Source organism: Heteronotia binoei, chromosome 15 (genome assembly GCF_032191835.1).
Source record: "Heteronotia binoei isolate CCM8104 ecotype False Entrance Well chromosome 15, APGP_CSIRO_Hbin_v1, whole genome shotgun sequence".
Taxonomy (NCBI): domain Eukaryota; kingdom Metazoa; phylum Chordata; class Lepidosauria; order Squamata; family Gekkonidae; genus Heteronotia; species Heteronotia binoei.
The window spans coordinates 13,755,195-13,827,283 of record NC_083237.1 but is presented as its reverse complement, the minus strand read 5'-3'; the positions used below and the strand labels follow the sequence as shown (position 1 = coordinate 13,827,283).

Here is a 72,089-nt window from a genome sequence, read left to right as displayed (position 1 = left end):
TAAATGCCCTGCGATGATTTGGAGTCTGTATGATAGATAATGTGGCATTTTGCTGCAGAAAGCATAAAGACCTAAGGAAACTGGGGAGCAAATATAAGGGTCTGTTGGATGTAGTTTCATTTCCTCCAACTCAAAGAGTCTCAATTTAATACATCTGAAGATATATGACTCGTCAGAAGTAAAAAAATCATCAACCTCTAACCCCAACTGGTTAAATTTGGACATAAGTACTGCTGACCAGGATGAAATATATGGGTCTCTTTTCATACAATCAAGAAGGCTGTTAGGATCTGTTCTAAAGTGAATTTTGAGCTGGAATTTAAACACTGCAATCCAGGCTTTTGTCTCCACCAAAGACTGACCCACTTCAGAGCAGAGAGCAAAGTAGGACACACATTTTGGCATACTAAGAATTTGTCTAAAGAATGAGGCTTGAATGCCCTCCACTTTCCTGGTAAATGCTGAGATCCATATGTGGATACCATAGAGAATTTGGGCTAGCGTTTTAGCTTTGAACACTTTAATTGCTGCCGGAACTAATTGGTTGCCCCTTGCAATACCATTTGCACAACTGTAGGTTGAAAATCATTGGCCTTGCAGAAACAGAATTTTGACAGAAGAAGAGGGATGCTATCTGCAGAAGCTATCTAGTGCACATGAAACTCATTCTATCCTGGTCTGGCTGGCCGCAGAGGCCCACAGGGGGTATGTACTCCTGAATAGACTCCTTTAGAAGTTTCAGATCAGATAGAACTATCACTGAGGTGCAGTTCTGCTTAGGAGGTTCCTGGTCAGTTGGGGACTGGGGCTAGTTTCTGAGGAAGGACCACGGGATCTACTTGGGACATGTTTGGAGGGTTTTGCACTATGGACATCTCAGGGCTTGTGAGGGAACTTCTTCATTTGCTTCAGTAGAGCTGGGGTGAATCATGACTCATGACACTTTCACAGGATCCAGATAGAAGTATCAATCTGTTAAAATAAACCACCATCAACCCTATGTGAAATATTTCTGAAAACATCATGATAATTCAGATTCAGATATGTATACATCATGATAATCAGTATTGTGTGAATCCTCATGTGCACATTTCGTCACAGTTAATATAGCCAAGAAACTGCACAGGTCATTACGTACCTTCATGGTTAGAAATCTTCCCTTCTGGACACTGAAAGCAGTCATAGCAGCAAAATGGCTTCCCTTCCTTCTTCATCCTACAAGAACCTGGATGGCAAATACCATTGCATGTAGAAAGGGGCCGTGCCTACCCATAAGGGGGAAAAGCAGAATGATTGACTATTCAGATAGCAATTCCTGTGAGTTACTATTTCAGAGATCAACCTATTTGGAGGTTACTGCTAGAATGGCATACTGGCATAATCTCTAGAGGTTATTTGTGCCATCCTTCTTGGAGCCATTGGCTCAGAGCACATTAAGCTTAGTGCTGTGTTTTCACTATAATGCTGTTTACCATACTTTTTTTTTTTTGGCCTTTTGAGACCATTTCTTGTTTTTTACCACTTTCTATATTGTTCATTTTATGTATGTATTTATTTGTTTGTTTTGCCTGTGGCCTTTGGATGAGGTAGTAGTAAAGTGTTTGTAACTGGTGCTCTGTTGGGGGCCAAAACCCTATGTGGGATCATCTTCTGTCATAGAAATCTGCTGAGGGTTAAAATCTTCTTCAGAGGACAATGTGTACCTCCCGTGTCAGATGCAAAGCAAGTGACCACCAGAGACAGGACCTGACTCCAGATACGCATTTTTTTCTGGACTTTTATATAAACCAACTTGTAATTTTTACTCAGAACGTCTGCCTTGTTTGTCTGTTATCTGCTGGATCACTAATGATTTTTAAGTGGGTTAGTGGTATTTTTGTAGCTACCATTTTTACAGTTGTATTTTTTTAGCCCACTCCTTTGTACCTCTTTTACCTGACAAAGTCGCAACCTCTTCTGCATGTTCTCATGTGACTTTTAAAGTGAGTTTTCCTATCTCTATCTATCTATCTATCTATCTATCTATCTATCTATCTATCTATCTATCTATCTATCTATCTATCTATCTATCTATCTATTTATTGGATTTACATCCCGCCCCCCGCCGAAGCAGGTTCAGGGCATCTCACAGGAATTAAACTAAAACAATAAAACAACAGATAAACATTGGAATTTAACAATTAAGACAAGTTAAACAATAACAGTTAAATAATTTAAAACAAAATCTATCTATCATCTATCAATAAATCTATTTCCATGCTGCCATTCCACCCAAACAGGCTTCCCAAGACAAAGAACATGAAAACATTCAAACATTTGAACAATTAAAAACATTTAAAATTAGAAAATCGTTCACAGCTGGTGGAAGACACCAATAGAAGACAGATAAATTTCCTTGGGGAGGGGTTAACAACATTTTGGTGCTACAGTCAAGAAAGCCATTTTTGGGGGGTGGGCACCACCTGTCTAGCTTCAGATAGCAGGAGCAACCAAAGAAGAACCTCTGAAGTTAACTGGAGTGATTAGTCAGTACATGTGGTTGAGGGCGGTCCTTAAGTCATCTTGAATGTGTTCTTATGAAAAGAATGGGCATCAGAGTTTTAGTTAAATATGCACCCAAATACAATTTTAAAGATTCACCCAGGTTTTCAAATTATGTTTCAGTTGAGCCTTGTCTCAAAAAACAGGGACAGAGCACTAAACAAAGAACTGTTTTTTTTTTTCAGTTTTCGGAAAACCACTGGAGTTGTCTTGAAATAAGTATGGTCCCCACCTGATTAAATCTGCTCGGCCACAGAATGGCATCCTCACAAACGGTGAATACTTTATCAGGAGGAGCCTTTGGGCCTATCCTTCCCACTTTGACTCTAAGAAAGGACTGGTTTGGGAATGTGACCCAATTGATAATATCAAATCCAGCTACCAGTTCCCCATTTGGGTTGAAGGAAATCTCTTCCCCAGCACTGTTGTTAAATGAGAGGCTTCTCAGAAATTGGTGGAGCTAAAGAGAAAGAAGAAAATGAATGCAGAAAAATTGACATTAAAGCAAATATTGATAATATTAAAAAGGTAAAAGGTAGTCCCCTGTGCAAGCACCAGGTGATTACCCACCAAAGAGGTGATGTCAGATTTTGATGTTTTCTTGGCAGTCTTTTTACTGCCATTGCCTTTCCCAGTCATCTAAACATTACCCCAGCAAGCTGGGTATCCATTTTACCAACCTCAGAAGGATGGAAGGCTGAGTCAACCTTGAGCCTGCTACCTGAGCCAAGCTTCTGACAGAATCAAACTCAGCTCGTGAGCAGAGCTTGGGCTGCAGTACTGCAGCTTACCACTCTGGGCTCCTATTGACAATATACTGCAATTATATTTTGCATTTAACAATTATTGCCAATATGCTATTTATGGCTGTTGCCAGCAGGTGTTTTTATTCACTTTAATGGCATTTGTACCACTGTTGGGTGCTTTGTCCCTAAGAAAAAATGAATCCTATTGTCATCTAAAGAAAACTAATGATTCCTGCATCACACGGACCTTGCCTTGACTTGGTGAGCTCTTTCTCTTCTTTTTTATGATCTCCCAAAGTAGCTTAAGGGAAGAATAGTATGTGCCATTGCTCAAAGCCCACTGTCAATGCAACACTAGACATCCTTATTTAAAATGCAGGACTAGATAAAAATCACCAAAAGCCAAGTGAATAGGATTGACTACTCATTGGTTTTAACGTTCTATCTTCTTCCCTAGGATTTTATGTTATTCCTTAACTCACTTTAAAGATCTTCACTATTCAATTTATTGTAGGGGTTTCTCCAAGATAATGAATCTCTGATCTATAGCATTTGAGGTTTAATGGGAGCTGGGTGGTTGAAGAAGGCCTGCTGGCTCCACAGATGTCTGTTGTGATTTGAACATGTTGACTGTAACATTTGAATTCTGTGAATATGGTTAGTTATGCTGTATACCCATGCATGTTTTGACAATTGTTACATTCTGATTGAGCTTAACACCCTTGGTCATAGAAGCTAATAAATGAAATGGAATGTTGTGATCTCCAGGCTTTCCTGAAAACACTTGTAATATAAAGCAGGATTGGTTGAATTTTGACCCCAGTGCCATTGCCTCAGTGAGTAAGACTGCTTGACAATGGAGGGCATTGGAAGCTTCCTTTTAAACATGCTTAGTTCTGCACTAGACCTTTAATCCTGTTTCAGCCCTGTCCCCAAATTGACATTCAAGACTTAAATCATAGAAACCAGCTCTAGGAGTTTACGATTCTATAATTCTAGTGTAGAAAATCAGTTCAGGGACAGGGTTGAACCAGGATTAAAGGTCTAGTGCAGAATTGGCCTAGCTGTAGCCATCGTCTGACCCCTTCTCAACCCCAAATTGGTATTCTGTATATGCAGGACGAAGATGAAATACATAGCAGTGGAAGCAGCTGCAAAGGTGACCCTTTTGTGCTTCAGGATTCAATTGCCTGCCACTCCAACCAGCTTCTTTCTACATGGCCAATACATAGGAGAAATCATCTTTATTTCATCTAGGAAATTCCCAAGCCAACTGATTGCTCAGGACTAGAGACAAAGAGTTATGCAGTAAAGGAGTTTCTGTGCAGAATGCGGGAGGTGATCCACCAAGAACAACAATGGACAACCAGATATGAGTGCTTATTAATTTGACCACATAGCTGCAGATGGGCATATAAACTCATGATGCTCTCATAATGAAGTTCTCTTCAGAATGCATTACCTAGGACACTGTGTGAAGGGTTAAAACCACAGAACTATACTGCATTACCTGCCATGGTGGTTGATTCAACTTCCACATCCTCCCATCCATCAAGCTTCTTTGTCTCAATATGGATGAATGCATGGCATGCACAGCATGGGCCACAGCATAGACAGCATTGTAAACACAGTAGCTGTGACCAGTCATGCTTGTTTCAAAGACCGACCCAGGAAGAGTCTCCAGCTTCTCCTCTCCAGTACAGACCTTCATATCTTCCTCAGAATCGTGGAACCAGCACTTAAAGGTATCTTTCCAGAAGTCCTTGATAAAGCCATCTTCTTTTTCAACTCGAGGGTTTCTCCTCTGAAGAAATTCCTTGAATCCCAGCATCTCTTCTGAGTGGACAGCGAAGGATATAGAGCCATGGATGAAGTCTATGTCCCAATCTCTTTGAAAGGCAAGTGATGTGAATTCCATTTGAGCTGTCATAATCCAGATCTTCTCCGTCACATATTTGTTCTCAAATTTTGAGAAAAAGTGCAACATTCTCAAAATCATCATGCTTTGAATTTCACCATGGACCAGCAGCACATTGGCAGTGCTTTCCATAGCAATATTGTATAATTTCATCCCCTTCCTCATCACTTCAAAAACATTATCGGAAGAAGCTATTTTAGGGAATCTTTCTATGAAATCAAAGCAGATACCTTTAAGGGAAAAGATGGGAAGCACGCTATGTGCAAACATCTCTGCACTTTGGACATGCAGATAAATCACCCCAATCCATGTCCATCTGAAATGAAGAAGCAACTGAAGAATGCCCATATAATGATTATTCCTATTTGGGAACATCCATTGGAAGAAAAAAGACTGGCTTGTGTCATTTATCACTGAAGGAGAACCGTATGCAAGCTTGAAGGAAAGAAAGAAGAGAAAAAAGTTCCATTTCCATAATAAAATTGGTTGGTTGAATAGAACTCTATAACTTGGTGTGAGAGAACACAGAGATTGTCTGCGTTCTCATAGTGGTGGCTGCACACATCAATAACATAATACTGATTAATTCTATTTTACTTTGGTAAGGGCTGTAACTCAGCGGTAGAACAAATGCATGCAAGTTCATTACCTGGCTCCAAGTAAAAGATCTGAGAGGTTTAGAAAAACCCTTTATTTGCCTGAGATCACTGAGATATGCTGTTAGTCATTGCACATAATCTTGATAAAATAGTGGTGTAACATAGGATATGGTAGTTACATACATGCTGAATAACTACATATGGTAGTTACATACAATCTGAGTAACAAATCTAAAGGGATCGTCAGCTGTTTTCTTCTTTGGCCAGGATATGGCCTTGAAGTAGCAAGTCTTTTTTCATGTCAGCAGTGTGACTTGTAAGGCCTATGCCACCAAACCACATCTAGGAAGCAAGTGTTTCCTTTCCTCTTCTTAAACTCAGTGTTCTATGCACAAACATTACCTGTGGGATTTTGTAGTTCCTTAGAATGGAAGCCATATGAAGGTCAATGTCAGAGACTGGTCCTCCAATGATTGCGATTGGAGTGTTCTTGATGCCACACTTGTAGTTAGGGATTAATTTGCTCTGTGTCGAAAGAAGGTCTATAGTGGCAAGGTGAGTAAATCTTGCACTGAAGTAATTATTATAGATATGGAAGCCCAGGGTGACATTGGATAAGATGTCTGAATTTTCATTGATCTCCTTAGCAGCATATGCCAAGGCTAGAATATGCTGATAGATTTGAGTTACTATCCTGCAACAGAATTACGCACTGCATCAGCCACAGACCACAAAATTCTGGTTGCATTAGCCAAAAAATATCACTTTCACTACATTCCAATTTGGTATATGTCCTATGCCCTGATCTGGATGGCTCAGACTAGCCTGATCTCATCAAATCTCAGACACTAAGCAGGGTAGCCCCTGGTTAATACAAGGATGGAAAACCACCAACCAAGTCCAGGGGTGTCTCTTCCCTTGAAAACCAGACAGGGTTATTATAAATCAGCTGTCACTGGACAAGACTTTCCTCCACCACCCTATGTCCTGTGGGAGCTCTGTTGGGCCTTTACTCTTCTGAATCGGCTAAAGGAGAAAGGAATATCCAGTAGGACTGTGGATGAGTGGTTTCAGAAAGCAAGATATATTTACTACTATGACTTTTAGCAATCAACAGCCCCTTTCTACACTGCTGGCGTGGACATTTCAACTGATTTTCCCATCTCTCTGCAGTCCCTTTCCTTACATCTTAAGACATTACTGAAGATTCTTTTCAGAGAAACTGAAACAAGAAAGGAGAAGGCGAAATATTGGTTGTGTGAGCAGAGCTCTCCTTGCATCTGCCTCCTCCCGGAAAGGTTTTGGGTTTTTTTTAAATAGAAAGCTGCAATGTCAGTGCTTCGTCCTCCAGCCAAATCCAAAGCTAACCCATAAGACCAATCCATAACACCAGCCTGATTGAGTGTGTCATGCCTACTTACACAACTTCCTCAACTTCTTCGAGATGTGGATATCTTGTAAATGTTATCAGCTTAGAAGAGAAGTAGATCTGAGAGATGATGCCACCAATGATGAGGTCTCCTAACCGACAGTACTTGTGCAGAATAGAAAGAGAGTCACTGAACATGCAGTTCAAATCGTTACATGCAATCTGAGGCATCAACATCAATGACAACCCCACAAATGCCAGGATGGAAGCCTTCGCTCTGGGCTCCAGTTCATCTGTTCTGACTTTGCCATTTGAATGATTTAAGTAGCACATCCTCACTCACACCCTAGGCTGATTCGTAGAATGGGCATTAGCGTATCAGCAAGAAGACTGGCAGAGCCCTTTCTGCCTTTAGTCACATCCCTGAATGCTAAATTTAATAGTATTTTCAGCCTTGGTTTGTAGATTTGCCACGTGAAACTCCTCAGCGATTTGAAGGAGTTAAAAAAAGATGATCAGATGGAAAATTACAGGGTCCATAATTAACAACATGGACTTAACCATCACTTGTGACATTGCAGAGGAAAATATATTTATCCCATCTCTATGGAAGCTTGTCAAATCCTCTCCAGCAGAAAAATAGGAAACAAGTGGTCTGAACACAGGCTTGTCAACTCTTAGTTGGGAAATTCCTGGAGAATTTGAGGGTAGAAACTGGGGAGGGTTGGGTTTAGAAAGGGGAGAGACCTCAGTGGGGCATATCATTCCTAATGCCCAGCCTCAGACTGCATGTAACAATTTGAACTGCATGTTCAGTGACTCCTTTTCTATTCTGCACAAACACTGTCTGTCAGGAGACCTCATCATTGGTGGCATCATCTCTCAGATCTACTTCTCTTCTGAGCTGATAACATTTACAAGATATCCACATCTTGAAGAAGTTGAGGAAGTTGTGAAAGTAGGCATGACACACTCCATCAGGCTGGTGTAATGGGTTGGTTTCGGATTTGACTGGACGATGAACAACTGTCATTGCAGCTTTCTATTCGACCCCACCCCCCACCGTGGAGGAGGCAGTCTATTATTTTAGATGCAAGGCGAGGTCTGCTCAGACAACAAATATTTTGCCTTCTCCTTTCTTGTTTCGGATTCTCTGAAAAGAATCTTCAGTAATATCTTAAGATGTAAGGAAAGGGACAGCAGAGAGAAGGGAAAATCAGCTGATATGTCCACAAAACACCTGATTATCCCTTTAGATTTGTTACTCCGAATTCCAAGATTGTATGTGACTACCATATCCTATGTTATACCACTGTTTTATTAAGTTTAAGACTATCTAATATAACTAACTGTACTGGAGAGGAGAAGCTGGAGACTCTTCCTGGGTCCGTCTTTGAAACAAGCATGACTGGCTACAGCTACTGTGTTTACAATGCTGTCTATGCTGTGGCCCATGCTGTGCATGCCATGCATTCATTCATATTCAGACAAAGAAGCTTGATGGAAAGGAGGTTGTGTAAGTTGAATCAACCACCATGGCAGGTAATGCAGTATAATTCTGTGGTTTTAACCCTCCACACAGTGTCCTAGGTAAAGCATTCTGAAGAGAACTTCATTACCTTAACGTTCTTCCTCTGCCTCGAATTTATAACAAGAGCATCATGAGTTGATATGCTCATTTGCATATGTGGTCAGCTTTCTAATTAATAAGCATTCATATCCAGTTGTCAATTGTTGTCGGTGGTGGATCATCTCCTCCATTCTGCACAGAAACTCCTTTACTGCATAATTCTTTGTCTCTAGTCTGAGCAATCAGTTGGCTTGGGAATTTCCTAGCTCAGATAAAGCCAATTTCTCCTATATATTGGCCATGTGGAAAGAAGCTGGTTGCTGGAGTAGGCAATTGAATCCTGAAGCACAGAAGCGTCACCTTTAAAGCTGCTTCCACTACTATGTATTTAACCTTCCTCATGAATATACAGAATAACAATTAGGGGTTGAGAAGAGGTCAGAAAATGGCTACAGCTAGGCCAATTCTGCACTAGACCTTTAATGCTGGTTCAACCCTGTCCCCGAACTGATTTTCTACACTAGAATGATAAAATCATAAACTCATAGAGTTGCAGCAGTGGAATTGTAGCAGGAGCTCCTTTGCATATTAGGCCACACATCCCAAATGCAGCCAATCCGCCAATATCTTACAAAAAAGAGCCTTGTAAACTCTTGGAAGATTGGCTACATCAAGGTTGTGTGGCCTAATATGCAAAGGAGCTCCTGCTACAATTCCACCGCTATAGAGTTGGTTTCAACTAAGAGAAAGAGAAAGAAAATGCCTAGCTATTTCCCTTCAGAAATATGAGTGACTTTCTAGTTCTGGTGGCAAGCCAGCCAAATTTAGTTAATTTGAGTATAACCCTAGAGTTCCTGTCATTCAAAAGATCCTTCAGTTGTTGCATTTTTTGATTAAGAGTGGTAGGAAAGATTGCTGGAAAAGGAAGGATTTCACGGTGAATACTGCACACCTTGCAGTCATACAGGACATGCACTAAAGATTCTGTCCCTTCATTACAGCAGGGGCATATACAATCTTCAAAAGGTATTTAATTATATCTGCCCTCCAAGACTGCAGAAGGGAGGGTGTCCCACCTCATGAGGGTAAAAATTCTCATGTACTCATAATTTTCCAGCTGGTATAAATATAGCATGGGTTCTATTCTATTAACCGGTTCTACAAGGGCTCGCCATTTTGAGGTACTATTAAGATCATTCTGTCTGGCAATAGCTGATATTCTCTGTTTCGCCAGCTCTCCAGCTTTACCATATGTAAGAGAGCTAAGATACTTTTTTATAAGGCCAAAATAGGGAAAGTTTTTCCTCTATGATCCTAAGCCATGGTGGAATTGAGATATCTTGGAAGACTAAGCTTGTTGGCCTCTTAGGGGAAAAGATTAATTTCAGCCAATATGGTATGATCATGATCCAAAGCCACGCCTCCACTGAGATCATGCCAGTTTCTATCCAAATCAAGGCGTACGGAATGCTCTGAGGTATCTGAAGAATTGAACGCAAAAATTTAAATTGAACCATTTCCAACCTTTTATGATTTATGGTGATATTAATTGGGGCACTATATGTAAGTTGGTTAAGTACTTTGGCTTAGAGTTGGTTTCTATGATTCCATGATTCAAGTGTAGAATCTCAGTTTGGGGACAGGGCTGAAGCAGGATTAAAGGTCTAGTGTAGCATTGACCTGCTGGTGTTTAGAAGGGAAGCTTCTGGTGTCCTCCATTGTCAAGAAGTCTTACTCATTGAGGCAACTGCACTGGGATCAAAATTCAACCAATCCTGCTTTATAGTGCAATTGTTTACACTCAGGAAAGCTTGGAGATCACAACAGCTATCTGTGAAGCCGGAAAACCTTCTTCAACTGCTCAGCTCCCATTAAACTGCAAGTGCTATACATCAGAGATTCATTGTCTTGGAGAAACCCGTGCAATAAATTGAATAGTGAAGAACTTTAAAGTAAGTCAAGCAATAATATAAAGTCCTAGGGGAGAAGATAGAACATTAAAACCAATGGATAGCCAATCCTGTTCACATGGTTTATTGTGATTTTTATCTAGTCCTGCATTTCAAATAAGGATGTCTAGTGCTGCATTGACTTTGAACTTTGAGCAATGGTAAATACTATTCTTCCTTTAAGCTACTTTGGGAGCTGATAAAAAAAGAGGAGAAAGAGTTCACCAAGTCAAAGAGAGGTCAGTGCTATGCAGAAAATATTACTTTGCTTTAGATGACAAGGCACCTAACAGTGGTACAAATGCCACTAAAGTGAATGAAAACACGTGTTGTCAACAGCCAAAAATAGCATATTGGCAATAAGTGTTAAATGTAAAATGATTGCAAGTGTAGTTAATTGGAGCCCCATGGTTGCTGGGAGTAAAGTGAAGTTGACTGGGGAAGGCAATGGCATACCACTCCATAAAAAGTTTGCCAAGAAAACATTGTCATCTGACATCACCCCATGAGTCAGTAATGACTCGGTAATGACTCGGTACCTTTTACCTTTTTAATATTGTCAATATTTGCATTGTGATCGATTCTTAGGCATTAATTTTCTTCTTTCTCTTTAGCACCACCAATTTCGGAGAAGCCTCTCATTTAACAAAAGGGACTTGATAGCTGGATTTGATATTATCAATTGGGTCACATTCCCAAACCACTCCTTTCTTAGAGTCAAAGTGGGAAGGATAGGCCCAAAGGCTCCTCCTGATAAAGTATTCACCATTTGTGAGGATGCCATTCTGTGGCCAAGCAGATTTAATCAGGTGGGGACCATACTTATTTCGAGACAATTCCAGTGGTTTCTCCAAAACTGAAAAAAGCAGTTGATTGTTTAATGCTCTGTCCCTGGCTTTTGAGAGGAAGCTCAAGTGAGACATGATTTGTAACACTGGTTCAATCTTTGAAGTTGTATTTGGGTATATTTTTAACTAAAACACGGATGCCCTTTCCTTCCATAAGGACACATTCAAGATGACTTAAGGACTGCTCTCAACCACATATTCTAACTCATCACTCCAGTCACCTTCAGAGGGCCTGCTTTGGTTGCTCCTGCCATCTGAAGCTGAACAGGTGGTGCCCCGCCCCCCAATGGCTTTCTTGACTGTAGCACCAAAACATTGGAAATCCTTCCCCAAGGAAATGTGTCTGTATCCTTCTATCAGTGTCTTCCACCAGGTGGTGAAGACCTTTTTTTTTTTTTTTCCCCATTATTAATTGAAATATTTTATAATTTTAAATCTTTTTAATTCTTCAAATGCTTGAATGTTTTCATGTTCTTTGTCTTGGGAATCCTGTCTGGGTGGAATGGCAGGATGGGAATATATATATTTTAAAGTGAGTTTTCTCATTTTTAAATATATATATAAAAAATGAGAAAAAGACTGCAGATTTATTTAAAAATGAGAAAACTCACTTTAAAAGGTATGTGAGGACATGCAGAAGAGACCACAGCTAGCAGACACATCAGGTAAACGTGGTACAAAGCAGTTGTCTAAAAAATAGGACTGTTAAAATGGTAGCCAGAAAAATACCAATAACCCACTTTAAAATCATCAGTGAGCCAGCAGATAACAGACAGACGAGGCAAGAAGTTCTGAGCAAAATTAAAAGTTGGGTTATATAAAGGTCCAGAAAAGATTGAAGATCTGGAGTCAGACCCTGTCTCTGGTGGTCACTTGCTTTCCATCTGACAACAAATGTACATATTGTCCTCTGAAGAAGATTTTGACCATCAGCAGTTTTCACCGAATAATCAGACAGCGCTCATCTGTGAATCCAAGTTCATAATGCTGCTGCTTGAAGTGGCTGCCTGGTATACTTCTAAAAGGCCTGGAAAGGGTGAAGGAGGACACTAGGGTACACAGACCACTGACTAGATAGAGGCAGAATTTTACTGCTGCCACTAAAACCCCCTAAGGATTTAGGGGTTTTGTTCAGGAATTTTCCCAATAGCTGCTAGTAAATTCTGCTCTGGAGAGTGATTTTGGTACAAAAACTAGGAAGTCTCTTTTGTGCTGGTGCTGCCACCATAGAGATGCCTGGCTCATTCTGACAACCAACAGGAAACTGGGTGATGGGGGAGCAACATGACAGGATGGCTGTTAACCAAAAGTTTTACCATGTAGTTTCAGCCCATTCCTAGAGAGGCTTGATGTCATTTCCAGATTTTTCAGAAGAAGAAGAAGACTGCAAATTTATACCCCACCCTTCTCTCTGAATCAGAGACTCAGAGTAGCTTACAATGTCCTTTATCTTCCTCCCCCACAACAGACACCCTGTGAGATGGGTGGGGCTGAGAGGACTCTCACAGCAGCTACCCTTTCAAGAACAACCCCTGTGATAGCTGTTGCTGACCCAAGGCCATTGCAGGAGCTGCAAGTGGAGGAGTGGGGAATCAAACCCGGATCTCCCAGATAAACGTCTGCACACTTAACCACTCCACCAAACTGGCTCTCTGAAAGTGATGTCATGCTGTCAGCTATTGGGTTCATTGCTTTGAAACAGAGCAAATTCAATACAGTTATATGCAAGGGTGGTGGGATTTAGAGGGAAAGGTTTTTAAATGAACAACCTTTTCTCCCATACAACTGGTTTGGTTCTTGCACCCATCCTGCCCATGTTTTCTTGCTGCCCTAACATCCTTGCTGCATAGGATTGCTGCTGCCACACAAGATTTTTATACACATCCCTAGTCTATGCAATCTGGCACACCAAGCTTCCCACAGGCCTCAAATCTCTGTTCCAGAGACAAGACCACTGACTAAGTTCCAAGTGTGGACACTAATAAAAGCAGGATTTTTATGTGTTTCAAATTTTTTATTAAGTTTAAACAGAAGGGGAGGGGAGAGAGAGGGAACAATACTAAAGAAAAATAAAATATACATGCTACAGTTATTTCTACTACAGAAGAAATGATAAGATTCATTATACCTGCAAGCTACCATATCTTAACCAAACGTTACCATTAAATTCTAGAAACGTTTTGTGACCTTTTACGATTTCTTACAGTTCTGTTAAACAAATTATAGATCATATCCATTTGTCCTTAATATCTATAAGAAGAAAGAAGGAAATGAAAAGAGGAAGGAAAAATAAGCAGAATAATTAAAAACAAGAAAAAAGAAAATGTGAGGGAGAAAGCGAGGAAAGATTTTTAGTCTGTCATACAAGCTCATTATTACCAAAAAAATAAGATAACTTCTCAATACAACCCTTTGACTATCTATACTAATGAGAATTCGGCACCTCCCAGCCGAGCGACCCATCGGCCGCCTTAGGCTGGGGGCCGTCCATTGCCTCCCCTGCAGGATGGGAGACAATGGTTTATTCCTGCTGCATGTGGGCGGGCAGCCTTATATTGGCTGGCCCGTCCCCTTGTGGCGCAGTTCGTTTTAGGTGTTGTCGGTGCAGCCACGATTGTGCATGGCTGAGTGTGTCCGTTGTTCAGGGGCCCTGCTCGCTGACGGAGCACAGGAGCTTCCTGTTCGGCGGCTGAGGCCCGCGGCGTCGTCGGAGTTGATTGGCGGCTTGAGCGGTCCGTGGACGTCGGGGCGGCGAAAGGCCTCGGAGCGGCGCGCGGCGCTCGCCTCCGGAGCCTGTTGCTTTTTGAGGGCGCGGGTCCTGATCGGCGCGGGGAGCCGGGAAAACGAGGAAGAGGCCAGCTGAGGCCCGTCGGAGCTTCGGGCGGCGGCTGGATCGGCGGCGCGGATTTCTGCAGGGAGTATTGGCTGGGCGGTTGCAGAGGGGGTTTTTAGCCCTAACGGCCTCTTATCGATCGGCACCCCAACCGCCCCCCCCCTCCACCTTGTAGCAGGCCAACTGGTGCAGGGTATTGTAAGGGTCTGGGGGCCTCATACTCATCTGGCTTAATTGGTAGGGAGGGACGGAGGCTCAAGGGTAGAGCGTCTGCTCGGTAAGCAGAGGGTCCAGGGTTTAATCCCCGGTATCTCCAACTCTGAAGGGTCCGGGCGTGAAAAACCTCAGCTCAAGCCCTTGAGAGCTGCTCCAGCCTGAATAGATAGACTGACTTCCAGGGCTTTGTATTTTATCTACTGAGTTGAGCAGGGGGGTGGTGCAGACGGCTGGATCTAAGGGGGGTCTCACAGCTCCACGTTCAGCTGCAGTTGGGTGGGGCAGTGCATCAGGTAGTGAGTGATGGGGCCAAAGAAGGGCCAGGGCCCCTCAAAGGGGAAACAGCCGGCTAAAAAGCCTGCAAAACGGCCAGTTCCTGCTGAGCCCCCTAGCGATGATTGGGATGACGCCAGCACGCGCCTGGCTATTCTTGAAAGCTTGGCTGCATTGGAGGGCGAAAGGGGTGTTGCGGGCCCTTCACGGCGCGTGTCAGGTTTAACGGGCGGCGGCAGGGCGGCGACCATTGCATTTCAAAAGGAGGTTCTGGCGCGTTTATCTGCCCTACAGGGTGCGGGGAGCAGTGAGACGTCAGACCAGGTGACGCCGGAAGAGGAACAAGGGCAGGAGCCTGAGGAGGTGGCGGTGGTTCCACATCAGCAGGAAGGTAGGTGTCCATTGCAGCCTCGTGATGGGATATGGCCTTGGGGCCCTTGGGGCCCTGTGGTAGGACCTGGGGCGGGTTCAACTGTGCCAGCACAAGGGCTGGGTTTCCAATGCCCTGTAGGGGGTGCCCCGTTGGGTCAGCAGTCTCCGGTGGTGTGGCCACCTCTTCTGCCCGGAATGCCGGGACAAGCAGGTCCGGTGCCTGCTTTGGCATCGTCATCCATAGCAGGGGGCCAACCTAATGTTGCTGGGGGTGTTTCGAACCCTTTAGGCAGTGGCGCCCTTCCTTGGGGCGCCCAGACAGCTTTGTCACCCACAGTTCCGTGGCACGCTCAACAGTGGGGAGGGTTGGGGTTTCCCGCCCACCCCTCCTTTTCCTATGCTTCAGTTCCTTTCCATGCCATTCCCTTTGGCGATTCGGCCTTACCGCTAGGCGATCACCTTACGGCGGCGACTAGAGAAAAGATATTGAAAGGCGAGTATGTGGACGTTTTTAGTCTACTGTTTAGGGAGTTGGAGAAGAAGCCAAAGGAGGAAATGGACGAAAAGGATAAGGAGAAGCTTAGAAAGAGGAAAATTGACCGGTCCTGGTCTAATTGGTTGCCGGGGTTCTTAATTTATGCGGGAGTGATTGCCAGGGCTCAGCCCTGGCGTGCGGCCCCGCTGTTTCAATATTGCGATATTATTTATCGTGCCTACAGTGATTTGTGGGTGGGGCATGGCTCCAGTATGACGAGGCCTTCCGGATGAGGGCCGCTGTGAATCCCAATCTTCCTTGGGATCAGATCAGCCAGCAGCTCTGGCTACAGCTTATGGCTCCTGCTAAGCCTAACGCAGGTGAGAGATCGGACAGCGGCCACATCGTCCAGAAGGCCAGTCATCCTGCCGGTACCCGCGCGCCGGCGGGGCAGTCGGTTCAACCCCGGCTGCTTTGTTGGGAGTTTACCTCCCAGGGGGCGTGCTCTCGGAAGTTCTGCAGGTACCGGCACGAATGCCCGGTGTGCGGAGGTCCTCATGCCTTCACGGCATGCAGTAAGGCCAAGCAGAGAGGGGGTTTCAAGAGGCCCGGAGGCTCTAATCAGCCGCCTGGAAAAGGGGCCCAGCCCCATCAGGATAGCGGTTCTCACTGAGTTGTTACGTTATTATCCACGTTTGGAGGATAAGCATTATTTGTTGGAAGGTTTTGAATTCGGGTTTCGGATTCCATACCAAGGTCCTCGTACCCCCTTCATGTGTTCTAATTTGAGGTCGGTTAAGGGGTTGGAACACGTGGTGCGAAACAAGATTCGGAAGGAATGCGCTGAGGGCCGGGTTTTGGGCCCCTTTGACGAGCCACCAGTGCCTAATTTGAGGGTCTCCCCGTTAGGGGTGGTACCTAAGAAGGCAAAGGGTGAGTACCGGCTCATACATCATTTGTCATACCCAAGGGGCCAGTCGGTTAATGATGCCATCCCCGACGAGCTTTGCTCAGTTAGGTACACCTCCTTTGATCGGGCGGTGCGTATAGTGCGGCATTGTGGGCTTGGCGCGGAGGTCGCCAAATGTGACATCAAGTCTGCTTTTCGTTTGTTGCCCGTGCACCCGGAGGACTTTGAATTGTTGGGTTTTTGTTTTGAGGGTAGTTTCTATATGGATAGGGCCCTCCCTATGGGATGTTCTGTATCTTGTTCCGCCTTTGAGCGTTTTAGTTCGTTTCTGGAGTGGGCACTGCAGTTTAGGACGGGTTTGCGCGACACGGCGCACTATCTTGATGATTTTTTGTTTGTGGGCCCCGCGGGCTCTGGCCAATGTGCTTACTTGCTGCGGTCGTTTGAGCGGCTCGCGGCGGACTTGGGCGTGCCTCTGGCCCCAGAGAAAACGGAGGGCCCTGCGACGGTGTTAACTTTCTTAGGTATAGAATTGGACACCATTCAGCAGGCTTCGCGACTGCCCCCGGATAAGCTGTGCAATATGCGGGAAATGGTGACTGTCTTGAAGGGGAGGAGGAAAGTTTTGTTGGTCGAGCTGCAACAGCTAGTCGGCCATTTGAACTTTGCATGCAAGGTGGTTGCTCCCGGCAGAGCCTTTTTGAGGCAATTTTGCGACGGCATGACCGCGTTGCGCTCGCCTCACCATGTTACGCGCGTAACTCGGCGCATGCGTGAGGATTTGGAGGTGTGGGAGTCTTTCCTCCACCACTACAACGGGACATCCTTTTGGCGCGAGGTCATGTTGCTAGAGGCCGAACTGCAGATTGTTTCAGATGCTGCAGGCTCCACCGGGTTTGGAGTTTATTTTCGGGGCCAGTGGTGCGCCGAACCGTGGCCGGCTGAATGGCGCTCCTCCGAGTTGATCCGCAACTTAGCATTTTTGGAGTTTTTTCCGATTGTTGTAGCCGTTTTCATTTGGGGGAAGGACTTGGCTAATCATACGGTGCACTTCTGGTGCGACAACATGGCCGTTGTGCATGTTGTCAATAACCTTACGTCCAGGTCCCCCCCCCGTTATGGGTTTGGTTAGGCATTTTACTTTGCGCTGTCTTGAACTGAATGTGCTTTTTGCCGCACGGCACGTACCGGGGTCTAATAACGGAGTGGCGGATGCCCTGTCTCGCCAACAGATGGAGCGGTTCCGCCAACTCGCCCCGGAGGCCGACAGTTGTCCTGTGCCAATGCCCGCGGAGCTGTGGCGAATTGGAGGGAAGAAGTGACACGGGCCATTCAACTCGCGGTTGCACCCAGTACAAGGAGGGCATATGACCGTGCGGCAAAGCAGTTTTCCATGTTCAGAGCAGGTGCCGGGCTAGAGGCGTGTTGGCCGGCCCCAGTCGAGCAGTTGTTACAATATTGCGTGTTTCAGAAGGATCGTGGCCTGTCCGTTAAGTCTATCAAGGGCCAACTGGCGGGCTTGGCCTTCGCCAGCAGATCTAAGGGGTATCCAGAGTATACCAAGGACTTCCGAATTGCCAAAATGTTAGAAGGGTGGGCCCGCGAGGCGGGCCGTCAGGTTGACAATAGGGTCCCAATATCCCCATCGATTTTGCGGGGTCTTCATTCCACATGGGCAGCAGTTTGTGGGTCCAGTTTCGAGCAGGCACTTTTTCATGCAGCGGCGTTAACTGCATTTTTGGGGGCTTTGCGGGTCTCAGAGTTGGTGGCCTGCTCGCGCAACGACGTTTCTGGTAGGGCCCTGATGGTGGGTGACGTTAGTTTGGTTGGCGGGCAGGTTGTCATCCGAGTTCGCAGGTCCAAAACTGACCAGAAACAGAGGGGGAGCGTGATCACCCTGGGCCCTTGTGCTGAGGAGGAGTTATGCCCGGTTCGGGCTTTGGAGTTATATTTGGACATGCGTGGTAAGTCTAACGGCTTGTTATTCTGCCATGAAGACTACTCCCCTCTTTCCCGGTTTCAGTTTTGGGCCGTCACTTCCCGGGCGTTGAAAAAGTTGGGACTTGGTGGGGTGAGGTTTGGTACCCACTCCTTCCGCATAGGTGCGGCCTCCACTGCCGCGGCTATGGGATACGAAGGCGATGCTATTCGCCGGGTGGGCCGTTGGAGGTCCCGGGCCTTCAGGTCTTACATTCGCCCCCTGGTGCCGTAAGTACGTAATGTGTTCTTAGTTATGTTGGTTATTAATATTGTTGAATTTACTGTTTCTTCTTAGGTGCTGTGGCTGGCCGGGAAAGGAGGAGGATCCTCATTTGCGGCCACAGTATCGTCTTCTGGGCGGCACATCAGGCACGTCGGATGCCAGGAGGATCTCAGTTGGGCCTGAGTGAGCAGGCCACGATTGAGTGGCAAGGCCGGCGTGGAATGAGGTGGGCAGGACTCCTCTCACTTTTGTTTAAGGAGAGGAGGGGCCTGCCCCCGCATATCTTGGTGATTCATCTGGGGGAGAATGATCTGGGCCTAGTCAAGGGTAAGGCCCTATCAATTCAGGCCCGGGATGATATCACCCTGATAAAGCGCAGGTGGCCTGGCGTCCTTGTCCTGTGGTCGGCCATGTTGCCGCGCCGGGTGTGGCGGGCAGCTTGGGACCCTGAAGGCTTGGAGCGGGCTAGAATGAAGGCCAACAGAGCCTTGTGTATCGCCATGGAGGCGGGTTTGGGAAAGTACGTTCCGCATCCATATATCCAGGCCAAACGTGCTGAACTGTACAGGCCTGATGGGGTCCACTTATCCAGGAAGGGCAATGAGGTCTTTTTGTCCGACCTTAGGCATGGGTTAGAGCATGTCCTGTCTTGTGGGGGGTCAGTCGCCTAAGCAGAGGCTTGGCGCTGTCCTTGGCAGGTTTACCCTTGGGGACATGTTCTATTGGGGGCATTTCGGTGAGCGCACATGGCAACGCACCTTTGGGGGTGCAGGGCCTACCTGGGGAACCTATGCTGTACGGCGCAAGGTTGGCTCCAGGGAAGCCTGGTGATCCAGTCATTAGGGAGTGGTCCACAGCCCAGGCTGTACGGCACGGGGAGGGTGGAGCTCATGCGGACTGGATCTGGTGCCTGGCCGGCCGGTTTTGAGCCCTTGGGTCGGCTCAATCCCGGGGCCTGTGGCTCGCCCTGTTTCAGGTTGGGGAGGTGGTCTTGGTGTTGACCCCTGGCTCATCCTGGCCCCATGTTTTTTCCCCATTGCCATTAATTCAATAAAGTGGCCCTTCATCCCAACTTGTTGTATGTCTCTTTATTCCGAATGGGGGGGCAATTCGGCACCTCCCAGCCGAGCGACCCATCGGCCGCCTTAAGCTGGGGGCCGTCCATTGCCTCCCCTGCAGGATGGGAGACAATGGTTTATTCCTGCTGCATGTGGGCGGGCAGCCTTATATTGGCTGGCCCGTCCCCTTGTGGCGCAGTTCATTTTAGGTGTTGTCGGCCCGCCCGCCCGCCCCCTTTCCGCAGTGTAGGCACAGGCTGGTCGCCATTGCGGGGCCAGGTAGGAATTTTTCGCTTCCAAACGATTGGCCTGTTTGGAAGTGTTTTCGCCTACCTTACACTGCTGGAGGTGTGGTGGCAATTGGCTTCGGCGGTGCTGTTCATAGGTGGTCACTGGCAGGTTTACCCTTGGGGACATGTTCTATTGGGGGCATTTCGGTGAGCGCACATGGCAACGCACCTTTGGGGGTGCAGGGCCTACCTGGGGAACCTATGCTGTACGGCGCAAGGTTGGCTCCAGGGAAGCCTGGTGATCCAGTCATTAGGGAGTGGTCCACAGCCCAGGCTGTACGGCACGGGGAGGGTGGAGCTCATGCGGACTGGATCTGGTGCCTGGCCGGCCGGTTTTGAGCCGTTGGGTCGGCTCAATCCCGGGGCCTGTGGCTCGCCCTGTTTCAGGTTGGGGAGGTGGTCTTGGTGTTGACCCCTGGCTCATCCTGGCCCCATGTTTTTTCCCCATTGCCATTAATTCAATAAAGTGGCCCTTCATCCCAACTTGTTGTATGTCTCTTTATTCCGAATGGGGGGGCAATTCCAAGCAAAAGGTGAAAAGCGGATCTCCAATGTTATACAGCATATCTATTCTCTAAGACACCATAAATTGAAAATAGTGAAGCAAACACTAAAAAAAGTTATTCAAAATTAATTAAACATTCTTGGAGACAACATATGCCCAAATGCCATAGTACTTATAAAGAGAGGAGAGAAAACAAGAAGTCTTAATCTAACATACAAACTTGTTTACTACCCAAGATAGAGAGAATGCTTAACTATGACATAACCTCCACTAAACTGCTTTAACCAAATTTGAACATAAAAAAACTAAAATAATTATTTACATGGCTAAAATTTTGTCTAACTTACTATAAGCCAATAGAAATAAGACATATATCTTAAATACTATTCAAATTAATTTAAATTATTAGGGACAATGCCTACCCAATATTAAAACATATGTAAAAGCAGGAAAAGAAAGAAAAATACATTCAAAATATCAAAACATAGATGCTTCCAAATTGTGATTTTAACTTCTAATTTGTAAATTTATAAGTAACTTTTAATACTTCTAGGTTCACTGAGGCCTTAGCTTCTAAAAATAAAATATAAATATCCCTTTAGCTATTCAAAATATTTACGTCTATAATTTGTTATTAGCTATTGTTTTATCCTTTTACTATTTTCTCCCCAGTGTGCTTTAAGCTTTTTAAAGAAACACCCTCTTTATTAAAAAAAAATGCTTATAAAACCTTCCCTGTATCTTTAATATCACCATTTCCTTGATTCCAGCCTATTTTTCCATCCCATTCCCTATTTTTAATTTGGTGTCTGTACAAACCTATAAATCCCCTGGTTTAGACTTTTATTTATACCATCCAATTGAAAAATTTAAAAAATAAATGATAAAGCCCTAAAGATCCAAATTTCAATCTCAAAATAATACACCAATTCCATGAAGATATGCCAATGTTATCCAAATGAAGACGCCAGAGCTCATAGTCTTTTTTTGTAAATTTTCCAAGTTTTAATTGTCTTAGAGATTGCCATAGAACTGTGGATTTTTGTTGAATCTGCCAATTCTCCCCTTAAGTTGCTCTTCAGTACAGCAAGACGCATTGAAGCCAAAACAAAGTCACTCCCCTTTGTGTTAATCTTGATAGGTAGTAGTTTGGATTTCTGCTGTGAAACTGCGTAAGTCACCGCCATTTTGAGATCACACAAAACATTTTCAGATACTTGTTTGTTCACTTTTCCCAGCTCATTAGGAAGATCTTCATTGTCTTGGTCTATCTGCTCCTGTATAATTTCAGCCTCATTACATTTAACCAGAAACTTCTGCACCCGATCTATTGTCAACTCCTTTAAGAAACCAATTCCCTGCTTATAGAGGATAAGATAGCCATAAAGTCTTTTGGATCATCCATTTTTACTTGCTGTGTCACCTTTCCACAAAATAATTCACTTCAATAGTGAAAGCTGAATAATACCTCAAAGTCCCAAATTAACAAATCTTTCCAAATTTCCACTTCAAAGGTATTTTTCTCTTACATTCCAGTTTGACTCAATTCTGTCTCAATAAGTCCTCAAATGCACTTCTCCCTTTTAACATCAGTCAGCCTGTGTTCAAGTTGTAATGTGTGTAGTTTAGTTTTAAACCAAGTCAGCCCAAATCTGTTTGTTCTTTTCTTTTGGAAGCCTCTGTTATGGGAGAGGGGTTCTCCTCCTCTTTCAAAACAGTCCAAGTTGGTTTTGAAAAAAAGATTTCAGTAGTCGGTAAAGTTCTAGATCAGACTTACTTGCAAGGTAACATTTTGATAGTTGTAGTAGAAAAAAAGATGCTTTGAAAGATCGTTAGCATGAAAAAGAGAAGCAGCTGGTGATCATCACTGTTACCATTCAGAAACGCTAATCAAAGCAGCAGGACATCACAGCGACAGCTGCTCAGAGAGTCGGTTGCCACCAAACTCCAGAGCCTTGTCAATCTGCATGCCTTCCAAGACCCTCCATGGAGTCGAGTCTCCCAGCCAGAAGACACCCCCCCCCCAACTGTCAGATTTACGAACAGCCACGGAGGGCTGCTCCTAACGCTGAGATGCCAGAATTGGAAGCCAAAAGCAGGATTTTTAGCTTGGCACAGGAGTAATGGTCAGTGGAGAAAGAGATGGGGGCAGATCCATGCCCATGCACACATTGTGCACTCTCACATATAGAAAAAAATCATAAAGGCACCCTCCTTCAATTAGAGTGGAACAGAAGATGAAGGGGACTGGTGGGAAACTGATAAAGTTTATAACCAAGTTACATATTTTGAGGATGGCTCATGGACAAGAGCTAATAGAACTTGGGAGGAAGTCCAGACTAAAGCACCCTGAGAGACCCAGGGCATGGGCCAGAATTTACTGGTGTGAGCCTACACCAAGGGAACATTTTGAGTTTCATGCAGCTGCTGCTCTGAATGGGACGCTAGTATGATCCAGAAGGGTTCTTCTTATGTTCTTATACTGTATTACCCATAAATAAATGATGCTGCATTGTTTACAATCTCTGCTTTCGCAAATGCTGGATAATGCAGTTTCAATCCACTTCTGAAATTATTTGCAAGTGAATTCTGCCATTTCACACAGTAAAATCCTGTTTCAAAGTGGATCAAAAGTGCATTATTTAGTGTAAAAGTGCCAATATAGTGTAAAAGTGCCAATATAGTGTCTTAGCCAAAGATTACTTTATCTAAATCAGGGCCACAGAGGTTTAGTGTTGTTCTTTTTTTCCTTTTCTCCTTAGTAACTGTTCCTTATTATTCAGCTCAGGCCTCAGCATCATGATGTATAATTTAGGGGGAAAGATGCAACCCAGTAATCCAGCACTGGAAGACAAGATGGAGAAGACCTCCACAGCCACCATGTACTTTCCCTTGGTGCTTAGGTAGGTTGGAACAAAGCAGAGCCAAACACTACAAAAGACCAACATGCTGAAGGTGATGAACTTGGCTTCGTTAAAACTGTCTGGTAATTCCCTGGCTAGGAAAGCCGCAATGAAGCTAGCAACAGCCAGGAAGCCCAGGAAGCCTAGGGCACAGTAAAACATAGTGACTGACCCTTCATTACATTGCAGTACAATTTCTCCAGGCACTGAGTGCATGTCCAAATCAGGGAATGGAGGAGAGGTTGCCAGCCACACCATACAAACAGTGGCTTGAATAACAGAGCAGCAAAGAACAATGCATATGATCAGCTGTTTCCCCACCCAGTTCCTAATACTTGATCCTGGTTTGGTGGCCATGAATGCTAGAATCACAATGGTAGTTTTGGCCAACACACAAGATATTGCAAGTGAATATATGATGCTGAAAGCTGCTTGTCGAAGGAGGCAAGTGAATTTCTCAGGTCGACCAATGAATAGCAAAGCACAAAGGAAAGAGAGCATGAGGGAGATGAGAAGAGTGTAGGTGAGGTGCCGGTTGTTGGCTTTGACAATGGGGGTGTCATGGTGTTTAAGGAAGATCGCAAGGACTAAAACAGTGATGGATGACAGAGAAAGGGCAGCAATAACTTGACCAGCTCCCAATATTTCTTCAAAAGATAAGAAGCTTATGATTTTGGGAATGCAGAAATCTTGGCTGTTGTTTGGATAATGATCATCTGGACACGGCAAACATTCATCCATATCTGAAAAAAGACAAAGTGGTGTACATAACTGGCAGCACAAAGCAGAACGAATTTCAGTAAACTGCCTTCCACATTTAACCCTGATAGTTCCTAGCTTGCAGGCAGCAAAAAGTGCACTCTTCTGGGGCAAATAGACATGCAATGAGTCATACTAAGGGTTGTTTCAGGAACAATATTTATTGGGTTCTGTTGTGTTGCAACTGACTGATAGCAACCCCAGGAGGACCATGAGATTTTTGAGGGAAGAGATGAACAGAAATGGCTTGCCTTTGCCTTTCTTTACATAGCAACTCCGATCTTCCTTGGTGGTCTCCCATCCAAGTACTAACCTTGCTTAGCCTTCAAATCCGATGTGATCAGGCTATTCTGGGCTGTTGGACTCATCAGCAGAAATTCAATCTCATCACAGAGGTTATCTTTTCTTCCTTGGTGCTAACTGGATTTGTGGTAGTATCTATCCTGTTTCAGTCAATTTTGGTTTTTTAAACAAACATACAATCCCATCAGAGATTTTATCAGACTATGACATGGTTCAAGGATTCTATAAACAAGTTCTGTGCACACTAGACAGTCTCCGTCTGGAACTGTGCTTCCTCTGTCATTACCAATTCCATTTGCACAAGTGCAGATTGAAAACCATTGGTCTTCCACAACCATAATTTCTACAGAAGAAGGAGGATGCTGAGTGGCAGAAGCTATCTAGTGCACATTCATCTCATTCTATCCTGGTCTGGCTGGCCGCAGAGGCCCGCAGGGGTGCTGAATGAGCTCCTTTAGCAGTTTTAGCTCTGTCAGAGATACCGCTGAGATGCAGTTCTGCTTAGAAGGTTCCTTGTCAGTTGAATCCCTAAGATTGGGGACCGGGGCTGGTTTCTGGGAAAACCAGAGGGTCTGCTTGGGACGTGTTAGGAGAGTTTTGAACTATGGACATCTCAGGGCTTGAGAGGGAACCTCTTCATCTGCTTCAGTAAGTCTGGGGTGAGTTATAACACTTTTGCAGGATCCAAATAGAAGTAGCAACCTGTTTTTTTAAACCCACCAACAACCCTATGTGAAATATTTTTGGAAACATCATGATAATCAGTATTGTGTGAATCCTCATGTGCCCATTTCATCATAGCCAATATAGCCAAGGAACTCTGCACAGGTCATCACGTACCTTCACGGTTAGAGATCTTCCCATCTGGACACTGAAAGCAATCATAGCAGCAAAATGGCTTCCCTTCCTTCTTCATCCTACAAGAACCTGGATAGCAAATACCATTGCACAATGAAAGGGGCCGTGCCTGCTCATAATGGGGAAAAGGAGAATGTTTGACTATTTAGATAGCAACTCCTGTGAGTTACTATCTCAAAGATCAACATACATGGGGGTTACTGCTACAATGACATACTGGCATGATCTCTAGAGGTTACTTGTGCCACCCTTCTTGGAGCCATTTGCTCGCAGTGTATCAAACTTAGTGTTTGGCTTCACTATCATGCTCTTTGCCATTTTTAAAATTGCCTTTTGAAACCATTTGTTGTTTTTCACCACTTTGTAGATTGTACATTTTATGTATTTATTTATTTTGCCTTTGGCTTTGGATGGGATAGTAGTTAAATATTTGTAACTGGTGCTCTGTCAGATGCCAAATCCCTTATGTGGGATCATCCTCTCTCATAGGAACCTGCTGATGGTCAAAAATCTTCTTCAGAGGACAATATGTACATTTGTTGTCAGATGGAAAGCAAGTGATCACCAGAGACAGGGTCTGACTCCAGATTTTCAATCTTTTGTGGACCTTTATATAACCCAACTTTTAATTTTACTCAGAACTTCATGCCTTGTTTGTCTGTTATCTGCTGGCTCACTGATGATTTTAAAGTGGGTTACTGGTATTTTTCTGGCTACCATTTTAACAGTCCTATTTTTTAGACAACTGCTTTGTACCACTTATACCTGAGACCACAGTCTGCTAGCTGTGGTCTCTTCTGAATGTCCTCACATGCCTTTTGAAATGAATTTTCTCATTTTTAAATATATATATATATATATATATGTCCATGCTGCCATTCCACCAAGACAGGATTCCCAAGACAAACATGAAAACATTCAAACATTTGAAGAATTAAAAAGATTTAAAATTATATATTTCAATTAATAATGGAACAAAAGCCAGGGACAGAGCATTAAACAATCAACTGGGATTTTTTTCAGTTTTGAGGAAACCACTGGAGTTGTCTTGAAATCAGTATTGTCCCCACCTGATTAAATCTGCTTGGCCACAGAATGGCATCCTCACAAATGGTGAATACTTTATCAGGAGGAGCCTTTGGGTCTATCCTTCCCACTTTGACTCTAAGAAAGGACTGGTTTGGGAATGTGACCCAATTGATAATATCAAATCCAGCTATCAAGTCCCCATTTGGGTTGAAGGAAATCTCTTCCCCAGCACTGTTGTTAAATGAGACTCTTCTCAGAAATTGGTGGAGCTAAAGAGAAAGAAGAAAATGAATGTCTAAAAATCGATCACAATGCAAATATTGACAATATTAAAAAGTTAAAAGGTACCGAGTCATTACTGACTCATGGGGTGATGTCAGATCACAATGTTTTCTTGGCAAACTTTTTATGGAGTGGTATGCCATTGCCTTCCCCAGTCAACTACACTTTACTCCCAGCAAGCTGGGTACTCATTTTACCAACCTTGGAAGGATGGAAGGCTGAGTCAACATTGAGCCGGCTACCTGCGCCCAGCTCCTACTGGAAATAAATTCAGTTCATTAGCAGACCTTGGACTAAAGTACTGCAGCTTACCACCCTGTACCATGGGGCTACAATTGACTATATTTGCAATCATATTTTACATTTAACCCTTATTGCCAATATGCTATTTTTGGCTGTTGACAACAGGTGTTTTCATTCACTTTAGTGGTATTTGTACCACTGTTAGGTGCCTTGTCTCGGATGGAAAATAAACCCAATTGTCATCTAAAGCAAACTAATAATTTCTGCATAGCACTGAGTCAACCTTGAGCCGGCTACCTGAGTCCAGTTCCTGCTGGAATCAAACTCAGTTCATTAGCAGTCCTTGGACTGATTATGTGATTAATCAGTGATTAACAGTGATTAACATGTGGAATTCACTGCCACAGGAGGTGGTGGCAGACACAAGTATGGCCACCTTCAAGAGGGGTTTAGATAAAAATATGGAGCACAGGTCCATCAGTGGCTATTAGCCACAGTGTGTGTGTATATATAAAATTTTTGCCACTGTGTGACACAGAGTGTTGGACTGGATGGGCCATTGGCCTGATCCAACATGGCTTCTCTTATGTTCTTATGGACTGCAGTACTGCAGCTTACCACCCTGTGCCATGGGGCTCCAATTGAGCTATTTTTGGCTGTTAACAACAGGTGTTCTCATTCACTTTAGTGGCATTCGTACCACTGTTAGGTGCCTTGTCTCTGATGGAAGATGAACCCAATTGTCATCTAAAGCAAACTAATGATTTCTGCATCACACTGACTTCACTTTGACTTGGTGAACTCTTTCGCCTCTTTTTTATCAGCTCCCAAAGTAGCTTAAAGGAAGAATAGTATTTACCATTGCTCAAAGTTCAAAGTCAATGCAGCACTAGACATCCTTATTTAAAATGCAGGACTAGATAAAAATCACCATAAACCATGTGAACAGGATTGGCTATCCATTGGTTTTAATGTTCTATCTTCTCCCTTGGACTTTATATTATTGCTTGACTTACTTTAAAGTTCTTCACTATTCAATTTATTGCAGGGGTTTCTCCTAGACAATGAATCTCTGATGTATAGCACTTGAGGTTTAATGGGAGCTGAGCAGTTGAAGAAGGCTTCCTGGCTTCACAAATATCTGTTGTGATCTCCAGGCTTTCCTGAGTGTAAACAATTGCACTATAAAGCAAGATTGGTTGAATTTTGATCCCAGTGCAGTTGCCTCAATGAGTAAGACTTCTTGACAATGAAGGACACCAGATGCTTCCCTACTAAACACTGACATGTCAATTCCATACTAGACCTTTAATTCTGCTTCAGCCCTGTCCCCAAACTGAGATTCTACACTTGAATCATGGAATCATAGAAACCAACTCTAAGCCAAAGTACTTAACACATATAGTGCCCCAATTAATATCACCACAAAACACAAAAGGTTGGAAATCGTTCAATTTAAATTTTTGCGTTCAATTCTTCAGATACCTCAGAGCTTTCTGAATGCCTTGATTTGGATAGAAACTGGCATGATCTCAGTGGAGGCGGGGCTTTGGATCATAATTGTACAATATTGGCTGAAATTAATCTTTTTTCCCTAAGAGGCCAACAAGCTTAATCTTCCAAGATATCTCAATTCAACCCTGGCTTAGGGTCATAGAGGAAAAACTTTCCCTATCTGGGGAAATATTTTTCCCTTACAAAATAATATTTTAGCTCTCCTACATACAATAAAGCTGGAGAGCTGGTAAACTTAGAATATCAGCTATTGGCAGACAGAATGATCTTAATAGCACCTCAAAAAGGTGAGCCCCTGTAGAACCGGTTAATAGAATAGAACCCATGCCATACTTATACCAGCTGGAAAATTATGAGTACAGGAGAATTTCTACCCTCATGAGGTGGGACACTTTCCCTTCTGCAGTCTTGGAGGGCAGATATAATTAAATACCTTTTGAAGATCGTATATGCCCCTGCTGTAATGAAGAGACAGAATCTTTAGTTCATGTCCTGTATGGCTGTAAGGTGAAAAGATAGGGGAAGGGGAAAAGATAGGCATTTTCTTTCTCTTCCTCTTAGTGGAAACAAACTCTATAGGGTGGAATTCTAGCAGGAGCTCCTTTGCATATTAGGCCACACAACCTTGATGTAGCCAATCTTCCAAGAGTTTACAGGGCTCTTTTTTGTAAGATATTGGAGGATTGGCTATATTTGGGATGCGTGGCCTGATATGCAAAGGAGCTCTTGCTACAATTCCATCCCTGCAACTCTATGAGTTTATGATCTTATCATTCTAGTGTAGAAAATCAGTTCGGGGACAGGATTGAACAAGGATTAAAGGTCTAGTGCAGAATTGGCCTAGCTGTAGCCATTTTCTGACCTCTTCTCAACCCTTAATTGTTATTTTGTATATTCATGTGGAAGGTTAAATACATAGTAGTGGAAGCAGCTTTAAAGGTGACCCTTCTGTGCTTCAGGATTCAATTGCCAGCTCTAGCAACCAGCTTCTATCTACATGGCCAATATATAGGAGAAACTGGCTTTATCTGAGCTAGGAAATTCCCAAGTTAATGGATTGCTCAGGACTAGAGGCAAAGAATTATGCAGTAAATGAATTTCTGTGCAGAATTGAGGAGATAATCCCCCAACAACAACAATGGACAACTAGATATGAATGCTTATTAATTAGAAAGCTGACCACATATGCAAATGAGTATACCAACTCAAGATGCTCTTGATATAAATTCCAAGCAGAGGAAGTACGTTAAGGTAATGCAGTATCTAGGATACTGTGTGAAGCGTTCTACCCACAGAACTATACTGCATTACCTGCCATGGTGGTTGATTCAACTTCCACATCTTCCCATCCATCAAGCTTCTTTGTCTCAATATGGATGAATGCATGGCATGCACAGCATGGGCCACAGCATAGACAGCATTGTAAACACAGTAGCTGTGACCAGTCATGCTTGTTTCAAAGACGGACCCAGGAAGAGTCTCCAGCTTTTCCTCTCCAGTACAGACCTTCATATCTTCCTCAGAATCATGGAACAAGCACTTAAATGTATCTTTCCAGAAGTCCTTGATAAAGCCATCTTCTTTTTCCACTCGAGGGTTTCTCCTCTGAAGAAATTCCTTGAACCCCAGCATCTCCTCTGTGTGGACAGCGAAGGATATAGAGCCATGGATGAAGTCTAAGTCCCAATCTCTTTGAAAGGCAACTGATGTGAATTCCATCTGAGCTGTCATAATCCAGATCTTCTCCTTCACTGATTTGTTCTCAAATTTTGAGAAATACTGCAATGTTCTCAACATCATCATGCTTTGAATTTCACCATGGACCAGCAGCACGTTGGCAGTGCTTTCCATGGCAATATTGTATAATTTCATCCCCTTCCTCATCACTTCAAAAACATTATTGGAAGAAGCTCCTTTAGGGAATCTTTCTATGAAATCAAAGCAGATACCTTTAAGGGAAAAGGTGGGAAGGATGTGATGTACAAACATCTCTGCACTCTGGATATGCAAATAAATCACCCCAATCCATGTCCACCTGAAATGAAGAAGTAATTGGAGAATCCCCATGTAATGATGATTCCTATTTGGGAACATCCATTGGAAGAAAAAAGACTGGCTGGCGTCATTCATCACTGAAGGAGAACCATATGGGAGCTTGAAAGAAGATAATAATAATAATAATAATAATAATAATAATAATAATAATAATAATAATAATAATAATAATAATAATAATAATAATAATAATAATAATAATAATAATAATAATAATAATAATAATAATAATAAATTATTTTTGTATCCCGCCCTCCCCTGCCAAAGGCAGGCTCAGGGCGGCTCACAGACATGGAATGACCATGATTTCAGTAAAATACAATCGATACAATAAGACAAATTAAAATACAATTAAATTACTGTTGTAGATTAGGTTAAAATTAGATAAAACAGCTGTTATATATTAATAATTAAGGTGCTACAGTTCACAGTCGTATATAAGATGGCTAAAGTCGTATGTAAGATGGCTGGCAGAGACTGAACTGGCAGAGACTGATCAAGAGAGAGATCTTGGGGTCATGATAGATAACTCACTGAAAGTGTCAAGACAGTGTGCGTTTGCAATAAAAAAGGCCAATGCCATGCTGGGAATTATTAGGAAGGGAATTGAAAACAAATCAGCCAGTATCATAATGCCCCTGTATAAATCGATGGTGCGGTCTCATTTGGAGTACTGTGTGCAGTTCTGGTCGCCGCACCTCAAAAAGGATATTATAGCTTTAGAGAAGGTGCAGAGAAGGGCAACTAGAATGATTAAAGGGCTGGAGCACTTTCCCTATGAAGAAAAGTTGAAACGCTTGGGACTCTTTAGCTTGGAGAAACGTCGACTGCGGGGTGACATGATAGAGGTTTACAAGATAATGCATGGAATGGAGAAAGTAGAGAAAGAAGTACTTTTCTCCCTTTCTCACAATACAAGAACTCATGGGCATTCGATGAAATTGCTGAGCAGACAGGTTAAGACGGATAAAAGGAAGTACTTCTTCACCCAAAGGGTGATTAACATGTGGAATTCACTGCCACAGGAGGTGGTGGCGGCCACAAGTATAGCCACCTTCAAGAGGGGTTTAGATAAAAATATGGAGCACAGGTCCATCAGTGGCTATTAGCCACAGTGTATGGAGCACAGGTCCACCAGTGGCTATTAGCCACAGTGTATGTGTGTATATAACATTTTTTGCCACTGTGTGACACAGAGTGTTGGACTTGATGGGCCGTTGGCCTGATCCAACATGGCTTCTCTTATGTTCTTATGTTCTTATGGCTAAAGTCAATTTAGCCGAGTTCTATCTTAAAAGCGAGCTGAAAGAAAAGAAGAGAAAAAACTTCCATTTCAAAATAAAAATAGTATGAATGAATAGAAATCTTTAACTTGGCCTGAGAGAACACAGAGATCGTCTATATTTTCATAGTGGTGTCTGCACACATCAATAACATACTACTCATTTTTTTAAAATTCTGTAAGTTCATGCAGGTTCTTAAACTGGCATCTCCAATTAAAGGAGCTGAAGGATTTAGAAAAAAAGCCTTTGTTGCCTGAGATCCTAGAGATGTGCTGTTAGTTATAGTAGATAGTCTTAAACTTAATAAAACAGTGGTATAACATAGGATATGGTAGTCACATACAATCTTGGAATTCGAGTAACAAATCTAAAGGGATAATCAGGTGTTTTGTGGACTTGAAGTAGCAAATCTTTCTTCATATCAGCAGCATGACTCTCAAAAAACATCTGGGAAGCAAGTGCTTCCTTTCCTCTTCTTAAACTCAGTGTTCTATGCACAAAATTTACCTGTGGGATTTTGTAGTTGCTTAGGATGGGAGCCATATGAAGGTCAATGTCAGAGGCTGGTCCTCCAATGACTGCAATTGATGTGTTCTTGATGCCACACTTGTAGTTAGGGATTGATTTGCTCCAGGTAGAAGAAAGGTCTATAGCAGCAAGGTGAGTAAATCTTGCACTGAAGTAATTATTATAAATGTGGAAGCCCAGGGTGATGTTGGATAAGATGTCTGGATTTTCGTTGATCTCTTTGGCAGCATATGCCAAGGCTAGAATATGCTGGTAGATTTGAGTTACTATCCTGCAACAGAATTACACACTACATCAGCCACAGACTACAAAATTCAGGTGGTATCCGCCACAATATATAACTTTCACAATATTCTGGTTTGGAAGTCTGATCGGATCGGATCTCAGAAGCTAAGCAGGGTAAAAAGATGAAGGTAGCCCCTGTGCAAGCACAAGTCATTTCCGACTCTGGGGTGACGTTGCTTTCACAACATTTTCATGGCAGACTTTTTACGGGGTGGTTTGCCATTGCCTTCCCCAGTCATCTACACTTTCCCCCCAGCAAGCTGGGAACTCATTTTACTGACCTCGGAAGGATGGAAGGCTGAGTCAACCTGGAGCCAGCGACCTGAACCCTGGTTAATACAAGGATGAAAGATCACCAACCAAGTCCAGGGTTGCTGCACAGAGGCAGGCAATTGCAAACCATCTTGGGGTGTCTCTTCCCTTGGAAACCATACAGGATTATTATAAAACAGCTGTAACTGGACAAGACTTTCCACCACCACCCTATGTCCTGTGGGAGCTCTGTTGGGCCTTTACTCTTGTGAATCGGCTAAAGGAGTAAGGAATATCCAGTAGGACTATGGATGAGTAGTTTCAGAAAGCAAGATAAATTTACTATTATGACTTTTAGCAATCAACAGCCCCTTTCTACACTGCTGGTGTGGACATATCAGCTGATTTTCCCTTCTCACTGCAGTCCCTTTCCTTACATCTTAAGACATTACTGAAGATTCTTTTCAGAGAATCCGAAACAAGAAAGGAGAAGGCGAAATATTTGTTGTCTGAGCAGACTTCTCCTTGCATCTAAAATAATAGACTGCCTCCTCCACGGTGAGGGGTGGGGTTGAATAGAAAGCTGCAATGACAGTTGTTCATCATCCAGTCAAATCCAAAACCAATCCATAACACCAGCCTGATGGAGTGTGTCATGCCTACTTACACAACTTCCTCAACTTCTTCAAGATCTGGATATCTTGTAAATGTTATCAGCTCAGAAGAGAAGTAGATCTGAGAGATGATGCCACCAATGATGACGTCTCCTAACTGACAGTACTTGTGCAGAATAGAAAAGGAGTCACTGAACATGCAGTTCAAATTGTTACATGCAGTCTGAGGCATCAGTGTCAATGACAATCCCACAAATGTCAGGATGGAAGCCTTCCCTCTGGCCTCCAGTTCATTTGTTCTGAATTGGACTTTTGAAGGTTTTAAGTAGCACATGCTCACTCACACTCTAGGCTGATTCGTAGAATGGACATTAAAGTATCAGCAAGAAGACTGGTAGACCCCTTTCTGCCTTTAGACACATCCCTGAATGCTAAATTTAATAGTATTTTCAGCCTTGGTTTGTTAATTTGCCATGTGAAACTCCTCAGCGATTTGGAGGACTTAAAAAAAATAATGATGAGTTGGAAAACTACAGGTTCCATAATTAACAACATGGACTTAACTATCATTTGTGACATTGCAGAGGAAAATATGTTTATCCCATCTCTATGGAAGCTTGTCAAATCCTCTCCAGCAGAAAAATAGGAGACAAGTGGTCTGAACATAGGCTTGTCAACTCTTAGTTGGGAAATTCCTGGAGACTTAGGGGGTAGAAACTGGGGAGGGTTGGGTTTGGGAAGGGGAGAGACTTCAGTGGGGCATATCATTCCTCATGTTCATCCTTGGAACCAGCCATTTTCTCCAGGGAAACTAGCGTATGTCAGCTAGAGATCCGTTGTAATTCTGGAAGACTTCCAGGCCCCATCTGGTGGTTGGCAACCCTGTCTGACCATGACCGCACCAAGAGACAGCTGATAAATATTAAGCCTTAGTGGTGTTATTCATTCATTTAGATCATGTTTATGCCCTCCCTTTTCTTGTGGCTGAAGAAATTTAACAGAATTAACAGGAGGGACGGTGGCTCAGTGGCAGAGCATCTGCTTGGGAAGCAGAAGGTCCCAGGTTCAATCCCCAGCATCTCCAAAAAAGGGTCCAGGCAAATAGGTGTGAAAAACCTCAGCTTGAGGCCCTGGAGAGCCGCTGCCAGTCTGAGAAGACAATACTGACTTTGATGGACCAAGGGTCTGATTCAGTATAAGGCAGCTTCATATGTTCATATGTTCAATAATCCATGAGACACACCCTGCCCCCTCCCCCCAAAAAAGATGTCTGGAATAAGAAATTCTAACAGAGAAAAGAATGGACTTGAGAGATGTCAGTCACATTTGGACACATTTCCAAAAGGGTTCATCTTCCTGCTTCCAAAGGGGTGGTCAGTTTTAGCTATCTGAAAGGATATTTCAGTTTTCACCAAATAATCTGACAGCGCTCATCTGTGAATCCAAGTTCATAATGCTGCTGCTTGAAGTGGCTGCCTGGTACACTTCTAAAAGGCCTGGAAAGGGTGAAGGAGGACACTAGGGTACACAGACCACTGACTAGATAGAGGCAGAATTTTACTGCTGCCATTAAAAGCCCTTAAGGATATAGGGGTTTTGTTCAGGAATTTTCCCAATAGTTGCTAGTAAATTCTGCTCTGGAGAGTGATTAATTTGGCGCAGATGGTGGGAAATCCAACCAGATGCTGCAGAGGAAACAGGATTGTGACTGCGAGGTAAGCTGTGTGCGAAAACGGTCATGCTGTCAGCTATTGGGTTCATTGCTTTATAACAGCTATTGGGTTCATTGCTTTATAACAGAGAAAATTCAATACAGTTATATGCAAGGGTGGTGGGAATTGGGGGGAAAGGTTCTTAAATGAATAACCTTTTCTCCCACACAACTGGTTTGGTTCTTGCACCCATCCTGCCCATGTTTTCAGTGCTGCCCTAACATCCTTGCTGCATGAGGTTTGCTGCTACCACACAAGATTTTTATACACATCCCTAGTCTATGCAATCTGGCACAGCAAGCTTCCCACAGGCCTCAAATCTCTGTTCCAGAGACAAGACCACTGACTAAGTTCCAATTGTGGACACTAATAAAAGCAGGGTTTTTAGCTCAGCACAGGCGTAATGGTCAGTGGAGAGAGAGATGGTAGGCACATCCATGTCCACGCACACTTTGTGCACTCTCACATATAGAAAAGAATCACAAAGTCACCCTCCTTCAATTAGAGTGGAAGAGAAGATGATGATGATGATGAAGAATAAGACATTGGATTTATATTCCGCCCTCCACTCTTAGAGCGGCTCACGATCTCCTTTATCTTCCTTCCCCACAACAAACACCGGTGAGGTGGGTGGGGCTGAGAGGACTCTCACAGCAGCTGCCCTTTCAAGGACAACCTCTGCCAGAGCTATGGCTGACCCAAGGCCATTCCAGCAGGTGCAAGTGGAGGAGTGGGGAATCAAACCCGGTTCTCCAAGATAAGAGTCCACGCACTTAACCACTACACCAAACTAGCTCTCAGTCTGAAGGGGACTGGTGGGAAACTGCCAGACAAACTGACTTAAAAAACTCACAAAAATGGCGCACCTTTATAGAGCCGTTTTATAGGTTATCTCCATGCCATTTTTGTTTCACCTAGAAAACCATGAATACAAAAGAATATTCTCCCTTATGAGGTGGGACGCCCTCCCTTCTGCAGTGACAGAGGGTAAATACAGGAAAATCCCCTATAAAGCTCGTATATGCCCTTGCTGTAATGATGGCATAGAGTCATTAGTTCATGTCTTTATGATTGCAAGGTGTACAGTAAGAATAGGGAATCCCTCCTGCCTTCCATAATTACTCCCCCTACTAGCAGTCAAAAGATATGCCAACTTAATGAACTCCTGGAGGGCAAATATCCTGCAGTTACTCTTAAAATAGCTAAATTTGGTTGGTTCGCCTTTAGGATGAGAAAATTACTAGTAGCCTAAAATGCAGGAGTACATTTGTTTTAATGGCCATTGCTGTATATTTTTCAATATTAATAACATTATAATACTTTTATCATGCTTTACAGATATCTTACGGATATGTATAGTTATCCCTTTTGTTTATGGGTATAGTTTTCGGCTTTTACTGTAATAGTTTATGTATAGTTTACGGCTTTTGCTGTAAAAAAAAAATCTATCTATCTACTACTCAACTTTATTACCAAGTTACATATATTAAGGATGGCTCATGGACAAGAGCTAATGGAACTTGGGAGGAAGTGTGGACTAAAGCACCTTTTAAGACCCAGGTCATAGGCCAAAATTTACTGATGTGAGCCTACACCAAGGGAACATTTTGAGTTTGATGAAGCTCCCTCTCTGAATGGGACACTGGTATGATCCAGTTCTTATACTTTATTACCTGTAACTAAATGATGCTGTGTTGTTTACCTGCAAACTACCATATCTTAACCAAACATTACCATTAAATTCTAGAAACGTTTTGTGACCTTTTATGATTTCTTACAGTTCTGTTAAACAAATTATAGATCATATACATTTTTCCTTAATATCTATAAGAAGAAAGAAGGAAATGAAAAGAGGAAGGAAAAATAACAAGCAGAATAATTAAAAACAAGAAAAAATGAAAATGTGAGGGAGAAAGTGAGGAAAGATTTTTAGTCTGTCATACAAGCTCATTACTACCAAAAAAATAAGATAACTTCTCAATACAACCCTTTGACTATCTATACTAATGAGAATTCCAAGCAAAACGTGAAAAGCGGATCGCCAATGTTATACAGCATATCTATTCTCTAAGACACCATAAATTGATAATAGTGAAGCAAACACTAAAAAAAGTTATTCAAAATTAATTAAACATTCTTGGAGACAACATATGCCCAAATGCCATAGTACTTATAAAGAGAGGAGAGAAAACAAGAAGTCTTAATCTAACATACAAACTTGTTTACTACCGAAGAAAGAGAGAATGCTTAACTATGACATAACCTCCACTAAACTGCTTTAACCAAATTGTCAGAACTTGTAACTTTTAATGCTTTGCTTTGACCAAACTGACTCCATGTTGTAACTTAGAGTGCCTGACAGCGGTCATTGACCCAGGCCCCTCTGCTATGCCAAATATTTAGGGCAGTAAGACAGGCGGCAGAGAGTCTCTGCTTAACATCCACAGGTGCCCTTTGAAGCCAGGCCGTTTGGCCTTCGCAACAAGGGGGCATCCTCCTTCGCTGATAACGAAGGCTGGGAAGAAGAGACAACCATTTGAGACCGTGTGAATTATTGTTTTATTATGCTTTGCTGTGGGCATAAAATGTAACCAACTGCCCAGAATCGCCATTACTGTTATTTCGTTACTATAGTACTGTCGTTCTTCAATAAAGATCCTAACTTGCAACAAGTATTGGACTCGTCTGAAGTTCATCCAAGTTCTGACATTATAACAGTAATCCTTTGTTTTGGACTCATCTGTGCTGGCAACCTGGCCCGATGGCGGCACTGGCCCCAGACAACGGAGAGCCCAGCCTCCCACCAGATGAAGAACCGCTCGACCCAAAGGTAACCGGAGCGAGGAGGAAGATTAAAGTCCCCGCGCCGTTTTCCGTTGACGCCTTTGCTCCACGAACCTGGAGTCCGAGGAAGTCTACGGCCGCTATGGAGGCCGCGGAACAATGCTACCGAGTCCTCGCCGCAGGCGCAGGAGAAGGGGACGAGGACTAGCCCAGAAACGAGGGGCTCGGCACCTATGGCGGAGGGGACCCGATCCGAACACTACGCAACGAATTGTTCGATTGGGTGAGAGAGATCCACGACGAGGTCCACGCCTCCCGAACCCTGATGGCGGAGGAGATGCAGCAGAACCTGGGAGCGATCCGCGACCAAATACGCATGCTCCAGGGAGTCGTGGCCGCGGGACAGATCCCAGGAGGAGGACCGGCGGGCCCTCCAGCCGGCGCACCGGTCGGCCCGCCAGCAGGCCCCCCGGCCGGTCCTCCGGCGGGTCCCCCAGCTGGCCCTCCAGCGGGACCGCCAGCCGGCCCTCCGGTAGGTCCTCCAGCGGGGCCCCCGGCTGGGCCACCCGCGGGACCCCCAGCCGGCCCTCCAGCAGGGCCCCCGGCTCCACCACCCGGTGGGCCGGTTGCTCCGGTAATTCCGGCCCCTGCCGCCCCAGCCGGGGGAGACGGGGGGGAGCACCGGGAGCTGAAGATCACCTTCGACGGAGACGGGGAAGCGGTGGAGTACTTCACGATCCAGTGCAACACGTTCTTCACGCACTGGGGAGCGGGCTACCCCACAGAAGCAAGCCGTGTAGCCCACATCGCCTCCAGATTGAGGGGACCAGCTCAGAAATGGTACGTGGGGCTTTACACGGGACGGAAACCCGAATTGGCCACCGTGGCAGAGTTCCTGCAGGCGATGCTCCGACAGTACGGAGATCCCCTACGAGAGGAGAAAGCCGTCGTGGCCCTACAAAGAATAGAACAAGGCAACCGCACCACCCGCGAGTACGCTACCGAGTTCATGGGCCACTGCGCGGCCTCCAGGGGTTGGAATGAAGTGATGAAGTACACCGCGTTCAAGAACGGTTTGAACGCGAACATCTTAGACCGGTGCTACCACCAAGGGAGACCAGACACCCTGGTGGGATGGATTCAACTGGCTGGGGAGGTGGAGACCGACCTCCAGCATGTTGGGATGCGGCGCCAACAACAGGGCAAGAAGGGAGGAAAGTCGAGCCCCTCCCCGAGCAAAACGGAGGGAAAGCGAGGCCCCACAACTTTGACCCCCTCGACCGCCGCGCGAAAGTGCTTCAGGTGTGGGGATCCAAATCACCTGGCCGCAAACTGCCCGGTGAAGCCAACACCAACTCCGACGCAGCCCAAACAGGCGCCCACCGCGCCAAAGAAGAAAGGCGTGCGTGCGAAGGAGCCCAGTCGGGGCACCGTCGCCACTTCTTTGGCGATTGACGAGGATGTTACCACCATAGAAGAACCCAGTGAGGAGTCCTGGGACCAAGAGTCGGCGGGAAATGACAGCGACCTGCTTTAACCAGTGCCGCGAGGCAGGTCGACAAAACGCCAGCACTACTAACGGTGAGAGTTACCGGGGGGGCTATTGTTCATGGCGGTCACCCTTTTGAACCCCAACTTAAAAAGATTTATGCACGCCCGGGCCCTGATTGATTCCGGGTGCACGAGAGACATTATCACCCCACGCTTGGTGGAAGCGCTCGGATTAGCCATGTCTCCCCTGCCCCACCCCATCCAATTTGAACAAATGGACGGGTCACCTATGAGGGGGGAACCATGCACCCTAGAGACCCAGGCAACCCCTGTGGGGACCGAGGAGCACTGGGGCATAGAAACTTTTGTCATAGCCCCATCTTGCTCTTTCGATGTGGTGGTGGGGTCGGGATGGCTAGCCAAACACCAACCGGACATCCGCTGGGCTGAGCAAATCGTGCGGTTCCCGGACTGGCGGTGTGAACACCACCACTGGAAGCCCGAATGGGGCCCGAAAGCACCCCCCCAGAATGAGAGACTCTGCCTTACCCTCGAGGAGATAAGGTCGATCCCCAAAGAATACAGGGACTTGAGAAAAGCATTTAGTGAGCGGGAGGTGGACGAGCTTCCCCCGCATCGCCCTACGGACTGTGCTATCGAACTAATCCCAGGGCAGACACTACCGAAGGCGAAATTGTATTCGATGGGCTGGGCAGAGAAAGCGGAGCTGAGGAAATTCATTGACAAAAATTTGAAACGGGGCTTCATTCGACCAGCCACAGCCCCCCATGCAGCCCCTGTACTATTCCGCAAGAAAAAGGACGGGGGGCTTAGGCTTTGCACAGATTTTCACGGGATAAACGGGATTTCTATGTCCAATGCTTACCCGATCCCGTTGATAAGGGACCTTTTGAACACGGTGGCCGAGGGCAAGATCTTCACTAAGCTCGATCTCCGGGACGCGTACTTCCGCATACGGATTAAGGAGGGAGACGAGTGGAAGACTGCGTTCAACACCCCCATGGGACAGTTTGAATATCTAGTGATGCCATTCGGGCTCCAGGGCGCGCCGGGGGGTTTTATGAATTTCATAAATGAAGTGTTGAGAGAGTTTCTGTTTAAGGGGCTGGTGGTGTACCTTGATGACATCATTATTTACTCAAAGGATCTTGAATCCCATGTACCCCTAGTACGAAAAGTGTTAACTACTCTGTGTAAGAACAAATTGTACGCTAAACTGTCCAAATGTGAGTTCCACAAGACGGAACTAGACTACTTGGGATTCCGAGTGTCGGGGGAGGGACTGGCAATGGACCCAGCAAAAATCCAAGCGGTTCTAGATTGGGAACCACCCCGAACCCGACGGCAGTTACAATCTTTTCTCGGGTTCGCAAATTTTTACCGCGGATTCATTCAGGGGTTCGCCCGGGTGATGCTCCCCCTCACAGAGCTTCTGAAAACGAAGGGAAAAGGGGAGGCAGCGGAAAAACCCGGGGCGCGCTTAGTCTGGACGCCGGAGTGCCACAGAGCTTTCCAAGAGCTCAAACAGCTCTTCACCTCTGAACCAATATTGGCTCACCCCAATGAATTAAAACCATTCGTGGTGCAATGCGACGCTTCCGACGTCGCCGTAGGAGCCATATTGATGCAGAGGAACGAAGAGGGGGAACTGCGTCCCTGCGCCTATATCTCTCACAAATTCTCAAACGAACAAAGAAACTGGTCGGTGTGGGACAAAGAGGCATTTGCAGTAATGTTTGCATTGAAAACATGGAGGTCCTGGTTAGAAGGAGCCCGAGTCCCATTTGAAATTTGGACCGACCACAAGAACCTGGAAGCCCTCACGGGCCGCCGCAAATTGACTGCCAAACAAATCCGATGGGCGGGGTTCTTCGCTAAATTCGACTTCGTGCTAAAACATATCCCGGGCACTAAGAACTTTTTGGCCGATGCACTATCACGCATGCCCCAGCACGAAAGTCAGCGGGAGGAAGTGATCGATTCTCTCATCCCTCCCTCAGTAGTCGCGGGAGGGGTCACCACCCGTTCAGGGAAAAAGACGGAGGCCCCGGGGTTGCCACAAAAGGAGCGCTTTGCATCAGAGGCAGACTTAGAAGGAGCGGAGCGCCCCGAAGGGCTAGAGCAAGGGGAGGGGGGACTGTGGTTCCACAAGGGGAAGATTTACGTGCCCAAGTCCATGAGGAAAGAGGTCCTGGAACAGAGCCACTCTAGCCGCCTGGCCAGTCACTTTGGGTACGTAAAAACCCTCAACTTAATTACCCGACAATTCTGGTGGCCGAGGCTAAAAAGAGATGTGTCCGAATTTGTACTAGCATGCCCTACTTGCATCATGTCCAAACGCAGAGGGGGAAAGCCCCCCGGCCACCTCGTCCCCCTCCCCACGGCCAGTCGCCCATGGGCCGTTGTGTCCATGGACTTCATAGTAGAACTCCCTCCATCCCAAGGGAAGACAGTGATACTGGTGGTGGTTGACACTTTTTCAAAACAAGCCCACTTCATCCCCTGCAAGAAATTTCCCACAGCCAAAAAATTGGCCCAACTTTTCTTCAATCACGTGGTCCGCCTACACTCATTCCCCGAGAAGGTCATTAGTGACCGCGGACCACAGTTCGTTGCCAACTTCTGGCGGGAGTTTTGCAAGCTAGCTGGCATCGAACAGGGCCTTAGCTCCGCTTACCACCCGCAAACGGACGGACAGACGGAGAGAGTGAACGGGCTTCTGGAGCAGTACTTGAGGTGTTACATTAATTACCAGCAAACAAATTGGGTGGATCTCCTACCGTTCACCGAGTACGGCTACAATAACAGCCTCCATAGCTCCACCAAAACCTCCCCTTTTCAAATAGTTAACGGTTACGAGGGGAAGCCCTTCCCAAACCTCCCCCTCCCCGCGGGACTGAAAGAACCCACTTCGTGCCATCAGTGGTGGGAGGGGATAAGGGAGGGGTGGAAAGTGATTCAGGAAAACCTGGAGGAGGCAAAGAGGGAGTACAAACGGCACTTTGACAAAAAACATGCCCCGCAATGGGAACTGAAGGAGGGCGAGACAGTGTTTCTATCCACCAAAAACTTGCCCCTTCCCCAAGGGTGCCGCAAACTTGCTCTGAAGTACCTAGGTCCATTCAAAATAAAGAAGGTTATCAACAAAGTAACTGTGGAACAAGAATTACCCAAATCCCTGAGTAAGATCCACCCTGTTTTTCATTGCAGCCTTCTCCGCAAGGATCCTGGAGCTACACAATTTCATCCTCGCCCCCCGGAGCCGCCTCCGACTCTAGTGAAGGGTCAGAGTCACCATGAGGTGTTAGAAATCCTGGACTCTAAAGTCCAGAGGGGGACGCTGTACTACCTGATCAGATGGAAATGCTTTACCCCCAGCTGTGATGAATGGGTGAAAGCTAGTGATGTATCTGCACCGCAATTACTAAAGAAATTTCACCTACTGTACCCACACAAGCCCAAGCCGAAGAGCTTAGGGGGGGGCAGTATGTCAGAACTTGTAACTTTTAATGCTTTGCTTTGACCAAACTGACTCCATGTTGTAACTTAGAGTGCCTGACAGTGGTCATTGACCCAGGCCCCTCTGCTATGCCAAATATTTAGGGCAGTAAGACAGGCGGCAGAGAGTCTCTGCTTAACATCCACAGGTGCCCTTTGAAGCCAGGCCGTTTGGCCTTCGCAACAGGGGGGCATCCTCCTTCGCTGATAACGAAGGCTGGGAAGAAGAGACAACCATTTGAGACCGTGTGAATTATTGTTTTATTATGCTTTGCTGTGGGCATAAAATGTAACCAACTGCCCAGAATTGCCATTACTGTTATTTCGTTACTATAGTACTGTCGTTCTTCAATAAAGATCCTAACTTGCAACAAGTATTGGACTCGTCTGAAGTTCATCCAAGTTCTGACACAAATTTGAACATAAAAAAACTAAAATAATTATTTACATAGCTAAAATTTTGTCTAACTTACTATAAGCCAATAGAAATAAGACATATCTCTTAAATACTATTCAAATTAATTTAAATTATTAGGGACAATGCCTACTCAATATTAACGTCTAAAAGCAGGAGAAGAGAGAAAAATACATTCAAAAATATCAAAACAAAGATGCTTCCAAATTGTGATCTTAACTTAATTTGTAAATTTATACATCAAGGTTCACTGAGGATTTAGCTTCTAAAAATAAAATATAAATATCCCTTTAGCTATTCAAAATATATATGTCTATAGTTTGTTATTAGCTATTGTTTTATCCTTTTACTATTTTCTCCCCAGTGTGCGTTACTTTTTTTAAGGAACACCCTCTTTATAAAAAAAAATGCTTATAAAACCTTCCTTGTATCTTTAATATCACCATTTCCTAGATTCCAGCCTATTTTTCCATCCCATTCCCTATTTTTAATTTAGTGTCTGTACAAACCTACAAATCCCCTGGTTTAGACTTTTATATATACACCATTCAATTGAAAAATTTAAAAAATAAATGATAAAGCCCTAAAGATCCAAATTTCAATCTCAAAATAATACACCAATTCCATGAAGATATGCCAATGGTATCCAAATGAAGATGCCAGAGCTCATAGTCTTTTTTTTGTAAGTTTTCCAAGTTTTGTCTTAGAGATTGCCATAGAACTGTGGATTTTTGTTGAATCTGCCAATTCTCCCCTTAAGTTGCTCTTCAGTACAGCAAGACGCATTGAAGCCAAAACAAAGTCACTCCCCTTTGTGTTAATCTTGATAGGTAGTAGTTTGGATTTCTGCTGTGAAACTGCGTATGTCACCGCCATTTTGAGATCACACAAAACATTTTCAGATACTTATTTGTTCACTTTTTCCAGCTCATTAGGAAGATCTTCATTGTCTTGGTCTATCTGCTGCTGTATAATTTCAGCCTCATTACATTTAACCAGAAACTTCTGCACCCGATCTATTATCAACTCCTTTAAGAAATCAATTCCCTGTTTATACAGGATAAGGTAGCCATAAAGTCTTTTGGATCATCATTTTTACTTGCTGTGTCATCTTTCCACGAAATAATTCAATTCAATAGTGAAAGCTGAATAATACCTCAAAGTCCCAAATTCACAAATCCGTCCAAATTTCCACTTCAAAGGTATTTTTCTCTTACATTCCAGTTTGACTCAATTCTGTCTCAATAAGTCCTCAAATGCACGTCTCCCTTTTAACATCAGTCAGCCTGTGTTCAAGTTGTAATGTGTGTAGTTTAGTTTTAAACCAAGTCAGCCCAAATCTGTTTGTTCTTTTCTCTTGGAAGCCTCTGTTATGGGGGAGGGGTTCTCCTCCTCCCCCTCTTTCAAAACAGTCCTAGTTGGTTTTGAAATAAAGATTTCAGTAGTCGGTAAAGTTGTAGATCAGACTTACTTGCAAGGTACCATTTTGATAGTTGTAGTAGAAAAAAAGATGCTCTGAAAGATTGTTAGCATGAAAAAGAGAAGAAGCTGGCGATCATCACTGTTACCATTCAGAAACGGTAATCAAAGCAGCAGGACATCACAGCGACAGCTGCTCAGAGAGTCGGTCGCCACCAAACTCCAGAGCCTTGTCAATCTGCATGGCTTCCAAGACCCTCCATGGAGTCAAGTCTCCCTGCCAGAAGACCCCCCCAACTGCCAGATTTACGAGCAGCCGCAGAGGGCTGCTCCTAATGCTGAGATGCCAGAATTGGAAGCCAAAAGCAGGATTTTTAGCTTGGCACAGGAGTAATGGTCAGTGGAGAAAGAGATGGTGGACAGATCCATGCCCATGAACACATTGTGCACTCTCACATTTAGAAAAAAATCATAAAGGCACCCTCCTTCAATTAGAGTGGAAGAGAAGACAAAGGGGACTGGTGGGAAACTCAAAAAGTTTATAACCAAATTACATATATTGAGGATGGTTCATGGACAAGAGCTAATAGAACCTGGGAGGAAGTCTAGGCTAAAGCACCCTGAGAGACCCAGGGCATGGGCCAGAATTTACTGGTGTGAGCCTACACCAAGGGAACATTTTGAGTTTGATGCAGCTACTGCTCTGAATGGGACGCTAGTATGATCCAGAAGGGTTCTTCTTACGTTCTTATACTGTATTACCCATAACTAAATGATGCTGCGTTGTTTACAATCTCTGCTTTTGCAAATGCTGGAAAATGCACTTTCAATCCACTTCAGAAATTATTTGCAAGTGAATTCTGCCATTACACACAGGGCGTTTTCGCACTCACCTTCAGCCGGCGCGACTTCTCTCTTCACCGCGCAGGATCTGCGCAGATTTCGCACTAAAAGCTGCGGAGCAGCCGGAAGAGCCGGAAACTCCCAGCGCAAAAGCCGCTCAAACGGAAACCGCCAAAAAGCAGTTTCCGTTTGTGTGGCTTTTGCCATGGGAGTTTCCGGCTCTTCCGGCTGCTCCGCAGATCCACTGTTTCAAAGTGGATCAAAAGTGCATTATTTAGTGTGTGTAAAAGTGCCAATATAGTGTCTTAGCCAAAAATTGCTTTATCTAAATCAGGGCCACAGAGGTTTAGTGTTGTTCTTTTTTTCCTTTTCTCCTTAGTAACTGTTCCTTATTATTCAGCTCAGGCCTCAGCATCATGATGTATAATTTAGGGGAAAAGATGGAACCCAGTAATCCAGCACTGGAAGACAAGATACAGAAGACCTCCACAGCCACCATGTACTTTCCCTTGGTGCTTAGGTAGGTTGGAACAAAGCAGAGCCAAACACTACAAAAGACCAACATGCTGAAGGTGATGAACTTGGCTTCGTTAAAACTGTCTGGTAATTCCCTGGCTAGGAAAGCCACAATGAAGCTAGCAACAGCCAGGAAGCCCAGGAAGCCTAGGGCACAGTAAAACATAGTGACTGACCCTTCATTACATTGCAGTACAATTTCTCCAGGCACTGAGTGCATGTCCAAATCAGGGAATGGAGGAGAGGTTGCCAGCCACACCGTACAAATAGTGGCTTGAATAACAGAGCAGCAAAGAACAATGCATATAATCAGCTGTTTCCCCACCCAGTTTCTAATACTTGATCCTGGTTTGGTGGCCATGAATGCTAGAACCACAAGGGTGGTTTTGGCCAACACACAAGAAACTGCAAATGAGAATATGATGCTGAAAGCTGCTTGTTGAAGGAGGCAGGTGAAATTCTCAGGTTGACCAATGAATAGTAAAGCACAAAGGAAAGAGAGCATGAGGGAGATGAGAAGAGTGTAGGTGAGGTGCCGGTTGTTGGCTTTGACAATGGGGGTGTCATGGTGTTTAAGGAAGATCCCAAGGACTAAAGCAGTGATGAATGACAGAGAAAGGGCAGCAATGACTTGACTAGCTCCCAATATTTCTTCAAAAGATAAGAAGCTTATGATTTTGGGAATGCAGAAATCTTGGCTGTTGTTTGGATAATGATCATCTGGACACGGCAAACATTCATCCATATCTGAAAAAAGACAAAGTGGTGTACATAACTGGCAGCACAAAGAAGAACGGATTTCAATAAACTGCCTTCCACATTTAACCCTGATAGTTCCTAGCTTGCAGGCAGGAAAAAGTGCACTCTTCTGGGGCAAATAGACATGCAATGAGTCATACTAAGGGTTGTTTCAGGAACAATAATTATTGGGGTTTGTAGAATATTTCGGGATCAAGTGCTGTGTTCTACTGGAAAAAGTTTTCCTTCCAGACGTTTCGTTCTCAGCTGCGGAGAACATCCTCAGTGGCGTTGCAGACGGAGCAGGCGCTCAGACCTTCTTGGCTGCTGTGCATTAAGTGGGGCCAGGGCTGCTGGAGAGCTGCTATTTACCATACCAAACCTTTAATGGCATAATAGAATCAGATAAAAATACACATAATATAAAAATTTAAACATTGGAGATAAAATCAAAATAAAACCGAGCTTACAGATGCATTCAAACATGGTCAGAATTAAATTTAAGGATGTCAGCCAGAAATTTTGCCACAGCCTCACTAACCACCCCCTCAGTATCACTCAATAAATAATAACAGGGTGGCAGAATAGACAAATCTGGAGAAAAAGAAAGCTTGCCAAATAAATCTTTACGGAGGTTATAGTATAAAGAACAATCAAGCAATATATGCTGGATTGAGTCAGGGGTATTTGCTCCACAGGAGCAAAGTCTGTCGGCTAAAGGGACTCGCTGATATCTCCCTTGTAAAACTTTGGAGGGAAACGCGTTTAGTCTAGCCAACATAAATGCCCTGCGATGACTTGGAGAGGTTAGGTTTGATAGATAATTGGGCATTTTGCCACAAAAAGCATAAAGACCTAAGGAAGCTGGAGAGCAAATATAAGGGTCAGTTGGCCGTAATTTCGTTTCCTCCGATTCCCATAGTCTCAGTTTAATACATCTGAAGATATATGACTCATCAGCGGTAGAAAAATCATCTACCTCTAACCCCAATTGATTGAGTTTAGACAGAAACACTGCTGTCCAGGATGAAATATATGGGTCTCTTTTCATACAATCAAGAAGGCTGTTGGGATCTGTTCTAAAATGAATTTTGAGCCAGAATTTAAACACTGCAATCCAGGCTTTTGTCTCCACCAAAGACTGACCCACTTCAGAGCAGAGAGCAAAGTAGGACACACATTTTGGCAAACCAAGAATTTGTCTAAAGAATGAGGCTTGAATGCCCTCCACTTTCCTGGTAAAAGCTGAGATCCAAATAGGGATACCATAGAGGATTTGGGCAAGCGTTTTGGCTTTGAACACTTTAATAGCTGCTGGAACTAATTGGTTGCCCCTTGCAAAGAAAAACTGTTTAATTTGAGCAGCTGAACATTTAGCCAAGTTGACGGTGTTGTTTCGATGTGAAACCCAGCTTAACTTGTGGTTAAAAGTGATCCCCAAGTATTTAAAAAATTTTGTTTGCTCGATTGTTAAATTGCCAATAAACCATCTCTGTGGGCGCCAGCAGTTTGAAAAGACAACTACTTTAGATTTGGTGTAATTGATAGTAAGTGAATTACAATTACAGTAGTCATAAAAGGCATTCAAATACCTTTGCAGGCCCACTCTTGTACAAGAGAGGATGGTAGTGTCATCGGCATAAAGTAATAAGTAATAAGGGGACCGCTCGGCCTGCAAGTTTAGGCGGATGACCGTTGACAGGGTTCAAAAATTGTGCCAGGTCAGTTAAAAATAGATTAAAAAGATGCGGGGCCAGCACGCAACCTTGTTTAACCCCCTTTAACACTGGGATTTTACTAGTCAAGTCACCGCTAGAAGAAAATTTCACTTGGCAAAAGGTATTAGAATGAAGTTTCCTCAAGAGAAACAGCAGACGAGGGTCCATTCCCAGATGACCTAGCTTGATCCATAGTTGGGCTCTATCTATTGAATCGAAAGCACCCTTCAAATCGATGAAGGCAGCGTATAATTTTTTTGACCCGGTATGCATATATTTTTCAGCAAGGAAGGCCAGAGTGCAGCAGTGATCCATAGCAGATTTGCCTTTAGAGAAACCAATCTGTTCAGGACCTATGATGTTGCCTAGGCGCATCCAGTCAGTTAATCGGAGTTCTAAATGTTTTGCATACAGTTTGCCCACTATAGATAATAAACTAATGGGGCGGAAATTTTCTGGTAACTCCAACCCCCCCCTTTTGTATATTGGAATAATTATAGAGTCAAGCCAAGAGTCAGGGATGGAGCCATGCAGATCGATAAAAGAGAACAATTTTGCAAGGGGCAAAAGCCACCAATCGGCAAACTTTGTGAATACCTCAGCGGGAAGGCCATCAGGGCCAGGTGCTTTACCCGCTTTTAAATCCTTCAATAGCTCACTGATTTCCTCTAGAGTTACTGGAGGCCAGACAGGCATATCAGTAACTGAGAGGTTTGCTAAGATAGGAGGGGATACACATGGAGCAGCAAAAATGCTATTTGTAGGCTGGAGGGGGTGTGATGAAAGGGCAATTGGTTTGTGGATGTGCCCATTGTTTGGTGGGGCTTCCTGGAAGGGTAGTGATAAGGAAACTGGCTGTTGAATGTGACCATTGTTCTGTGTTAATTGCTGGGAAGGTTGGAAGGGGTTTGAAGATAAGGAAGATGGTTGTTGACTGTGCTGATTGTTCTGTGGAATTTGCTGGTTGTTCTGAGACTTTCTGCAATTTATAGTCTGTAGGGTGTTCTGCAGAGCTGTAGCTGAACATGCACTTCAAGAAGGAGACCACGTCATCCACTTTGAAAGAACTGAAGTCCTTTCTATGGTCTCAAATTATCATACCCGCCTGAACAGAGAAGCTATTGAGATTTACAAACACCAGCACTATTTTAACAGAAAGGAAGAAGGCATTTTCATCCCCCAATCTTGGTACCCATCTCTGCAGAGATTTTATCAGACTATGACATGGCTGATGGATTCTATAAACAAGTTCTGTGCGCACTAGACAGTCTCCGTCTGGAACTGTGCTTCCTCTGTCATTATCAATTCCATTTGCACAAGTGCAGATTGAAAACCATTGGTCTTCCACAACCATAACTTCTACAGAAGAAGGAGGATGCTGAGTGGCAGAAGCTATCTAGTGCACATTCAACTCATTCTATCCTGGTCTGGCTGGCCGCAGAGGCCCGCAGGGGTGCTGAATGAGCTCCTTTAGCAGTTTTAGCTCTGTCAGAGATACTGCTGAGATGCAGTTCTGCTTAGAAGGTTCCTTGTCAGTTGAATCCCTAAGATTGGGGACGGGGGCTGGTTTCTGGGAAAACCAGAGGGTCTGCTTGGGACGTGTTTGGAGAGGTTTGAACTATGGACATCTCAGGGCTTGAGAGGGAACTTCTTCATCTGCTTCAGTAAGTCTGGGGTGAGTTATAACACTTTCGCAGGATCCAAATAGAAGTAGCAACCTGTTTTTTTAAAACCCACCAACAACCCTATGTGAAATATTTTTGGAAACATCATGATAATCAGTATTGTGTGAATCCTCATGTGCCCATTTCATCATAGCCAATATAGCCAAGGAACTCTGCACAGGTCATCATGTACCTTCACGGTTAGAGATCTTCCCATCTGGACACTGAAAGCAATCATAGCAGCAAAATGGCTTCCCTTCCTTCTTCATCCTACGAGAACCTGGATAGCAAATACCGTTGCACAATGAAAGGGGCCGTGCCTGCTCATAATGGGGAAAAGGAGAATGATTGACTATTCAGATAGCAACTCCTGTGAATTACTATCTCAAAGATCAACGTACATGGGGGTTACTGCTACAATGACATACTGGCATGATCTCTAGAGGTTACTTGTGCCACCCTTCTTGGAGCCATTTGTTCGCAGTGTATCAAACTTAGTGTTTGGCTTCACTATCATGCTCTTTGCCATTTTTAAAATTGCCTTTTGAAACCATTTGTTGTTTTTCACCACTTTGTAGATTGTACATTTTATGTATTTATTAATTTTGCCTGTGGCCTTTGGATGGGATATTAGTTAAATATTTGTAACTGGTGCTCTGTCAGATGCCAAAACCCTATGTGGGATCATCCTCTCTCATAGGAACCTGCTGATGGTCAAAAATCTTCTTCAGAGGACAATATGTACATTTGTTGTCAGATGGAAAGCAAGTGACCACCAGAGACAGGGTCTGACTCCAGATCTTCAATCTCTTCTGGAACTTTATATAACCCAACTTTTAATTTTACTCAGAACTTTTTGCCTTGTTTGTCTGTTATCTGCTGGCTCACTGATGATTTTAAAGTGGGTTATTGGAATTTTTCTGGCTACCATTTTAACAGTCCTATTTTTTAGACAACTGCTTTGTACCACTTTTAACGGATGTGTCTGCTAGCTGTGGTCTCTTCTGCATGTCCTCACATGCCTTTTGAAATGAATTTTCTCATTTTTAAATGTATATTTCCATGCTGCCATTCCACCCAGACAGGATTCTCAAGACAAAGAACATGAAAACATTCAAGCATTTGAAGAATTAAAAAGATTTAAAATTATAAACTATTTCAATTAATAATGGAACAAAAAAGGTCTTCACCACCTGGTGGAAGACACTGATAGAAGGAGACAGACACATTTCCTTGGGGAAGGATCTCCAGTGTTTTGGTGCTACAGTCAAGAAAGCCATTGGGGGGCGGGGCACCACCTGTTCAGCTTCAGATGGCAGGAGCAACCAAAGCAGGCCCTCTGAAGGTGACCGGAGTGATGAGTTAGAATATGTGGTTGAGAGCAGTCCTTAAGTCATCTTGAATGTGTCCTTATGGAAGGAAAGGGCGTCAGTGTTTTAGTTAAATATATACCCAAATACAACTTCAAAGATTCAACCAGAGTTATAAATCATGTATCACTTGAGCGTCCTCTCAAAAGCCAGGGACAGAGCATTAAACAATCAACTGCTTTTTTCAGTTTTGAGGAAACCACTGGAGATGTCTTGAAATAAGTATGGTCCCCACCTGATTAAATCTGCTTGGCCACAGAATGGCATCCTCACAAATGGTGAATACTTTATCAGGAGGAGCCTTTGGGTCTATCCTTCCCACTTTGACTCTAAGAAAGGACCGGTTTGGGAATGTGACCCAATTGATAATATCAAATCCAGCTATCAAGTCCCCATTTGGGTTGAAGGAAATCTCTTCCCCAGCACTGTTGTTAAATGAGATGCTTCTCAGAAATTGGTGGAGCTAAAGGGAAAGAAGAAAATGAATGCATAAGAATCTATTACAATACAAATATTGACAATATTAAAAAGGCAAAACGTAGTCCCCTGTGCAAGCACCGAGTCATTACCAACCCATGGAGTGAAGTCAGATCACAATGTTTTCTTGTCTTCCCCAGTCAACTATATTTTACCCCCAGCAAGCTGGGTACTCATTTTACCAGCCTTGGAAGGATGGAAGGCTGAGTCAAGGTTGAGCCAGCTACCTGAGCCCAGCTTCTGCGGGGATTAGATAAAAATCACTAGACTAGATAAAAATCAGCATAAACCAAGTAAGTAGGATTGGCTATCCTTTGGTTTTAATGTTCTCCATTGGTTTTAATGTTCTATCTTCCCCCGTGGGCTTTATGTTGTTCCTTGACTCACTTTAAAGTTCTTCGCTATTCAGTTTATTGCAGGGGTTTCTCAAAGATAATGAATCTCTGATCTATAGCAATTGAGGTTTAATGGGGACTGGGTGATTGAAGAAGGCCTGTTTGCTTCACAGATATCTCTTGTGATCTCCAGACTTTCCTGTAAATACTTGTAACATACCGCAGGATTGCTTAAATTTTGATCGCAATGCAGTTGCCTCAGTGAGTAAGACGTCTTGACAATGGAGGGCACCAGTAGCACCCTTTCTAAACATGGGTCAATTCCACACTAGACCTTTAATCCTGCTTCATTTGAATCATGGAATCATAGAAACCAACTCTACAGGGGTGGAATTCTAGCAGGAGCGCCTTTGAATATTAGGCCACACACCCTTGATGTAGCCAATCTTCCAAGAGCTTACAAGGCTCTTTTTTGTAAGATATTGGAGGATTGGCTACATCAGGAGTAGGTGGTCCAAAATACAAAGGAGCTCCTGCTAGAATTCCACCCCTGCAGCTCTATGAGTTTATGATTCCATAATTCTAGTGTCGAAAATCAGTTTGGGGACAGGGTTGAACCTGGATTAAAGGTCTAGTGCAGAATTGGCCTAGTCGCAGCCATTTTCCAACCCCTTCTCAACCCCAAATTGTTGTTCTGTATATTCAGAAGGAAGGTTAAATACATAGAAGTGGAAGCAGCTGTAAAGGTGACCCTTCTTTGCTTCAGGATTCAGTTGGCTGCCCCTCCAAACAGCTTCTTTCTACATGGCCAATGCATAAGAGAAATCTTCTTTATCTGAGCTAGGAAATTCCCAAGCCAATGGATTTCTCAGGACTAGAGACAAATAATAATGCAGTAAAAAAGTTTCTGTGCAGAATGCGGAAGGTGATCCACCACCACCAACAATGGACAATCAGATATGAGTGCTTATTAATTTTACCACATAGATGTAAAAGGGCATATAAACTCATGATGCTCTTGATTTATATTCCAAGTAGAGAAAGAACATTAAGGTAATGAAGTTCTCTTCAGAATGCACTGTGTGGAGGGTTAAATCCATAGAACTATACTGCATTACCTGCCATGGTGGCTGATTCAACTTCCACATCCTCCCACCCATCAAGCTTCTTTGTCTGAATATGGATGAATGCATGGCATGCACAGCATGGGCCACAGCATAGACAGCATTGTAAACACAGTAGCTGTGACCAGTCATGCTTGTTTCAAAGACGAACCCAGGAAGAGTCTCCAGCTTTTCCTCTCCAGTACAGACCTTCATATCTTCCTCAGAATCATGGAACCAGCACTTAAATGTATCTTTCCAGAAGGCCTTGATAAAGCCATCTTCTTTTTCCACTCGAGGGTTTCTCCTCTGAAGAAATTCCTTGAACCCCAGCATCTCCTCTGAGTGGACAGTGAAGGATATAGAGCCATGGATGAAGTCTAAGTCCCAATCTCTTTGAAAGGCAACTGATGTGAATTCCATCTGAGCTGTCATAATCCAGATCTTCTCCTTCACGGATTTGTTCTCAAATTTTGAGAAATACTGCCATGTTCTCAACATCATCATGCTTTGAATTTCACCATGGACCAGCAGCACGTTGGCAGTGCTTTCCATGGCAATATTGTATAATTTCATCCCCTTCCTCATCACTTCAAAAACATTATTGGAAGAAGCTACTTTAGGGAATCTTTCTATGAAATCAAAGCAGATACCTTTAAGGGAAAAGGTGGGAAGCACATGATGTACAAACATCTCTGCACTGTGGACAGGCAAATAAATCACCCCAATCCATGTCCACCTGAAATGAAGAAGTAACTGGAGAATTCCTATGTAATGATGATTCCTATTTGGGAACATCCACTGGAAGAAAAAAGACTGGTTGGCGTCATTCATCACTGAAGGAGAACCATATGCAAGCTTGAAAGAAGGAAAGAAGAGAAAGAGCTTCCATTTCCAAAATAAAAATAGTATGAATGAATAGAAATCTTTAACTTGGCCTGGGAGAACATACTACTGATTTTTTTTAACTTCTGTAAGTTTGTGCAGGTTCTTAAACTGGCATCTTCCATTAAAGGATCTGAAGGATTTAGAAAAAAAGCCTTCGTTGCCTGAGATCCTAGAGATGTGCTGTTAGTTATAGTAGATAGTCTTAAACTTAATAAAACAGTGGTATAACATAGGATATGGTAGTCACATACAATCTTGGAATTCAGAGTAACATATCTAAAGGGATAATCAGGTGTTTTGTGGACTTGAAGTAGCAAATCTTTCTTCATATCAGCAGCATGACCCTCTAGGTCTATCCCACCAAACATCTGCGAAGCAAGTGCTTCCTTTCCTCTTCTTAAACTCAGTGTTCTATGCACAAACTTTACCTGTGGGATTTTGTAGTTGCTTAGGATGGGAGCCATATGAAGGTCAATGTCAGAGGCTGGTCCTCCAATGACTGCAATTGTTGTGTTCTTGATGCCACACTTGTAGTTAGGGATTCATTTGCTCCAGGTAGAAAAGAGGTCTATAGCAGCAAGATGAGTAAATCTTGCACTGAAGTAATTATTGTAGATGTGGAAGCCCAGGGTGATGTTGGATAAGATGTCTGGATTTTCATTGATCTCTTTGGCAGCATATGCCAAGGCTAGAATATGCTGGTAGATTTGAGTTACTATCCTGCAACAGAATTGCACACTACATCAGCCACAGACTACAAAATTTAGGTTGTATCCGCCACAATATATAACTTTCACTATCTTCTGGTTTGGAAGTCTGATCTAATCAGATCTCAGAAGCTAAGCAGGGTAAAAAGATAAAGGTAGCCCCTGTGCAAGCAGAAGTCATTTCCGACTCTGGGGTGACGTTGCTTTCACAACATTTTCATGGCAGACTTTCTACGGGGTGGTTTGCCATTGCTTTCCCCAGTCATCTACACTATTCCCCCAGCAAGCTGGGAACTCATTTTACCGACCTCGGAAGGATGGAAGGCTGAGTCAACCTGGAGCTGGCGACCAAAACCCTGGTTAATACAAGGATGGAAGATCACCAACCAAGTCCAGGGTTGCTGCACAGAGACAGGCAATTGCAAACCGTCTTGGGGTGTCTCTTCCCTTGGAAACCATACAGGATTATTATAAAACAGCTGTAACTGGACAAGACTTTCCACCACCACCCTATGTCCTGTGGGAGCTCTGTTGGGCCTTTACTCTTGTGAATCGGCTAAAGGAGTAAGGAATATCCAGTAGGACTATGGATGAGTAGTTTCAGAAAGCAAGATAAATTTACTACTATGACTTTTAGCAATCAACAGCCCCTTTCTACACTGCTGGTGTGGACATATCAGCTGATTTTCCCTTCTCGCTGCAGTCCCTTTCCTTACATCTTAAGACATTGCTGAAGATTCTTTTCAGAGAATCCGAAACAAGAAAGGAGAAGGCAAAATATCTGTTGTCTGAGCAGACTTCGCCTTGCATCTAAAATAATAGACTGCCTCCTCCACGGTGGGGGGTGGGGTCGAATAGAAAGCTGCAATGACAGTTGTTCATCATCCAGTCAAATCCAAAACCAATCCATAACACCAGCCTGATGGAGTGTGTCATGCCTACTTACACAACTTCCTCAACTTCTTCGAGATGTGGATATCTTGTAAATGTTATCAGCTCAGAAGAGAAGTAGATCTGAGAGATGATGCCACCAATGATGAGGTCTCCTAACTGACAGTACTTGTGCAGAATAGAAAAGGAGTCACTGAACATGCAGTTCAAATTGTTACATGCAGTCTGAGGCATCAACATCAATGACAATCCCACCAATGCCAGGATGGAAGCCTTCCCTCTGGGTGCCAGTTCATTTGTTCTGAATTGGCCTTTTGAAGGTTTTAAGTAGCACATCCTCACTCACACTCTAGGCTGAGTCGTAGAATGGGCATTAAAGTATCAGCAAGAAGACTGGCAGAGCGCTTTCTGCCTTTAGACACATCCCTGAATGCTAAATTTAATAGTATTTTCAGCCTTGGTTTGTAAATTTGCCATTTGAAACTCCTCAGCGATTTGGAGGACTTAAAAAAAAATAATGATCAGTTGGAAAACTACAGGGTCCATAATTAACAACATGGACTTAACCATCGTTTGTGACATTGCAGAGGAAAATATGTTTATCCCATTTCTATGGAAGCTTGTCAAATCCTCTCCAGCAGAAAAATAGGAGACAAGTGGTCTGAACACAGGCTTGTCAACTCTTAGTTGGGAAATTCCTGGAGACTTAGGGGGTAGAAACTGGGGAGGGTTGGGTTTGGGAAGGGGAGAGACTTCAGTGGGGCATATCATTCCTCATGTTCATCCTTGGAACCAGCCATTTTCTCCAGGGAAACTAACGTATGTAATCTAGAGATCCGTTGTAATTCTGGAAGACTTCCAGGCCCCATCTGGTGGATGGCAACCCTGTCTGACCTTGACCGCACCAAGAGACAGCTGATAAATATTAAGCCTTAGGGCTGTTATTCATTCATTTAGATCATGTTTATGCCCTCCCTTTTCTTGTGGCTGAAGAAACTTAACAGAATAATCCATGAGACACAGCCTCCCCCCTCCCCCCAAAAAAGATGTCTGGAATAAGAAATTCTAACAGAGAAAAGAATGGACTTGAGAGATGTCAGACACATTTGGACACATTTCCAAAAGGGTTCATCTTCCTGCTTCCAAAGGGGTGGTCAGTGTTAGCTATCCGAAAGGATATTTCAGTTTTCACCAAATAATCTGACAGCGCTCATCTGTGAATCCAAGTTCATAATGCTGCTGCTTGAAGTGGCTGCCTGGTAGACTTCTAAAAGGCCTGGAAAGGGTGAAGGAGGACACTAGGGTACACAGACCACTGACTAGATAGAGGCAGAATTTTACTGCTGCCATTAAAAACCCTTAAGGATTTAGGGGTTTTGTTCAGGAATTTTCCCGATAGCTGCTAGTAAATTCTGCTCTGGAGAGTGATTATGGTACAAAAACTAGGAAGTCTCTTTTGTGCTGGTGCTGTCACCATAGAGATGCCTGGCTCATTCTGAAAACCAGCAAGAAACTGGGTGATGGGGGAGCAACATAAGAGGATGGCTGTTATCCAAAAGTTTTACCATGTAATTTCAGCCCATTCCTAGAGAGGCTAGATGTCACTTCCAGATTTTCCAGAAGAAGACTGCAGATTTATGCCGCGCCCTTCTCTCTGAATCAGAGACTCAGAGTGGCTTACAATCTCCTATACCTTCTCCCCTCATAACAGACACCCTGTGAGGTGAGTGGGGCTGAGACGGCTCTCACAGCAGCTACCCTTTCAAGGACAACTCCTGCGATAGCTGTGGCTAACCCAAAGCCATTCCAGCAGCTTCAAGCGGAGGAGTGGGGAATCAAAACCAGATCTCCTAGTTAAGAGTCCGCACACTTAACCACACCACCAAACTGGCTCTCTGAAAGTGATGTTATGTACCATTTTCGCACACAGCTTACCTCACAGTCACAATCCTGTTCCCTCCACAGCGTCTGTCAGATTTCCCACCATCTGCGCCAGAGTTACAGGAAGTTCCATGGCTTTTGCGTAGCAAACGTAAACTGGGTATTAGCGGTTTACGTTTGCTATGCAAAAGCTGCAGCACTTCCTGTAACTTCGGAGCAGATGGGGGAAATCCAACCAGACGCTGCGGAGGGAACACGATTGTGACTGCGAGGTCAGCTGTGTGCAAAAACAGTCATGCTGTCAGCTATTGGGTTCATTGCTTTATAATAGAGAAAATTCAATACCGTTATATGCAAGGGTGGTGGGAATTAGGGGGAAAGGTTCTTAAATGAACAACCTTTTCTCCCACACAACTGGTTTGGTTCTTGCACCCATCCTGCCCATGTTTTCAGTGCTGCCCTAACATCCTTGCTGCATGAGGTTTGCTGCTACCACACAAGATTTTTATACACATCCCTAGTCTATGCAATCTGGCACACCAAGCTCCCCACAGGCCTCAAATCTCTGTTCCAGAGACAAGACCACTGACTAAGTTCCAATCGTGGACACTAATAAAACAAGGGTTTTTAGCTCAGCACAGGAGTAATGGTCAGTGGAGAGAGAGATGGTAGGCACATCCATGTCCACGCACACTTTGTGCACTCTCACATATAGAAAAGAATCACAAAGTCACCCTCCTTCAATGAGAGTGGAAGAGAAGATGATGATGATGATGATGAAGAAGAAGACATTGGATTTATATTCCGCCCTCCACTCAGAGTCTCAGAGCGGCTCACGATCTCCTTTATCTTCCTTCCCCACAACAAACACCAGTGAGGTGGGTGGGGCTCAGAGGACTCTCACAGCAGCTGCCCTTTCAAGGACAACCTTTGCCAGAGCTATGGCTGACCCAAGACCATTCCAGCAGGTGCAAGTGGAGGAGTGGGGAATCAAACCTGGTTCTCCCAGATAAGAGTCCACGCACTTAACCACTACACCAAACTAGCTCTCAGTCTGAAGGGGACTGGTGGGAAACTGCCAGACAAACTGACTTAAATAACTCACAAAAATGGTGCACCTTTATAGAGCCGTTTTATAGGTTATCTCCATGCCATTTTTGTTTCACCTAGAAAACCATGAATACAAAAGAATATGCTCCCTTATGAGGTGGGACGCCCTCCCTTCTGCAGTGACAGAGGGTAGATACAGGAAAATCCCCTATAAAGCTCATATATGCCCTTGCTGTAATGATGGCATAGAGTCATTAGTTCATGTCTTTTATGATTGCAAGGTATACAGTACGCATAGGGAATCCCTCCTGCCTTCCATGATTACTCCCCCTACTAGCAGTCAAAAGATATGCCAACTTAATGAACTCCTGGAGGGCAAATATCCTGCAGTTACTCTTAAAATAGCTAAATTTGGTTGGTTCGCCTTTAGGATGAGAAAATTACTAGTAGCCTAAAATGCCGGAGTACATTTGTTTTAATGGCCATTGCTGTATATTTTTCAATATTAATAACATTATAATACTTTTGTCATGTTTTACAGATATCTTACGGATATGTATAGTTATCCCTTTTGTTTATGGGTATAGTTTTCGGCTTTTACTGTAATAGTTTATGTATAGTTTACGGCTTTTGCCATAAAAAAAATCTATCTATCTACTACTCAGCTTTATTACCAAGTTACATATATTAAGGATGGCTCATGGACAAGAGCTAATGGAACTTGGGAGGAAGCCTGGACTAAAGCACCTTTAGAGACCCAGGTCATAGGCCAGAATTTACTGATGTGAGCCTACACCAAGGGAACATTTTGAGTTTGATGAAGCTACCCCTCTGAATGGGACACTGGTATGATCCAGAAGGGTTCTTCTTAAGTTCTTATACTTTATTACCCGTAACTAAATGATGCTGTGTTGTTTACAATCTCTGCTTTCACAAATGCTAAATAACGCAGTTTCAATCCACTTCAGGGATTATTTGCAAGTGAATTTTGCCATTTCACACAATAAAATCCTGTTTCAAAGTGGATCCAAAGTGCATCATTTAGTGTGTGTGTGAAAGTGCCAATATAGTGTCTTAGCCAAAGATTACCGTACTTTACCTAGATCAGGGCCACAGAGGTTTAGTGTTGTTCTTTTTTTCCTTTTCTCCTTAGTAACTGTTCCTTATTATTCAGCTCAGGCCTCAGCATCATGATGTATAATTTAGGGGAAAAGATGGAACCCAGTAATCCAGCACTGGAAGACAAGATACAGAAGACCTCCACAGCCACCATGTACTTTCCCTTGGTGCTTAGGTAGGTTGGAACAAAGCAGAGCCAAACACTACAAAAGACCAACATGCTGAAGGTGATGAACTTGGCTTCGTTAAAACTGTCTGGTAATTCCCTGGCTAGGAAAGCCACAATGAAGCTAGCAACAGCCAGGAAGCCCAGAAAGCCTAGGGCACAGTAAAACATAGTGACTGACCCTTCATTACATTGCAGTACAATTTCTCCAGGCACTGAGTGCATGTCCAAATCAGGGAATGGAGGAGAGGTTGCCAGCCACACCGTACAAACAGTGGCTTGAATAACAGAGCAGCAAAGAACAATACATATAATCAGCTGTTTCCCCACCCAGTTCCTAATACTTGATCCTGGTTTGGTGGCCATGAATGCTAGAACCACAAGGGTGGTTTTGGCCAACACACAAGAAACTGCAAATGAGAATATGATGCTGAAAGCTGCTTGTTGAAGGAGGCAGGTGAAATTCTCAGGTCGACCAATGAATAGTAAAGCACAAAGGAAAGAGAGCATGAGGGAGATGAGAAGAGTGTAGGTGAGGTGCCGGTTGTTGGCTTTGACAATGGGGGTGTCATGGTGTTTAAGGAAGATCCCAAGGACTAAAACAGTGATGAATGACAGAGAAAGGGCAGCAATAACTAGACCAGCTCCCAATATTTCTTCAAAAGATAAGAAGCTTATGATTTTAGGAATGCATAAGTCTTGGCCGTGGTTTGGATAATGATCATCTGGACACGGCAAACATTCGTCCATATCTGAAAAAAAGACAAAGTGATTTATATACATGGCAGCACAAAGCAGAAAGGATTTCAGTAAATGAACCTTAACAATTAACCCTGAAAGATAGTTCCTAGCTTACACGAAGGAAAAACTGTACTCCTCTGGGGCAAAAACAATACCAAGGGTTGTTTTAGAAACAATAATAATTGGGTTGCTGTTGTGTTGCAGCTGACTCATAGAAAACTCCAGGAGGACCATGGGATTTTTGAGGGAAAAGATGCATAGAGATGGTTTGCCTTTGCCTTTCTTTACATAGCAACCCCTGGCTTGCTTGGAGATCTCCCATCCAAGTACTAAACCATGTCCAACCCTGCTTAGCTTCCAATTGTGATGAGTAGGCTAATCTGAGCTATGAAGTTGAAAACCACTGGTCAATTTTTGTGTTATAAACCAAGCTGCAATCCCATCAGAGATTTTGACATGGTTCATGGATCCTACAAACAAGTTCTCGGTGCACTAGACAGTCTCCACCTTGAACTGTGCTTCCTCTGTCATTATCTATTCCATTTGCACAAGTGCAGATTGAAAACCATTGGTCTTCCACAACCATAACTTCTACAGAAGAAGGAGGATGCTGAGTGGCAGAAGCTATCTAGTGCACATGCAATTTACTCTATCCTGATCTGGCTGGCCGCAGAGGCCCACAGGGGGTGCTGAATGAGCTCCTTTAGCAGTTTTAGACTTGTCAGAGCTACCACTGAGGTGCAGTTCTGCTTAGGAGGTTCCTTGTCAGTTGAATTCCTAGAAATGGGGACTGGGGCTGGTTTCTGGGGAAGGATGTTCGGAGGGTTTTGCATCTCAGGGCTTGAGAAGAAATTTCATCAGTAGAGCTGCGTTTAGTCATAACGCATGACACTTTCACAAGATCCAAATAGAAGTATTGATGTGTTTTTAAAAAACCCACCAACAACCCTATGTGAAATATTTTTGGAAACATCATGTTCATTAGTATCGTGTGAATCCTCATGTGCACATTTCATCACAGTCAATATAGCCAAGAAACTCTGCACAGGTCATTAAGTACCTTCACGGTTAGAAATCTTCCCTTCTGGACACTGAAAGCAATCATAGCAGCAAAATGGCTTCCCTTCCTTCTTCATCCTACAAGAACCTGGATGGCAAATACCATTGCACGTAGAAAGGGGCTGTGCCTGCCCATAAAGGGGAAAAGGAGAATGTTTGACTATTCAGATAGTAACTCCTGTGAGTTACTATCTCAGAGATCAACCTACATGGGGGTTACTGCTACAATGGCATACTGGCATGATCTCTAGAGGTTACTTGTGCCACCCTTCTTGGAGCCATTTGCGCACACTGCTTTGGCTTCACTATCATGCTGTTTGCCATTTTAAAAATTGCCTTTTGAGACCATCTGTTGTTTTTCACCACTTTGTATATTGTACATTTTATGTTTTTTATTATTTTTCCTGTGGCCTTTGGATTGGGTAGTATTTAAATGTTTGTAACTGGTGCTCTGTCAGGGGCCAAAACCCTATGTGGGATCATTCTCTTTTATAGGAACCTGCTGATGGTTAAAATCTTCTTCAGAGGACAACGTGTCCCTCCAGTGTCTGATGCAAAGCAAGTGACCACTAGAGACAGGACCAGACTCGAGATCTGCAATCTTTTTCTGGACCTTTCTATAACCCAACTTGTAATTTTTACTCAGAATGTCTGCCTTGTTTGTCTGTTATCTGCTGGTTCACTGATGATTTTAAAGTGGGTTATTGGTATTCTTCCGACTGCCATTTTTACAGTCCTATTTTTTAGACCACTGCTTTGTACCATTTTCAACTGACATGTCTGCTAACTGCAGTCTCTTCTGTATGTTCTTATGTGCCTTTTAAAGTGAGTTCTCTCATTTGAAAAATTATATATTTCTGTGCTGCCATTCCACCCAAAGAGGATTCCCAAGGTAAAGAACATGAAAACATTCAAACATTTGAACAATTAAAAACATTTAAAATTATAAAAATAGTTCAATTAAAAATAGAAAAGGTCTTCACCAGCTGTTGGAAGACACCGATAGAAGGAGATAGACAAATTTCCAAGGCTTTCAGTTTTGGTCATGGAGGGTTGAGCTGCTCTTCAGCAGACGGGCAGATCAGAACCTCTGTTCTGGGCAGAGAAGGTGATTTCAACACCTGCTGCCTACCCCTTCCAGGCAGGGAGGGGGCTAAGAAATGCATGTGAATTTCTGAGGGGATTTACTTTGGCTGACAAGGAACTCCAGTGGGGTTTCTATTTGGCTTTGAAGAGTCCCCCGAGAAGGACTGCATTCCATCGTCTACAAAGGATCTCTGAGGCCATTAAATTGGCTTAAATCCACCAAGATACAAAGCTTCTTTGAGACTGATCAACATTTGATAACTAAGAGAGAAGTGTGAAGAAGGAAATCGGAACAGAAAGTAAAAGATTTATATCTATTACTCTGGGACAAATAAAATACTAAATAAAAATAAAAACAAGGGTCTGGATCAAGAAACACAATAATATATCTCGGAGGATAAAGGAGGGTTTAAAATTGGGACTTAAAAATTTGGAGAATCAAGATTAAAAGAGGAAAAATAGATATTGTTTGGAATACCTGTGGTTTGAATAGACAACCCCTCCGAGAAGATTTGCTGAGCTGGTGACTATACTACAGGAAAGTTCATTGAAATAACGTGAGACTTCATAACCATAGAAAATGAGACTTCGTGTCAAGAAAGGAAGGAAGGTAAAGGAAGGCACCATTACGAGAAGGGAAAAATAACAAGTCCTCCAGCCCTCTCTAGGACTTAAATCATAGAGATGTATCAGCTGCCATTACAAGAAGGTCAAAACTTTAAAAGTTAATAAAAAGAATTCTGGACATTGGAAAATAGTAGAGCCAGCAGATTTCATCATTAGAAGGTAAAATCTATTGGACTGTATACTTAGAATCAACTCTGGTGTTGTTTTGGAGAAAAAAGGGGAAAAAATTTAAACGGACAAAAAAACCGCAGTGGCCATTTTATGGAAAAAAAATTAATCAATATCTCGACTTAGCAACATCAGAGAACGGCGATTTTGGGCTCATTCAACAAGGCATGATTTAATCTATAAGACTGTGTAGTTAACATTTGAATCTGAGAGGTGAACTTTTGAAGCTATTTAAAGCAACAGACAAGCAAAAATATCAGAGCAGAGACAAGCAGCAAAGCAGATGTGAATGAGGGCTGGATCACTTGAAGAAAAGAAAATGGCTAAATTAAAACCTGCTAGGACTGATAAAGCAGGATGGCAAGAAGCAATGGATGTCTACTACTACTGATCTAAGGCCATACATAATTGAAATTATTGCTGAATTTTTAGGAGAAAACCCAGAAGAAACTGATTATTATTATGGAAGCAAGATTGGCAAAGATAATTAGAGAAACAAAAACAGAATTAAAAAGAGACATTGAGAAAAGGGCAGAGGATGTAAAAAAGGATATTGAAGATCTCAGAAAAGATTCACAAGCAGCTCTGCAGAAAGTACAAAAGGTTGAAGAAAAGGTGAAAGACCTGGACACGAGAATGGATCATGCGGATTCCACTATGCAAAAATTGCAGGAGAAAGCATTACTAGCTGATTGTAAATTAATGGAAAACCAAATATGGTTAAGAGGGGTGCCTGAGTCTACTACTACTGATCTAAGGCCATACATAATTGAAATTATTGCTGAATTTTTAGGAAAAAAACCAGAAGAAACTGATTATTATTATGATTATATCTATAGAGAAAATTTGGAATATGCCAAAAAAAATAAGCTACCAAGAGATGTGGTGGTAAGATTCATGACAAGAGACATGGTGGGAAGGATTCTTAGTAAACAATTCAAGAGCCCACTGGAGGTGGATGGCAGTAAAGTAAGAACTGTGAAAGAACTGCCAAGGAAAGTCATCAGTGACAGGAGACTGCAGAGAATTGACAGAAAAGCTAAGAGAAAAAGAAATAAGATACAGATGGGAACTTCCAGAGGGTTTGAGTTTTGAATTTAAAGGACAGAGATTTACCATCACAACCACTCAGCAAATGACAATTTTTTGAGGGAATACAAAGACTTCGGAGGACAGTTGGCGATCTTTGACAATGGTTAAATAATTTGGTATATGCTTTCAGCTGCATGGACATTGTATGTGCAAATGTAGAAACAAGACAAAATATTAGAAATATGGGAATGGACTTTGAAACTTATGCAGTGGAGTGAAATGGACAAATTTATGAGAATCTTAAAAGAATAAGATTTAGCGACATTTAAAAACGATTGGGGATAGCTTCAAAAATTTACTGAAAAACAATGGAACGTTAAAGGACATTTGGTGATCTATGACAGTGATTAATCTCTAAGGAAACGATGTATGGACTATAGTTTAAAAGACAATGATTAAGAAGAAATACCATGAAGATGGATTATAACTTTTGAGTTTTTTGAAGAAAGATTTCTAATAGATAAAGCTTTTTACCTTATAACAAATTAGATTAAATAATAATATGGGGATGTTTGATAAGTGAGAACATGGACTGTTGGTGGTCACAAAAGTGTGGGGGTGGGGTGGAGAAAATGTGATATATGTGTATTAACATTTAATGACAAATGAAAATATGCTATCACAATATATTACAATTTTTTTGTAAAAAAAAAAAAGCAGGGCCTCTGATTGAAGTCATTGAAGAAATGAATCAGTACATGTGGTTATGGGGGGGGGGGGGGGGGGTTGCAGCAAGATCTCCTCTGCATATTAGGCCACACATCCCTGATGTAGCCAGTCTTCCTGGCTTGCATAAAGTAGAACCTGGACTAAGAGCCCTGTAAGCTCCAGGAGGACTGGCTACATCAGAGGTGTGTGGCCTAATATAAAAAGGAGTTCCTACTACAAAAAAAAAGCCCTGCATATCATTGAGGATGGTCCTTAAATCATCTCGAATATGTCATCTTGAATGTGAAGTCATCTTGAATATAGAAAGAAAGGGCATCAGTGTTTTAGTTAAATATGTATCCAAATACAACTTCAAAAATTCACACAGGGTTATAAATCATGTTTCATTTGAGCATCATCTCAAAAACTACGGACATAGCACTAAACAAAGAACTGCTTTTTTCAGTTTTGGCGGAACCACTAGAGTTGTCTTGAAATAAGTATAGCCCCCACCTGATTAAATCTGCTTGGCCACAGAATAGCATCCTCACAAATGGTGAATACTTTATCAGGAGGAACCTTTGGGTCTATCCTTCCCACTTTGACTCTAAGAAAGGACCGGTTTGGGAATGTGACCCAATTGACAATATCAAATCCAGCTACCAAGTCCCCATTTGGGTTGAAGGAAATCTCTTCCCCAGCACTGTTATTAAATGAGATGCTTCTCAGAAATTGGTGGAGCTAAAGGGAAAGAAGAAAATGAATGCATAAGAATCTATTACAATACAAATATTGACAATGTTAAAAAGGCAAAACGTAGTCCCCTGTGCAAGCACCATTACGAACCCATGAAGTGAAGTCAGATCACAATGTTTTCTTGTCTTCCCCAGCCAACTTCACTTTACCCCCAGCAAGCTAGGTACTCATTTTACCAACCTTGGAAGGACAGAAGGCTGAGTCAACCTTGAGCCAGCTACCTGAGCCCAGCTTCTGCGGGGACTAGATAAAAATCACTAGACTAGATAAAAATCACCATAAACCAAGTAAGTAGGATTGGCTATCCATTGGTTTTAATGTCATCCATTGGTTTTAATGTTCTATCTTCCCCCCTAGGGTTTTATGTTGTTCCTTGACTCACTTTAAAGTTCTTCGCTATTCAGTTTATTGCAGGGGTTTCTCAAAGATAATGAATCTCTGATCTATAGCATTTGAGGTTTAATGGGGACTGGGCGATTGAAGAAGGCCTGTTTGCTTCACAGATATCTCTTGTGATCTCCAGACTTTCCTGTAAATACTTGTAACATACCACAGGATTGCTTAAATTTTGATCCCAATGCAGTTGCCTCAGTGAGTAAGTCTTCATGACAATGGAGGGCACCAGTAGCTCCCTTTCTAAACATGGGTCAATTCCACACTAGACCTTTAATCCTGCTTCATTTGAATCATGGAATCATAGAAACCAATTCTACAGGGGTGGAATTCTAGCAGGAGCTCCTTTGAATATTAGGCCACACACCCTTGATGTAGCCAATCTTCCAAGAGCTTACAAGGCTCTTTTTTGTAAGATATTGGAGAACTGGCTACATCAGGGGTGTGTGGTCCAAAATACAAAGGAGCTCCTGCTAGAATTCCACCCCTGCAGCTCTATGAGTTTATGATTCCATAATTCTAGTGTAGAAAATCAGTTTGGGGACAGGGTTGAACCAGGATTAAAGGTCTAGTGCAGAATTGGCCTAGTCGTAGCCATCTTCCAACCTCTTCTCAACCCTTAATTGTTGTTCTGTATATTCAGGAGGAAGGTTAAATACATAGCAGTGGAAGCAGCTGTAAAGATGTCCCTTCTGTGCTTCAGGATTCAAATGGCTGCCCCTCCAAACAGCTTCTTTCTACATGGCCAATGCATAAGAGAAATCTTCTTTATCTGAGCTAGGAAATTCCCAAACCAATGGATTTCTTAGGACTAGAGACAAAGAATTATGCAGTAAAGGTGTCTCTGTGCTGAATGCGGGAGGTGATCCACCAACAACAACAATGGACAATCAGATATGAGTGCTTATTAATTTCACCACATAGATGCAAAAAAGCGTATAAACTCATGATGCTCTTGATTTATATTCCAAGCGGAGAAAGAACATTAAGGTAATGAAGTTCTCTTCAGAATGCACTACCTAGGACACTGTGTGGAGGGTTAAACCCACAGAACTATACTGCATTACCTGCCATGGTGGTTGATTCAACTTCCACATCCTCCTATCCATCAAGCTTCTTTGTCTGAATATGGATGAATGCATGGCATGCACAGCATGGGCCACAGCATAGACAGCATTGTAAACACAGTAGCTGTGACCAGTCATGCTTGTTTCAAAGACGGACCCAGGAAGAGTCTCCAGCTTTTCCTCTCCAGTACAGACCTTCATATCTTCCTCAGAATCATGGAACCAACACTTAAATGTATCTTTCCAGAAGTCCTTGATAAAGCCATCTTCTTTTTCCACTCGAGGGTTTCTCCTCTGAAGAAATTCCTTGAACCCCAGCATCTCCTCTGAGTGGACAGCGAAGGATATAGAGCCATGGATGAAGTCTAAGTCCCAATCTCTTTGAAAGGCAACTGATGTGAATTCCATCTGAGCTGTCATAATCCAGATCTTCTCCTTCACGGATTTGTTCTCAAATTTTGAGAAATACTGCCATGTTCTCAACATCATCATGCTTTGAATTTCACCATGGACCAGCAGCACGTTGGCAGTGCTTTCCATGGCAATATTGTATAATTTCATCCCCTTCCTCATCACTTCAAAAACATTATTGGAAGAAGCTGTTTTAGGGAATATTTCTATGAAATCAAAGCAGATACCTTTCTGGAAAAAGATGGGAAGCATGTAATGTACAAACATCTCTGCACTGTGGACATGCATATAAATCACCCCAATCCATGTCCACCTGAAATGAAGCAATAACTGGAGAATCCCCATGTAATGATGATTCCTATTTGGGAACATCCAGTGGAAGAAAAAAGACCAGCTTGTGTCATTCATCACTGAAGGAGAACCGTATGCAAGCTTGAAGGAAGGAAAGAAGGGAAAGAAGTTCCATTTCCAAAGTAAAAATCATGTGAATGAATAGAAATCTTGGCCAAAGAGAACGCAGAGATTGTCTATATTTTCATAGTGGTGATTGCACACATCAATAACATACTACTGATTTATTTTTAACTTTTGTAAGTGAGTGCAGGTTCTTTACCTGACATCTCCAATTAAAGGATCTGAGAAGTTTAGAAAAACCCTTCTTTATCTGAGATCCTAGAGATGTTCTGTTAGTTATAGTTAATAAAACAGTGGTATAACATAGGATATGATAGTTACATAAAACTCACAGGAACGCAATTCCGGCTGGCTTGGTGTGAGAGGGTGTGGCCTAATATGCAAATAAGTCCCTGCTGGGCTTTTTCCACAAAAAGCCCTTGTGAAACAATGGTGATGTCAGGGGGTGTGGCCCAATATGCAAATGAGTTCCTGCTGGGCTTTTTCTACCAAAAAAGCCCTGCATACAATCTTGGAATTCTGAGTAACAAATCTAAAGGGATCATCAGATGTTCTCTTCTTTGGTCAAGATATGGCCTTGAAGTAGCACGTCTTTCTTCAACTCTCAAGGTCTATCCCACCAAACATGTGGGAAGCAAGTGCTTCCTTTCCTCTTCTTAAACTCAATGTTCTATGCACAAACTTTACCTGTGGAATTTTGTAGTTGCTTAGGATGGGAGCCATATGAAGGTCAATGTCAGAGACTGGTCCTCCAATGACTGCGATGGGTGTGTTCTTGATGCCACACTTGTAGTTAGGGATTAATTTGCTCTGTGTAGAAAGAAGGTCTATAGCAGCAAGCTGAGTATATCTTGCATTAAAGTAATTATTATTGATATAGAAGCCCAGGGTGAGGTTGGATAAAATGTCTGGATTTTCATTGATCTCTTTGGCAGCATATGCCAAGGCTAGAATATGCTGGTAGATTTGAGTTAGTATTCTGAAACAGAATGACACACTGCATTCAGGTTGTGACAGCAACAAAACATAACTTTTACTATATTCTGGTTTGATATATGGCCTGTGCCCTGATCTGGATGGCCCAGGCTAGCCTGATCTCATGAGATCTCAGAAGCTTAACAGGGTAGCCCCTGGTTAATACAAGGATGGGATATCTCCAACATAGTCCAGGGTTGCTGCACTGAGACAGGCAATGGCAAATCACCCTGGGATATCTCTTGCCTTGAAAACCATACAGGGGTAATATAAATCAGCTGCAACTGGACACGACTATCCACCACCACCCTGTGTCCTGTGGGAGCTCTGTTGGGCCTTTACTCTTCTGAATCAGCTAAAGGAATAAGGAATATTCAATTGGACTATGGATGAGTGGTTTCAGAAAGCAAAATAAATTTACTGCTATGACTTTTAGCAATCAGCAGCCCCCTTCTATATGAGAGTAGGCTACTTCTGCTGGTGTGGACACTTCAACTGATTATTCCCTTCTCTCTGCAGTCTCTTTCCTTACATCTTAAGACTACTGAAAATTCTTTTCAGAGGATCTGAAACAAGAAAGGAGAAGGCGAAATATTTGTCTGAGCAGAGCTCGCCTTGCATCTAAAATAATAGACTGCCTCCTCCACAGTGGGGGGTGGGGTCGAATAGAAAGCTGCAATGACAGTTGTTCACCATCCAGTCAAATCCAAAACCAATCCATAACACCAGCCTGAAGGAGTGTGTCATGCCTACTTACACAACTTCCTCAACTTCTTCGAGATGTGGATATCTTGTAAATGTTATCTGTTCTGAAGAGATATAGATATGAGAGATGATGGCACCAATGACGAGGTCTCCTAACTGACAGTACTTGTGCAGAATAGAAAAGGAGTCACTGAACATGCAGTTCAAATCGTTACATGCAGTCTGAGGTATCAGTGTCAATGACAATCCCACAAATGCCAGGATGGAAGCCTTCCCTCTGGCCTCCAGTTCATCTGTTCTGACTTTGCCATTTGAATGTTTTAAGAAGCACATCCTCAGTCAGACTCTAGGCTGTTTCGTAGAATGGGCATTAAAGTATCAGCAAGAAGACTGGTAGAGCCCTTTCTGCCTTTAGACACATCCCTGAATGCTAAATTTAATAGTATTTTCAGCCTTGGTTTGTAAATTTGCCATGTGAAACTCCTCAGCGATTTGGAGGACTTAAAAAAATAATGATGAGTTGGAAAACTACAGGGTCCATAATTAACAACATGGACTTAACTATCATTTGTGACATTGCAGAGGAAAATATGTTTATCCCATCTCTATGGAAGCTGTCAAATCCTCTCCAGCAGAAAAATAGGAGACAAGTGGTCTGAACACAGGCTTGTCAACTCTTTGTTGGGAAATTCCTGGAGACTTAGGAGGTACAAACTGGGGAGGGTTGGGTTTAGGAAGGGGAGAGACCTCAGTGGGCCATATCATTCCTAATGTTCATCCTTGGAAGCAGCCATTTTCTCCAGGGAACTAACGTATGTCATCTAGAGATCTGTTGTAATTCTGGAAGATTCTAGGTCCCATCTGGTGGATGGCAACCCTGTCTGACCATGACAGCACCAAGAGACAGCTGATAAATATTAAGCCTTAGTGCTGTTATTCATTCATTTAGATAATGTTTATGCCCTCCCTTTTGTGACTGAATAAAATAAAAGAATAATACAGGAGACACACCCTCCCCTCCCCAAAAGATGCCTGCAATAAGAAAGTCTAACAGAGAAAAGAATTAACCTGAGAGATGGCAGACACATTTGCACACATTTCAAAAATGGTTCATTTTCCTGCTTCCAAAAGCGTGGTTAGTGTTAACTACCTGAAAGGAAATTTCAGTTTTCACCAGTGTTCCCTCTGAGTTAGTGTGAGCTAGTTTTCAGTTTTTTAGCCTCTGGCTCACACATTTTTGTCTTTGTTCATGAAAAATGGGCCCAGAGCGCACCAATTTATGCAGTAGCTCACAACTTCAATGCCAGTAACTCACAAAGTAGAATTTTTGCTCACAAGACTCCACAGCTTAGTATTGATTTTCACCAAATAATATGACAGCATTCAGCTATGCCTGAATCCAGGTTCATAATGCTGCTGCTGCTTGAAGTGGCTACCTGGTAGACTTTTAAAAGGCCTGGAAAGGGCAAAGGAGGACGCTAGGGTACACTGTCCACCAGCTAGATAGAAACAGAATTTTACTGCTGCCATTAAAGCTCCTTGAGGATATAGGGGTTT

The 72,089-nt window shown here is 43.4% G+C and overlaps 2 protein-coding genes and 1 pseudogene across 2 annotated transcripts in view; all 3 read right to left on the bottom strand.

The window, feature by feature from the left end:
• The window catches only part of LOC132583083 (vomeronasal type-2 receptor 26-like), a 9,331-nt gene extending 2,011 nt beyond the window's left edge, over nt 1–7,320 (bottom strand). The window contains exons 1-5 of the mRNA XM_060254747.1: nt 7,226–7,320; nt 6,207–6,384; nt 4,798–5,640; nt 2,774–3,001; nt 1,139–1,265 (exon numbers count right to left, since the gene is read on the bottom strand). Coding sequence (XP_060110730.1) covers nt 1,139–1,265; nt 2,774–3,001; nt 4,798–5,640; nt 6,207–6,242 — 1,234 coding nt within the window. The 5' untranslated portion in view covers nt 6,243–6,384; nt 7,226–7,320. The remainder of the gene's footprint in view (nt 1–1,138; nt 1,266–2,773; nt 3,002–4,797; nt 5,641–6,206; nt 6,385–7,225) is intronic.
• A 38,793-nt stretch (nt 7,321–46,113) lies between these two features.
• On the bottom strand, nt 46,114–56,375 carry LOC132583082 (vomeronasal type-2 receptor 26-like; annotated as a pseudogene).
• Nucleotides 56,376–60,225: 3,850 nt separating this feature from the next.
• LOC132583081 (vomeronasal type-2 receptor 26-like) lies at nt 60,226–68,810 on the bottom strand. The gene is made up of 4 exons (XM_060254746.1): nt 68,028–68,810; nt 66,325–66,552; nt 62,192–62,318; nt 60,226–61,142 (listed from the first exon to the last, which is right to left on the bottom strand). Exons 1-4 carry the CDS (start codon nt 68,808–68,810, stop codon nt 60,226–60,228), a joined length of 2,055 nt encoding a protein of 684 aa, XP_060110729.1.
• Nucleotides 68,811–72,089: the final 3,279 nt, after the last annotated feature.

Coding starts and splice junctions, on each gene's coding strand:
- LOC132583081 (XM_060254746.1), bottom strand. CDS start 68,810: ATGTTCCCAAATAGGAATCATCATTACATGGGGATTCTCCAGTTATTG. Junction 62,319..66,324: donor GGCCAAGCAGATTTAATCAG/GTGGGGGCTATA, acceptor CTTTATGGGCAG/GCACAGCCCCTTTCTACGTG. Junction 61,143..62,191: donor GAAGATTTCTAACCGTGAAG/GTACTTAATGAC, acceptor TCTTTTTTTCAG/ATATGGACGAATGTTTGCCG.